The 72089-nt window shown below is 37.3% G+C and overlaps 2 protein-coding genes across 4 annotated transcripts; one reads left to right on the plus strand and one right to left on the minus strand.

Moving 5' to 3' along the window:
* The first annotated feature begins 4458 nt into the window (after nt 1-4458).
* Nucleotides 4459-32033, plus strand: POU1F1 (POU class 1 homeobox 1). Of its 3 annotated transcripts, XM_060172111.1 has the most exons (7): nt 4459-4507; nt 15706-15795; nt 18551-18622; nt 25093-25317; nt 28627-28791; nt 29795-29855; nt 30780-32033. In XM_060172111.1, the coding sequence occupies exons 2-7, from the start codon at nt 15732-15734 to the stop codon at nt 30988-30990; spliced, it is 798 nt and encodes a 265-aa protein (XP_060028094.1). In that variant the 5' UTR covers nt 4459-4507; nt 15706-15731; the 3' UTR covers nt 30991-32033. The 3 variants fall into 3 exon arrangements, with proteins under 3 accessions (XP_060028094.1, XP_007530851.1, XP_007530778.1); XM_007530789.2 differs by lacking the exon at nt 4459-4507 and having other exon boundaries at nt 15535-15795; XM_007530716.2 differs by lacking the exon at nt 4459-4507 and having other exon boundaries at nt 15654-15795; nt 18473-18622.
* A 3373-nt stretch (nt 32034-35406) lies between these two features.
* Nucleotides 35407-59513, minus strand: CHMP2B (charged multivesicular body protein 2B). Its single transcript, XM_007530895.3, has 6 exons — nt 59208-59513; nt 47932-48023; nt 42366-42560; nt 39793-39895; nt 36691-36797; nt 35407-36503 (listed from the first exon to the last, which is right to left on the minus strand). Exons 1-6 carry the CDS (start codon nt 59239-59241, stop codon nt 36393-36395), a joined length of 642 nt encoding a protein of 213 aa, XP_007530957.1. The 5' UTR covers nt 59242-59513; the 3' UTR covers nt 35407-36392.
* Between the last annotated feature and the right edge of the window lie 12576 nt (nt 59514-72089).

A 72089-nucleotide genomic window follows, 5' to 3' on the forward strand; every position in this document is an offset into this window, starting at 1 on the left:
ACATGCATATCTATGGCATCAGAACAGTTGTCCTAAACAGACTGTTATAAATCTTAGTCTTTATCAGCTAGTAATGATCACAAAATGTAATTTTTATCAGTCAATATTGACTATGTAACACAAACAGTAGGTTAAATGATCAAACACACTTAGTAATAAGAAGGGAGACTCCTTCCAAACAATGAAATGCATCTGACTTGAGCAAAGTCAAGCTCATGAGCATTACAATTAAAATTACTTTTCCTGCTGGTTAAACATTTAAATAGTATTTTTTGTTAATGCTGCAGTTTGCCTACATCTACTCATGGTATATTTTTGAAGCTATTTTAAGGACAAGTGTCTCGAAAGTTTCCCAGTCTAAAGCAGTAGAAAATTTACATATCTAATCTTGATATCCCCTTTGACCTTCTGGTTTCAATGTTCAATTATTTACTGAATTTTATAAAAGCCTCAAATTCAAAATATATTCAAAAAAGAACTTTCATGGTTTTACATACTCCTTTGCCCATTTCTCTTTCTCACTGAGCACCTCCAATACCCTACCAATTATCTGATTCAGAAACCCAGAAGGCTGTAAATGTTTAACAAAACACAAGGCTAGAAATATCTGAAATGTAGAAGACAAAGCTCAGAAACTCAGTAATGGGGCCAGGTGGTGGTGCACCTGGTTAAGTGCTCACATTACCTTGTGCAAGGATCCAGGTTCAACTCCCTGGTCCCCATCTTCAAGGGAAAAGCTTCCCAACTAGTAAAGCAGAGTTGCTGGTGTCTGTCTCTCTTCCTTTCTATCTCCTCTTCTCCCCTCAATTTCTCTCTGTCTCTATTCAGTAATAAATAAATTATTTTAAAAAAGAAACTCGGGGAGTTGGGCTGTAGCGCAGCGGGCTAAGCGCAGGTGGCGCAAAGCACAAGGACCGGCATAAGGATCCCGGTTCGAACCCCGGCTCCCTACCTGCAGGGGAGTCGCTTCACAGGCGGTGAAGCAGGTCTGCAGGTGTCTGTCTTTCTCTCCTCCTCTCTGTCTTCCCCTCCTCTCTCCATTTCTCTCTGTCCTATCCAACAACGACAACAACAATAGTAACTACAACAATAAAACAACAAGGGCAACAAAAGGGAATAAATAAATAAAATAAATATTAAAAAAAAAAAAGAAAAAGAAACTCAGTCATGTTATAGACCACATTAGTTTATGGAAATTTCCACAAAATACTAAACCAACTCTGAAGAAAGTGAATTTTAATTTTAAATATTCCAGAATCGGAATTTTGGCATTTCCCCCTATCTTCATTGTAATCTTTCAAACTGATATTCTCAGAAATTCTCTGGCCCCACTGAGAAGCAAAAATAAATGAAGCAGATAGAGGTAGAGAAGAGGAGGCGGTAAAGGTAGAGTCAAAGAAAGAGGGAGAAAGTGTCTTGTAGCTGTCTGTTCCATCTTCTCTGTCATCATTTCTCACTAAGAGTTCATACGTGCAGAATTACAAAGGGAGGGGCTATTGTAACAACAAATCCAGTAGGAATACCTCTTAAGTCAAAATTTGGAGAGCAAGGAGAGGAGCCACCTCTTGGTCCATACTTTTAACAGGTCAGGGGGATTGAAGTCTATTTCCTCTCTAGGTGTGAGGTAACAGACAAATGTATTCATACACAAACACACACACACACACACACACACACACACACACACACACACACAGGCACGCACGCACGCACGCACCTAGGTAAAACCAGTAATAATTAGAGATTACATTGTTGAAAAACTCCAAATTCATGCAGATCAAGATAAATATTTGTCCAATAGTTTTATAATTTGAAGACCTGTGCTTATTAAGTAGACTGTATACTGTTTATTTTCTTTATCCTTCCCTCTCTTATCAAACTTCACTTCTCTAAACTACCAGGGTAAAAACACATTCATTTTTTCATTTAAAACTCTTGATGGGGAAGGTAACTGAGCATGCCTCTACTTACAAAGTTTTTTTCCCCCTGTTTACAAACAATAACTCTCAAGAACTTTTTGGTCACAGGCCTAATTACGAAAGAAGTTTCTGGAATTTTTTTTCCTTCGTTTTATTTTGCGATTAGGGCTTTGCACCTGTACTATTTCACCACTCTCAGCCTACCTTACCCTCACCCCCATTTTCCAAACAGTGTAAAGTCAGAGAGAGAGGCATATACAGAATGAAGGAGAGACACCACAGTAATGTTCCATTACTTTGTGGTTTACAGTTAATTGTATTTCAGACTACTAGCTTCTCGCTTCCCTTACACTTTTCTTTTTGCAACCTCTTAATGTTCTAGAAAAAGGATAGAATCAGCAAGAAAGCTCACTTGTATAGTGTACCGCTCTGCCGTGTACATGACCCAGGTTCAAGAATGGCCCTCACCACATTGAAGGAAACCTCTGTAGTCCTGTGGTCTCTTTCATTCTCTTTCTGCCACTTAACCCTTCTACCTCAATAGAAACACATACACAGAAATCTAAACAGTTAACAAAATTTTGAAAGTGTTTTGAAAAATATTTTTAAATAATCATAATGAAAGTATTTTCAGGATGCAAAAAGACTTATTTGAAGTTAGGCTATTTAAATGAGGAGAAAAATATAAGGCTATCTCTGTCCCAGAAGGCTGCTGCTTCCCTACTCTTTCTTCTTCTTCCCCTTCCCCTTCTCCTTCTCCTTCTTCCTTCTCCTTCTCCTTCTCCTTCTCTTCCTTTTCCTTTTTTTTTTTTAAAATAAATAAAGTGTAGTATCATGCATTAACTCCAGAGGATTCTAGCTTTCAATTACCTGATTATGTCGATATCTTTTGTATGATAGTTAATTGCTCTTTTCTTTGGGCAAAAACATAAGTAGAGAAGAAATGTCAAAGTAGATACATCCTGAAAGTGAACGTGTGTATTAGTCAAAGTTCAGGTAAATGTACTCTCCCACTGCAGAGAGTCTAAGCATGTCTAGAAACTCCCCTGGCAAGTAGTTCCCCTTTGGCATATACGTCTCCATGCTGCTAAATTGTCACATTAGTCATGGGCCCCTTGGAATATACCTAAAATATACTACTTAGCTTCTTCTCACACTTAGACTCTTGGTTTCATCTGCTCTATTCTTACGTTTAGGTTCTTGATTATTAAACAATTTGTCCTACCTTATATCTTACTGCATTTCAGATACCAAGTTGCCGATGCTACCATGATGCCAACTTGACTTCCCTGGGTAGACAAACTCACCAATGTGTCCTAGAACCTCACCTTACCAGACCCCTACCCTGCTAGGGAAAGAAAGAAACAGGTTAGGGGTATGGATCATCGACCTGCCAATGACCATGCTCCGAGAAGAAGCAATTACATAGCCCAGACCTTCCACCTTCTGCTCCCCATAATGAACGAAATTCTTTATCTTAAGCAGAGAGGGATAAAGAATAGGGAAGCTTCCAATGGAGGGAATGGGATACAGAACTCTGGTGATGGGAACTGGGTGGAATTGTAACCCTCTTCTCCTACAAACTTGTTAATCATTATTAAAGCATTAATAAAGTCAATTCAAGTAAACCCACATGTGTTACCGAATCTGAAGCTCTAAGTTTAATCCCGAGAATCCTATTGGAGCATCACAACCAGGAAAGTTCCACAGATGGTGCAATAGTGTTACAATCCCTTTCATTCATTCTCAGTTGTTGGCCTCTTTTTAGCTGAATATCCATACTTATTTGAGCAGCTCTCCCTCTCGATTTTTGGCTGTCTCTACCCAATAAATAAATAAAGATAATATATATTTTTTAAAAGATAGGTTTTTTAAAAATAAATAAATAGATACAGAAACATAGGATTAAAAAGTTTCTTGGCTATATAAATGTCATTTTCCCATAACTGAAATTGATGAGTGTATTTATGGTGACTTTTTACACATATACACATACATGCATCTAAGTTGTTTCCTAAAGGAAACATTGTCTTTTAAGAATCAATTTCCATCATGACTTTAATATCTACACATTTTACTTGTAATACTACATTAAAAATTAAGACATTTTAATCTCTGTGTACTTACTTTGATATAGATTCAAAATAAAGTTTGTTTCAAATACATTTTTTAAAGTAAGCCAGAATATCACAGAACCATTCACTAAATATTTTTTTCCTTTTAGTTTTCAAAGAAACCATCAAAATTAATTTTTTTCATAAACATTTGTACAAATTCTTTTGACAGTGTTAGCAGAGTTAGACAAATTCTTGCCAATACAAAATATTATAAACTATTTAATGAGAAAACAACTCCATTGTAATGCTTTAGGCTGAAATATTGCCTTCTCTGTGTGGTGTTTCCAAGGGCTACAAATGACCTTTTACAGGTGCTGGACTTTGATTTAAATATGTTGATGAAATCAGTTGGCTTGCAAGATGTTTGATAGGAAAATGAAACCTTACACTACCAACTGTGTTTGGACAGATGATGTTTTTCTCTTTAATGAAGTAATATTCATCAAACAGAAGTATGTGTCCAAAGTTCAGGTATGAATAAAAATGACATGGATTTTCTGGGTGCTTACATGTTAATCTTCGTGAGGTCATCATTTCTCAATAACATGATGATTTGTACCTTGTTCTTCAGAATAAAAGGAGCAATTGAAATATTAAAAAAACACTCTGGACTCTGGAGAACTTGTGTTCTCATTAATAATCATTTTAAAATTGGGGTTCTGTCGTTAGCTTTATAAAATTGCATAACCGACTAATTCTAGGAACTTGTACTTCTCCTGTTTTCATCTTTCTAGATTTTCTCTCCATCCGGTGACTATCAAGTTAAAACACAGAAAATATGAAGAACTGTGGTATATGAAAACAAAATCATTTTTGTAATATTTGACATTATGCTTACTATTCAATATATCCATTACAGTGAACTTAATACAGGATGTTGCGTCTGTTTCTGTTACCTGTGAAACATACTAGACACTTCTGCTATACGTGTTACTTATGTCTTTTCCACCTGCCAGTACAAACAACTTTCATAACTTCTTAAAGTCTAAATAATGAAAATCTTCTCTTGTTGATTTTTATTGAGGAGATACTTGGCAAAGGCTATTATTGTCTGGAGGGTACAATTTCACCTTCTCCCCAAATATTTGCTAGCCCACCTTGTCCATCAATAAACCACACGGTGTGTGATTAATCCTGTTAGTCCCTGCATCTCTTTATTCCTAACTCTGTCTTCCCTTCATTATCTGTTACATTTCTCTTTACTGTTTCCATTCTATTTGACCTCAGGGGAAATATACTGAGTTGAAAGAAGTTATATAAGAGATACTTATTTTGCTGTGGATCAGCTAGTCAATGTATGTGTCTATTAAAGAGAATGTATTTTGCACAAAACAAAATGGTTTTCATGTTTTGCAATTATCAGTATTTTGATCCATTAATATTCATAGATTCTTAATAATTTGTTCAACATTTCATTTTAGATATAATTCTCACATTCAGTTTATTAAGTCTGGTACTTCTAAGTGATCTTACTTCATGGCATGATAGTGCTGGTTCATTCTGGTCAGACTGAACTTTATAGCTCATTAGATAACTTCATTACAACTTAAAATTTTCACTTATTCATAAAATTCTCAGATTCTCAGTGCCATTTATATACTTTTTATGTTTAATTGCTGACAAACTTTTTTTTCACATCTAACTTGCTATTTTACTCAAATTAACAGTTATCCGTTAAGATTCAGAATTTAGCTAGTCTCATTTTTCCTTAATTCTGCCCCAATCACTTCATTTACACCTTCCATGTTCTTTGAGAACCGTGGGAATGGCAGCTTTATCCTTAGAGATAGTTCTTTTATTCAGTGTACACAGAGTGGATTTCACTTGCAGATTCAATCTGTTCAAGGCAGGTGTCTCAGTGAAGAAAAAAAATTCTAATTTATTTACCCTTTACTGAATCCTCCATTTTTTTCTTAATTAAACTTCCAGGTTTCTGTCAAAAGAAATATAATTACACTTTTTATAGAGAACTAAGGTCCAGACAAGTAATTAATTATGACTATAAGATTATGTACATAACACATATATGGGTAATTTCTATTGTTCAGAGAATGAGAAAATATTCTGTAAATTTCCTTTGATGTGTTTTCTCCGTATTCTTCATGCAGAGGCAAAGAAATTCTACTTGTTTAGTGCACTCAATGAAGAATAATACAGTTCATTCATTATACTGAAAGAAGTATAGAATTTGATAAAAAGATGTGTGTATTAATTAAAATTTCCAAGGCAAGTAAAACTAATAATATATAAATATTTTTGTGATAACAGAACTCTGCAAAATATAAAACAAATTAAACTGAAGAAATAAAAGTAAATTTAATAATCCATATGTGAAATTTGGGAAGATATAGGACAAAGACTAGCGCAAAATTTCACTTGAAATCATTAAAATTATATTCACTTAAATAGCATATGATAGAACAACAATATATTTCAATGTATTTAAGCACAAATGACTCATAGAATAGTCCATAAGTAATTGTTGAGTTGGAATTCAGAATATAAGTAAATATATCCTATTTTTTTTTCTTTTAGGAGAGTGTTCTTTTTTTTTTTTTTTTTTAATGGTGAAGCACTAACAGTATTATGTGCCTACGTGCCACCAACCATCAGCACTGTTCTTATAATGTCCCCCGGTCAGGTCACTGGGATTATTTCATTAAATTTTCACTTAATTCTATCATATCCATCTAGCCATTCTTTCTTTTTTTTTTCTATTCATTCATTACTCAAGAAAAATTTAACCATATCTGTCCCAGAATAGTACAGATAAAAGAAATTAACTTATCTGCTGTTCCTAAAATAATAACAAAGAGATTTAAAAACACGTATGCCCATGGTATTTTTGCATTATAAATAAAGACCGTGGAAGCATTTTAAATTTTACTTCAAGACATAGGAGCAAAATAAAGATAAGCCGAAGCTAAATGGTGAAGATAATATTTTAAGATAGGCAGTCTCAATGCTGAATAAAATCTATCTTCTGGAAGTGGTCTGTTTCTTCATTTTGATTTGCAGCAAGCCTTGCTTACCTTCATTTTTATGATTACCTTTTGCCAAACATTGAGAAGTACACAAGCTGAAGTTTTTGTTTCTTTTTTAGTTGATATATTCTGTCCTCTTCAAAAGCAACAGAAAAACTTAAGCAATGCTAAGTAATCAGACTCGGCTTTTGATCTCTATCAGGGGGAAATGAAACACCTTTCTTTCTCCCACTTTACATCCCTGTTTACCTTGCCTCCCTTCTACAACCTCTATACTAGATTATCTTGTGTCTTGCGCTAAGCCACAGCCAGATGATTATAATTAAATAATCTAATTGCAGTAACTAGGGAAAGCATACCACTTCTTTCAGCTTCAGAGATGCCTAAATGAAAAAAAGGAGTCAGATCACTCAGCATAGTGTCAATTAATTTGCTGTGTTCTGTATTCATTTCTTGTTACATTATCGAATACCCTTGTGTCATCCAGTAAGACTACTAAGAGCTGATATTTTAAGAAAAAAAAATCATGAATAAAGGAAATAAAAATGTAACTTCTAATTTAGGTGCAAATAAAAACTGTCTCTTGTGAAAGATTTAGATACTCAAAACATACCTCTACGCATTATGCATTTATGATATTAAATCAAACTTGGAGTGAAGAGGTTTTCCTACTAAATAAATTCAGATGTAGCAGTCTATTGTTTAGATGAGACTTAACTCTATTCTAGTAAGACAAATGATAAATCTACCCAGGAACTGTAGTGCAACAGGGATACGGGCCTTATGGGTAAGCGTCATTGCTAAGTCAATGTCTCCCTTTGACATTTATTTTTTCAAAAGTAACAAGTTTACCCTTTAGACAACATTAAGAGAACATTCATCTTCAACTGGGTTTCAAGTCATTGACATTATCTCTTCCTGGGGCAGTAAAGAAACTTGGATTCTGGATATGAAAGGGCTTAAGCAAGAATGAACTGAAGAATGTGCACATTAATTGTGCTTTCACGACCAGTAAAGAGATAAACACAGCGTGCATAGCTGATGTGTGCTTTAAATAATGTCTATTCCCAATATGACTGAATTCCTTTTCAAGCCATATGGTTGTATAATATTTTATTTAAAAAGCTGCTTTGAGTAAAATTTATCATCTTTTCAAAAGTTATGAGTTACGGGAATACTACATTTTATTGGCACTTAGACTAACTGAATGAATTAATTTAGAGTCATATTCTTATCCTATGGGGATACCTCATCTTAATTATATATATATATATATATATATATATATATATATAGAGAGAGAGAGAGAGAGAGAGAGAGAGAGAGAGAGACGGAGAATAGAATTTAATTATAAATAAGGCATATATATAATTCTGTATGTAGAATTATATAGAGTGTATACATAGAGAATATATATATAGTTTTATATATATCATTCCCTATATAGAATCAAATCTATTCAGTAAAAAATTACTTGAATTGTATGTTGGTAATAAATGATTTTTTTAACTTATTAATGAAAATGATAGAAGAAGAGAGAGAAAGAACCAGACATCACTCTGGTACATGTGCTGCTGGGGATTGAACTAGGGACCTTAGACTTGAGAGTCTAGTGCTTTATCTACTGTGCCACCCTCAGGATGACAGTAATAATGAAGATTGTTAACACAATTAATACATTGTTCACCATGTTAGTTAACATTGCTAGTTCTATGCCCCACAAGAAATAACATCTATAATATAACATTATATTATTCATGAATTATACCAAGAGACTAATCTAGATCTATAGAGATGCAGTTGCTGAAAAGATGAGAATTCTATATCGCCTACAGCTTTAGATTTTTTCATGTTTTCTCCCTGGAGCTAAATGATGCAACTTTATATGTAAAGACAGACAGAGCTCTGGTAAAATAAATATAATGCAAGTCAATATTTATTGAAAATGTGTTTTGAGTCAAACTGACATTATCTTGTCTCCAAATATCATGATAAGATTTCTAGGTAAAAAATTAAGCAATCTGATTCAACTCCTTGTGGGGTATTATGAAAAAAAAAACTCACTCCCTGGTTTACCCTTAACAAAGTTCTTTCTGGAACATCCCCTCGCTGATTTATCCTTATCAAAGTCTACAAAAGAAGAATACACTCTGTTCCTACCTGCAGATGATTAGAAAGAAATACAAATCCGTCTCTGCTGATTACTGTGAAAAGATCTCACCCACATTGAAACTTTATGTTTGAAGATTCTAATTAACTAATGCAATATTTTCAAAAAAGATGGCACAAGTCTAGTTAGGTAACTTCTCTACTTAGTCTTTGAAAACTCTTCTAAAATGCACCCTTGTGACAATAACAATTCTGTAATGCACTCCTTCAATAAAGTAATACTGAAGTTGGAAAATGTAAAAAAAAAAAAAAAACAACTCCCACAGCTATTATTTCTTTTGTTGTTGCTGCTGTTTGTTTTGTTTTAGCCACCAGGATTTCACCATCACTTTTGGATTTTTTTTGGGGGGGTGAAGGATCTCCCAAGCCCAACTAGACCCCATTTCATACAGAGCCCACCGCCCACCTCAGGACTGCCCTTTGGTTAGGAACCCAGATCATGGTTCTTGAATAAGCATCTTTTAAAAATTGTATTCTAGCTTGACATTTTCTTTTTTTAATTTATTTTTATTTTTTATTTATAAAAAGGAAACACTGACAAAACCCATGAGATAAGAGAGGTACAACTCCACACAGTTCCCACCAACAGAACTCCATATCCATCCCCTCCCCTGATAGCTTTCCTATTCTTTATCCCTCTGGACCCAAGTGTCACCATGGGGTACAGAAGGTGGAAGGTCTGGCTTCTGTAATTTCTTCCCGCTGAACATGGGCATTGACAGGTTGATCCATACTCCCAGTGTGTTTCTCTCTTTCCCTAGTGGGGCGGGGCTCTGGGGTAGTGGAGCTCCAGGACATATTGGTGGGGTCGTCTGCCCAGGGAAGTAGCTTGGCATTTTCTTTTTTTTTAAAATACTTTTTTTCAATTTTTTAAATTTTTATTTATTTTTTCCCTTTTGTTGCCCTTGTTTTATTGTTGTAGTTATTATTGTTGTTGTTGTTGTTGGATAGGACAGAGAGAAATGGAGAGAGGAGGGGAAGACAGAGAGGAGGAGAGAAAGATAGACACCTGCAGACCTGCTTCACCGCCTGTGAAGCGACTCCCCTGCAGGTGGGGAGCCGGGGTTCGAACCAGGATCCTTATGCCGGTCTTTGTGCTTTGCGCCAACTGCGCTTAGCCTGCTGTACTACAGCCCGACTCCCAGCTTGGCATTTTCTAAGCTAACAATGTGCCACTGTTGGTTCTTCCAAGTATAATAACTACTTCTCTGATGTAGAATGTTCCTAATGGAGAGGACTGTGTTTATGTGTGGCCAGATGTGTATGGGAGCTATGTATTTTCTGAACAATCTTGCCATACACCTAAAATTTCTCTAAAACAATTTGGTGGAGAGTGAGATATACTGACATCTATATGGGGAAATACATAAATGTATAAGACCAACAGCAATCCTATGCATAATCAGTATTTCCTAAATAAAGTGAATCTGAGTTTGGTTTTTAAAAGTCTTTTACTGGGAGTCGGGCTGTAGCACAGCGGGTTAAGCTCAGGTGGCGCAAAGCACAAAGACCGGCATAAGGATCCCAGTTCGAACCCCGGCTCCCCAACTACAGGGGAGTCGCTTCACAGGCGGTGAAGGAGGTCTACAGGTGTCTATCTTTCTCTCCCCTCTCTGTCTTCCCCTCCTCTTTCCATTTCTCTCTGTCCTATCCAACAACAACAACAACAACAACAACAATAATAACTACAACAATAAAACAACAAGGGCAACAAAAGGGAATAAATAAATAAAATAAATACTTAAAAAAAAGTCTTTTACTAAAGCAAATTAGGAATATTTTCAAGATGTTAAAAAAAGTAAAATAAAATCAATAATCTCACTTCTAGTATTTATCCTAAGAAGGTGGATATTCAAAAGAATCCTGCAGATTACACGATAAACCTACATTGTGTTAAAAATTCTGGACACAAATTAATTGTATTAATATATATAAAGTTGAAAATGACAGAGCAATGCAACCCATCAATTTATAAAAATGTTAGAATGTAATTTATACAATTCAGCTGTAGGTGAAATTAAAATGATTTATTAAGAGCTGATTAGTAAGGCAATAGTAGGGTATTTTTGTTGTTGTTGTTGCCTCCAGTGTTATCTCTGGGGCTTGTGAAGCTGCCCCCCCCCCCAACAAGATCCTTGCATGGGTCCTTGAGCCTCCTATTATGTGTGCTTAACTGGGTGAGCCACCACTTGGCCCCTCATGATAGTAGTATTAAGATTATAACATAGCTATATATTTTCAGAGTTCACAGTATTTCAGCTGAACATTCGGAATGTTTCCTACAGTACAAATCTTTAAAAAATCCAGAACTATGATTACTACTAAAGAAATCATGTGTAAGATTGAAATTAAAGACTTTTAGATGCTTGGCAGCTGGGGAAGTTTTTGTGTTGTCATGGTAAACTTTACAGTGATACATCATTTAAAAAAAAATAGTATCTTTATTTATTTATTACATAGAGACAACCAGAAATCAAGAGGAAAGGGGGGTTGAAATAGAGAGAGACAATTGCAACCCTGCTTCACTACTCGCAAAGCTTCCCCCCTGCGGGTGGGGGCCGGGGGCTCGAACCTGGGTCCTTGAGCTTTGTAACATGTGCACTCAGCCAGGTACGCCACCACCCGGCCCCTCATTTTCTATTACTTGGCTAATATACTCTATGAACATATTTCATTCAGTCTAAATAGAAATATCAATGCAATTACAGGCATCTTTATTTTATTAGTAATTTAATAATGGTTAACAAGATTATAGGATAAGGGGGGTACAATTAATATATTTCCATATAATTCCTACCACCAGAGTTTTGTATCCCTCCATTGGAAGGGTCCCTACTCTTTATCCCTTTGGGAGTATGAACCAAAATTCTTTATGGACTACAGAAATTTGAAGGTCTGGCTTCTGTAATTGTTTCTTTGCTGAGTATGGACATTGGCAAGTCAATGATCCACATCCCCAGCCTATTTCTATCTTTCCCTATTGGGGTAGGGCTCTGGGAAGGTGGTCTTTCAGTGGTGAGCTCATCTGCCCAGGGAAGTCAGGATGGTACTTGGTAGCCGAAAGACAGTAAGATATAAAGCAGGACAAATTATTTAATAAACAAGAGCTTAAATGTAAGAATAGAATAGACAAAACTAAGGGTCTTCATGAGGGAAGAAGCTAGAAAGTCTATTTTAGATCTATTCCAAAGGGCCCATTACATTAGTAGTTTTTGCCTGAGCCCAATAGTTAACATGCAGGTAGGCTAAAAGTGCTACTCTCACCATCACTTAAATTAGAAAACTATTTAATGCCAATATTTATTTTTTAATTTTCTTAGAAATTTTTCTTCTTGAACACATTGAGAAGTAACTTTTTTGTTCACATGGATTTTAGAAATTGAAAGAATTAACTTTTTTTTTTCAGAGAAGCCTAGTAGAGCTTCAAAGAAATAGATCACAGAAAGAAAAAAATATGTAATTTTTGCAATAATTTTAGGTAAAATGTAACTATCTAGACTATATGTATTTGATATTGTTTTTTTATTGGATGATGATGGTTTCCAGGATGGTTGTTACCATACAAGCACACTGATAACCCATGAGCCTTTTCACTCTCTCCTAATTTCACCCTCCCAGGAGTCTTTTGCTTTGGTTCAGTATGTCCTGTACAGTTGAGTGTTTGCTTTGTGTTTTCCTTTTTAGGTCTATTTCTTATGTTCCACTTATAAGTGAGATCATCTGCTATCTGTCCTTCACTTTCTGACTCATCTCAATTAACATAAAGTCTTTCGGTCCCATCCAGGAAAGCAAAGGAGATGGTTCATCTTTTTTGCTAGTTGGCTATGAATAGTAACCCACAACTTTCATAGGCACTCATCTGTTGTTGGCCATATGGGCTGTCTCCAAGATCATGCTATTATAAAGTGTGCTGTTATGAACCTAGGTATACATAGATCTCTTTGTATTGGTGTTTGCATATATCCCCAGGAGAGGATTTGCTGAGTTACAGGGTAGGTTCATTTCAAGTGTTCTAAGAAGACTCCAGACTGTTTTCCAATGTATTGAGCCTATCTGCATTCCCACCAGCAGTGTAGAAGGGCTTCTTATTCTCCACAGCTTCACTAATATTTGCTACAAGTGTCTCTTCTAATGTATGATGTCCTCACAGGTGTAAAGTGGAATCTCATTGTTGTCTTCATTTGCATTTATTTGAAAATCAGTGACTTGAATCATTTTTCGTATGTCTGTTGGCCTTTTAGATCTCTCCTTTGGTGAAGATTCTGTCCATATCCTTTCTTTGTTTTGGGGTAGGTTTGTTTGAGTTTCTTGTTGCTGAATTTGGTAAATTCTCTATAGATTTTGGTTATTAGCCTTTTGTCTGATATGTGGTATGTAAAGATTATCTTCCACTCTGTGGGGAGTCTCTCTGTTTTAGTTCATCATGGTTCCTTTTGCTGTGCAGAAGGTTTTCAGCTTCTCATTGGTTTATTTATGCTTTTATTTACTTTTTTCTATCCAGGGTTATGGCTAGGACTCGGTGACTGCACTCTAATCCACTGCTCCTGGAGGCTTGTTGTTATTATTGTTGTTGTATCGGACTGAGAGAAATTGACAGAGGAGAGGAAGACAGAGAGGGGGAGAGAAAGATGCCTGCAGGCCTACTTCACCAACTGTGAAGCGAACCCCCTGCAGGTGGGGAACTGGGGGCTCGAACTGGGAATCTTACTCCTGTCCTTGTGCTTCACGCTATGTGTGCTTAACCCACTGTACCACTGTACCCAGCCCCTATTTATGTTTTTGTTTTCCTTGTGATTGGATCTGAATCATCAAAAGTGTTTTGAAAGTTTACATCGAAAAAAAGTTCTGCCAGTGTCTTCCTCTAATACCTGATGGCTTATTGCCTAATACCCACACTTTTGAGCATGGTCAGATGTAATGGCCTCCTTTCATTCTTTTGCATTTTTCAACTCAAGTTTTTTTCCCAACACCATTTGCTGAAAAGTCTCCTTACTCCATTTAATATTTGGCCTCCCTTGTCACAAGTCAGATGTTTATAGGTATAGGAGCTTATTTCTGAGTTCTCAGTTCTATTCCACTGGTTCCTGACCCCATTTTTCTAGATAATATCACTAAAAGTACTATTACTAACATCTACAAAGTGCCAACTGATTACTATGAGCCCTTCAGATATAATATTTTAAAAATTATCATTGTCAGTGTTAATAGTAAAGTTGGCATAACAAAAAGAATCCTATATTATCTGAGGCATTCTTTACTAGAAAATCTCAAATCTAATGAAATATATCCTTTGCTTATGTCAGTAACACCTGCGCTTACTAGGTTAACTTGTTATGTTCCTTTTATTATATATTCTAAAAATAATGCTTCATTTATCTTATATAGAAATAATGATCATTGTAAAATATAGATGCTAATAAATTCATCTTTAAATCAGTTTTTTTTTTTGGTAGTGCCTTTTGGGTATTTCACTTAATATCAATATATTATGGGTAGAAAATTGCATTCATGCTTACTACAGTGCTGTCTACCATGGTTACTACAGGCTCAAATAATAACTAAGAGCAGAGGCCCTAGTATGATCAGTCTCAGTGAAGTTGACATGTACAGAGTTCACATAAATAATAGGAAATTTGCATGATATAACTGTGTAGGAAGTACTTAAAATATTTTGGCATCTAGTAAAAGCTTATTGAAAGCTTGTTTTTAATGGGTAGCTTAAAATCAAGGGGAAAGTACTATCACTAATATTTTTCTACTCTTCAGACTACTATAATTTTATTCAATCATTTTCATTTTAATGTCATAGTTTTCACATTGTTTTTTTTTTCTTCCAAAACTGCTGTTGAGTGTGAATGAATAGTTGAAAATACAGCTGTTCTCATATTTCTTATAACTTTCTGCCTTAAATCTGAACTTAAATATTAATAGTTTTTTAAATTATCCAGTATGCAAATTCTTGTTTTGCTATTGGGCAGCAGTAATGAGAAATTATTAAAAAAGGAAAAATTTCACACCCAGATAGTTGTCATTGTGTTAGCAGCAAAATGATATCTAGTATTTTTTAAAATTCACAATAGCATTCATCATATCTTAGAGAGACCATGTGTTGAACTTCTTGACTTCTTTCTAAAGTATCATCTGAATTAGTGATGTCACAGTTTCAAATTTCTCCCTTCCCCTCAACCTGTGCCCCAGTCAATTTCCCATTTGAACATGGATTAAATTTGGCTGAGAAGGAAGACAGTCAGATCGATAAAGCAATACCCCTGGGAAAAGATGATTAACATGTATAAAGGGATTTCCCTGAAGGATAAATACCAGCACGCGCCCTCCTGGTGCTTCAGAGTTTTCCTGATGTATATATGCAGGTAGAGAGATTTGAAACGGCCCTCTCAGCCAGTAATACAATAAAACTCTGATTTGCAGAGCGGTAGTTCTCATTTTTCTACTTTCTTGTGGGAATGACTTGCCGACCTTTTACTTCTGCTGATACCTTTATACCTCTGAATTCAGAGTCTTCTGCAACTCTGCCTCTGATCATGCATCACAGCGCCTCTGAGTGCCTACCAGTCTCCAACCATGCCACCAATGTGATGTCTGCAGGTACCGACTCCATTAACATTCTAACAGGCTGAAAGGCATAAAGACTCCAGGATGGATCTCTGAGTCTTGTTAGACTAGAATCTCTTTGCTGCTTTTATTTCCCACCTCATTTTAATATGTTTTGTGTTAAATATTAAGGACATTAAAGAGGTCAAAATGTCTAATGAATTTTAGTAAGTGCAGTAAGTTAAATTATTGTTGGTTTTAGGAAGATCTGCTTTCTACAGAAGTAGAAATAGTGGGTTTGCCTATTTAGAATCCAGAGACCATTTTAATAGAAAATTCATGCCTAAAGAAATAATATAAAGTAACTTGGTGCTTAAAGGTACAACTACTACTTCAACTTAAATTTTGGTTTTAGGGTTATATTTGCTACCATGTCAGGGAAGTTCTGTATACTCCATACTAAACACAGCTAAATTACTTATGGTAACAACAGACTGATTTCAAAGAATACCATGACTGTACTTTAATAAACTTTTTTTACATGCCACTAAGAAATCAGAATGAGAAACAATACATTTAGAAACCATGCACTACATTAAATATTCTCAAGGTTAATATCTGAAAGCACTGTAGTTCTAATCTGATTTTTACATTTTTATTACAGCATTTTCCTCAACTAAAATTAAAATTTTAGAATTTTAACATATTATCTTAGATCTAATCAATCAAATAATGTTTTGCTAATGTGTTGAATTTTTAGACAACATTAAATTATTTTAAAAGTTGACTTAGGAGACTTCTTGAACTGAGTAAATTTCTTTCACTAAAGGTCAATATATTAGTAATTTACTACTACTTTGAATCACAGAAATATAAGTAGAATTTTATGTGGTTAAAATCATTATTTTAGTTTATGTGCTTATATTCTGATCTTAAGAATTTAAGTTTTATATTCTACTGTAATAAAACTATGCCCAAATTTATATGTGAATATGTATATGTCTATATGTAATATATATGTATAATACATATGAGTTTTGCATTCAATTCAGGTAAATTTTTAATCAGCTAAAGATTAAGTATCTGGATTTTGGTGATATTATTAATCTACATATTTCGTATTTTACAAAAGTTGTCGTATTTAATTGAAAAGGCTATAATGAAAATATCCTCAAACACACTTTGGGTAAATATAATAAATTATTCTTTTACCAAAAGACTTACTATATAAACTAAAACAATTATCATATAGCTAATCTCAAAAAATGATCTTTCTTGAGACTGGGAATGAGAAGCTAGTAATCATTTTTAATCTGCAATATATGAATAGTAGTTAAAATAAAGCTAAAATTTTGAGTTAATGCGCTGATTTAGAAAGTTTAGGCTCAAAGTCTTTTTTTTTCATTAAAAATACATTGAAATACTTAATAATTAACCCATCCAACTTCCACAGAGAAATAAAAATTACTTAAACTTTGGAAGTAAAAGCATATAACCAGCAAAAAACAAAACAAAACAAAAAAACCCTGAGTATTAATAAATGCAAATAATATTGGTTTTATAAGTATTCTTCAAATTGTAATCACCTACATCAAATTTTCTACAAAGAAATAGAAATATTATGTATAGTGAGAAGAGCACTTGGATTTCAAATATTAATTTTTATTTGCTTAATTTTTATGCATAAAAATATTTTATGTGCAGCCATTATAGTGTAAAATTATTTCAGTTCTTTCTATGCACAAAATGTAAAGTGAAAATTGATGCATAGTTTTTGAAAGATTCACTTGCCACTTGGTGTGTTTTACTTTCTGAAGAGACCTCATATCATTAAATATTAAGCTATATCTCAAATTTTCAAAGGACCCCAATTCTGAGTTTTATGTGTCTTATACTTATATGAGACAATATTATTATACCATGTTTATAAGAATCTACGATTGTATTAAGCTTCTAAAAGAAAAATAAGATAATAAAATGTATGTATATTGTCAATAGGTAATTACATTGTTATAGATTTTTCAGATAGCTCTTTTATTTTATTTTTAATGACAAAGAGATATATACAGAGAAAAGAGAAATTAGATCACTATTCAACTCTCACTTATACTAGTTCTTGGGACTTAATGATTTTTTTCAGATATCTCTAGGTTTAGTTTAGACTTTTATGACTGATTCAAAAAGAAACTTGTTACTTCACTATTCACTCTTTGATCAAAGAAATTTGTTAGAATAAGCAAAAGTCTGTTTATAAGTCTGTTTTGTTTTATTCTTTTAGGAGAAACACCATTTTATGACTTAAACAAATCATGCATGGTGTGAAACCATCCTCCAAAATCGTATAATTTTATAAGCCACTGTGAAATCATTAACAGTAAATTTCCTTCTAAAAGACCACTTCATAATGCCATACTATCCAAGAATTTCGGAGACTCTCATTCAAGCCAGTTGGCTGTGACGCCACTTTCAGATAGAAGCTACTCCCAATTGACCAAAGTTCATACTGACCATTCTTCACAGAGCACAAAATTATCTATGATGGTCACTTTCCACTTTGATGGTTTATGAACTCATGACGATGATTAGCTTTGGCTCCTAGTTTTAACCTACTCATCAGAGAATTTACCCAAATGAGAATCATGTATTGTCATATAACTTTAAGAATACCTTAAGTGTATATTTTTTAAAATGAGATGAATGTGTCTTGAATCCTCGTACATTTTCTTACCAGTCCCGTCTATTTTGTCTTTGATCCAAACTCCTAAATGTTTGCACACGTATTTCTCGGTGGCGATACCGGGAAACACAGCAACAGGACTTCATTATTCTGTTCCTTCCTGTCATTATGGAAATCAGTCGACAACCTATGGAGTGATGGCAGGTAAGAAAAATTGTCTATATAAATTCAGAGGAGATTGAGTTTGGGGACACTTAACATTTTTCAGGACTGAGGGGAACTTGACCAGAGTATATCATGAAACCCTGACCCCTTAACCATGGAAATTGCTTGTAAACTTATACTTAGTAATTTTTCAATTATCTGTAATAAGAAGCCATAATGGCTATATCTGATTGTCCCTATTCTATAAAACTGAATTGCTATATAACTTAACACTTACTTTTTATGATTTTATCTTATTCTGTACTGTTAAACTGCCCACTGTCACTTGTCAATACTATTGGTAGTCTTGCCTCCAGTAATAATATGGTGACCACTGGTTTTACATGCCATTTAAATATAAATGTTTTAAATAAATTCAAATTAATGATTCAGTTCTTTAGTTGCAGTAGTCACATTTCAAGTGCTAAATATGTTTGTGGGCTACCAAGTAAGACAAGAGAGATTTATGTAAGATTCTTCTCACTTCAGTGTTTCCTGTGGAAACTATTTTTTAAACTGGGGGAATAAAAAGAACAAGAGAAAAACAAACTAAGAAATTTACTCCTTGAAACTTATGACTTAATTTTAAGATTAAAAGATTTTACTCAAGTGCACAATTTTGTTAGGACAGATGTTTAGATGTTCTTCTATGTGTATTATGACAGCAGGATATAAGAACTTGAGAAAGGGGAAGATGGGGAATGATCTTGAAATAGAAACTTTAGATAAATCATTTTTACATACTAGGGTAATAGTTTCTAGTTTTTGTTCTTATTTAGAGTAACAAAACATTGTTCTAGAAACGTAAAGTAAAACTGAACAGAACATTTTAGTTTATCAACCTTCAGTTCCACAAAACTTATGTTGAAGACAAAACAAATCATTAAAATTTCAAAATATTTCAGAACTAGTTTCTTTTACTTTCTAACTTAACACTAATCTGAATAAACTACTACCATGGTATTTATAATAAAATGGTCACATGTGAATTCAAATGTCTTTTTTTAATAATTAAGAAATAAGGAAAATCATTTTTTTCTATTGTAACTTGTTTACTTGTGATTTATATACTTAGGACATGATACGTATTTGTGAGTAATGAAAAAAGTTGTAGCTTTTGATGAATTACTTTCACTATGAAATTGTCCATTGTTTTACATATGGTCACTAGAGGCACAGGCAAAATGCTTCCTGTGGCCTCCACCACATTTTGATTGTGGAGACAGAGAATGGCAAGAGCATATTTGCCAGAGGTTACTCTCTGTAGGAGAGACTTTGTTCCCATAAAACCAGGTACAGACTTAGGTGTCTGCTAAATCCCAAAAGAAGCAGCAATGGTTAGGGTTAATGGAAAGATAAAATCAGTCACTAGACAAATACTTAAAAGTGTACTACCACTTTGCGACCATCAGATTAACTCACTGCTCACCTGAGAATTCTAACATTGTTTCGGATTCTAGGACTAGAGTGTGCACAACTGAGAGTCCACAGGCTACTCATGTTGGGCTGGTACGAGTTCTTTATTTTTTAAAATTTATTTATGTATTTATTTGTTTATTTATTTATTTATTTAATTTGCCTCCAGGGTTATTGCTGGGCTCAGTGCCTGCACCATGAATCCCCTGCTCCTGGAGGCCATTTTCCCCCCTTTCGTTGCCCTTGTTGTTGTAGCCTTGTTGTGGTTATTCTTGTTGTTGTTGATGTCGTTCGATGTTGGATAGGACAGAGAGATATCTAGAGAAGAGGGTAAGACAGAGGGGGAGAGAAAGACAGACACCTACAGACCTGCATTACTGCCTGTGAAGCGACTCCTGGGATTCTTACTCTGGTCCCTGCGCTTTGCGCCACGTGCGCTTAACCCATTGCGCTACTGTCCGACCCCCCTGGTACTAGTTCTTAAGCAGAGATTCAGCAGACCGTCATCATCATAGTAAGTAAGAGAGAAGTGTCTGGTAAAGTCCTTGACATTTTATTAAATACCAGGTTAATGATATCAAGAGCAAAATAGTTGACCTAAGACTTGGAAGTGGTAAAATAGTCATAAAACCAACCACACACACACACACACACACACACACACACACACACACACACACACGCACACACACTTCAAAATTCATTTACTTATTATTGATATTATTGAAGCAGGTCTGCAGGTCGCTCTCTCTCTTTCTCCCTCTCTCTCAAACTTCCCTCTCAGTCCTATCCAACAACAGCAATAGCAGGAACAATAACAGCAACAACAATGGAAAGACTAGTGGCTAGCAGGAGCAGGAGATTTGTAGTGCAGGCATGGAGCCTCAGTCGTAACCTTAGAGGCAAAAAAAAAAAAAGAACAAATTAACAAAACCCCTCCAAAGGCAGATTTTTGAGCACCTGAGATCATCTCTCTGTTCTTGGGTTTCTAAAACTGGGTAGCAAGGGCTGGGGGAGATAGGGCAATGGTTCTGCAAAAGACTTGCATGTCTGAGGTTCTGAGGTCCCAGGTTCAACCCCCAGCACCATCATAAATCAGAGTTGAGCTATGCTCTCTTTCCTTGTTCACTTTACCTCTCTTTCACTTTGTAGCTTTTTCTAATTAAAAATGAGTAAATAAATACTTTTTTTAAATTTAAAAACAGTGGTCTGGGTGGTGATGCAGTGAATAAAGCACTGGACTCTCAAGTATGAGGTCCTGAGTTCAATCCCCAGCAGCACATGTACCAGAGTGATGTCTGGTTTTTCCTCCTCTACTTTTGTCTTTCTCATAAATAAATAAATAAAATGTTAAAAAATAACAAATGAAATAAAATTGGGTGTTAGGTTGGGAACCAGTTCAGCAGGCAGCCCACCGTGTATATACAGTATTAGGAGTATTAAAGCCAGTAAGTTTGGAACAAAATGGCCAAACCAAGACATAGTATGAAGCGCCTTGTTGCAAAAATTAATTGTAAGAGGAAAAAAAGAACAGTTGACGTTTGGCAACTAGCTATGAAAATGAATGTTTATTCTTTTGTTAAATTATAAGTGGATAATAAAATAGTATTGTGGCTAAAAGAGCCCTTCCCACCTGGAATAATGTAAAGGACATGTAAGTTTAGCATTAGACAAAGTGACATGATCTGCTGTGAAATTTTCATTTCCTTATTTTATTTTCCTTGTCTTTTTTAAATTATTCTTGCTTTGTTTTACTTTTCCCTAATTTGTTCAATTGTGTCAACTTTGAAGGAAGAAGGTTGTTCTGAAGATCAGATTTTTTTTCCACTGAAAGCAGCCACAGTCAAGATATAAATAACTATGCATGATTGTCTTTCAAAGAAAGTACATAGAGCAAATCAGGGGACCTCTCTGTCACAGAGACAGGATTTCCCAATGTGCACGTGCACGTGCGCGCGCGCGCGCGCGCACACACACACACACACACACACACACACACAAAGTAAAATATCACAATTTAAATGTATGGTTAGCTTCACATTAGCATGAATAGGGAAAACAAAAAATAAAGGGAAATATACAATCCCACGTATGTATGTTTATTGCAAAACAGTATCTTGTACTCTGCTGTGTCTCCTTGCTTACCTCTCTAATCTTCGAGGACACCAAGCCCCTGGGCTCAGAAGTGTCACTCAGCATCTGGCAGACCCACACACTGCCAAAGAGCGATTTGCTCCATATCTTGGTACACAGAGAGCTCAGCCTCCCCACGGTCTGATTTAAAAGATTTATCACTGCACTTCCATCTCTGCCACAGGCTGATACATACAGAGCCACTCGGATGCGTGGTGGCAGATTAATCTTCACTGTGAAATGTACATTCGCCTGTCAAGCACATACAAACACTTCCAAGCTATTTAGATGTGCACTTGTACAGATAGCTAGAGACAAATTTGCTTTAACCATGTTTTAGAAATTGTTGGTCTGAGCCTAGTCCCCACCTCATTGAAAGAAGCTTCAGTACCGTGATCTCTTCCACTTTCTTTCTACCCTTCTCCTGTCTCTATATATGTCATTTACATAAAGATTTTTAAAATAATACTGGATGCTTTTTATTGTAAAGGCAGCATAAAATTTTTTAGACAGTAACAGTTTCTTTCAAATATTTTTTTCACATCTGTGAAGCCGTTGAATGTCTTTTGTGCTACCCTGTTAAATCTCTCTGGTAAGAGTTTACATTGCTTCAAAAAATTAATATAACTTTTTGGGTAGGGGTGCACTTGATAATTATATATTTTCACATAAATAATACATTGCTAACAATCTGCTGACTTACATTATTCTTAGCTCATTACATATTGATACATACATGTAAGATTTATGTATTCTGGAAAAATACATTATCACTCATATTTCTGATTTGCGAATGTACTTATGGAGAAATTATAGGCCACATAAATACTTGATGTATTTTTGGTGTACCTAAGAATGATTATTGCACGTGTTCTAAAGTAATTTATTTTTACTTTAAATATTTATTTCTACTCATACGAAAATGATGAATTGATGAATATTTTTGTTTATACAGATGTCTTGGTTATACATGTGTCATTTAATGTAAGTTGAAGTTCAAAATCATATTGTGTGATAAGGAAAAGAGAAGCAATGTGTGTGGAAATTTGGTTAGTAGGTTACAATCATGTACATATTCTCCAAGTGAGCCTGGACAAACTCTTCTTTCCTAATGATAAATGAGTTCTGAAAACAAGTATTAAATAAATCAATTATTTCTTTGTAATTTATCTTTTAACTCAATGCTCCACTCATTATGAGTGAGGGCCTACTGAATCTAGTCAATAAAATTACAACCTAACTTGCCATTGATATCTGCTACTTAATTAAAGAATGATTTTTTTATGTTGTATACTTCCTTCACATTAAACCTTTTAAATAAATATTTAATATTACTTTTCTAACTAGTTACTACTAAATTTATTTAACCCTGTGGTTCCAGAGATGACATAGTGGATAAGTGAACCATATTAATACATTTTATGTTCCTATACTTCTCTACTTATCTGCCTTTGATGACAAATAATCAAAGTAGATATGGTGTTTTCCATTAGATTCAACACATACAGGTAAAGCAGTGAATCTTCTTCATATTATAAAATCAGTTGGATGCAGGTAGTGGTATACGTCATTGAGCACACAGGTTACAATTCTCAAGGAGCAAAGTCCAAGGCTCCTAGTCCCCACCTGTAGGGGAGAACTTCACAAGTGGTGACACAATGCTACAGGTGCCTTTCTTACTCTTTTTTTCCCCTTTCTTACTAAATTAAAAAAATAAAATAAAAAAGAATTTCTTTAAAAATAAATAAATGAATAAAATCAATATTGTCAACATAAGAAAACTTGCCAGCATAGCATTTAGGTCTGTGCCTTGATTATAACAAATGTCACGGATTACTCAATGAAATAACATGTTTTAGCTATGTTAAGCCTCATATATGCTGAGAAAAGATAAGCTCATTTTTAGGAGGGAGAATTAGAATTCTATAAAAGGATTATCTGGGATTCGGCCGGTAGCGCATCCAGTTAAGCGCACGTGGCGTGAAGTGCAAGGACCGGCATAAGGAACCGGTTCGAGCCCCGGCTCCCCACCTGCAGGGGAGTCGCTTCACAAGCGGTGAAGCAGGTCTGCAGGTGTCTTGTCTTTCTCTCCCCCTCTCTGTCTTCCCCTCTTCTCTCCATTTCTCTCTGTCCTATCTAACAATGACGACATCAGTAACAACAACAATAATAACTACAACAACAATGAAAAACGAGGGCAACAAAAGGGAAAATAAGTAAATATAAAACATTTAAAAAGAGAATTATCTTATTTGTATTTGAATCACATGTAGTATCCAACTACTTTCCTTTCACTATCATTGTCTTTCCTGCTCCTGGAAGGTGAAAAAAAACATATAAGCACATTTATGATAAGCTGTTCTGTTTTCTATTTCAGAAGAATGAAAGTCAGGTAAACTTTAGGAGCTGAGACTGGGTATTGCACAATAGTGGACCAACTGGGCACTATATTTACTTGTATAGAACTGAAGGAGTAAGGGGCTTGGCAGTGGTGCACTTAGTTAAGTGCACACATCATCATGCACGAGGACCTGGGTTTGAGCCCCGACTCTGCACCTGCAGTGGGGGGGGAGGCTTCACAAGTGGTGAAGCAGGTACTGCAGGTGTCTTTCTTTCTCCATGTCTATCTCACTCTCCCCTTTCAATTTCCTATCAAAAATAGTAGTAGTAGTAGTAGTAGTAGTAGTAGTAGTAGTAGTAATAATAATAATAATAGAAATGAGGAAGTTGAGAAGGCATTGGGGACCTAGTGCACAAGGGTGGAGAAGGAGCTAGACTGGTGAAAGGAGTGGTATGCAGACAGGTAAGAAATTGTACTCATGTGACAATAGTTGTCCAGTAAATCATCATTTCCTTAGTAAAGCAATAAAAAAAGAAATGATGGATAATCACAAATGACTCTTCTTTCTGTTTATTCACAGGAAGCTTAACCCCATGCCTCTATAAGTTTCCTGACCACACTTTGAGTCATGGCTTTCCTCCCATGCACCAGCCTCTCCTGGCAGAGGACCCCACAGCCCCTGATTTTAAGCAGGAACTCAGGCGGAAAAGCAAATTGGCTGAAGAACCAATAGACATGGATTCTCCAGAAATACGAGAACTTGAAAAGTTTGCCAATGAATTCAAAGTGAGAAGAATTAAGTTAGGTATGTACTTGTTCAGAGAGCGGGGGCAAACAGCTCTGCAAATCTTTCCTGTCCTACTGTTCAGTCTCATATTCTGCTCAAAAGTCCAGGGCAGTTTCTCATTCTGTGTTGCTACCGTGGATTTTAGTTAGTCTCATTGTGACAAATGACAACAAAACTTGATTTCTTTGTAAATTTTTAATGTGCTGAATACATTTGTCTTTTTAAAATTAATAGTTCTCTTGTTCAAAACTTAGATTTGAAGTGTTGACTTCTAATATATTTCATTTGAATAGATGGTATTTTTATATGATTCAAAAGTACAAAAGTGTGTAAATGGAATATATTCTTCTGCTTCTCCTTTCTATCAGAGTCGTTCTAAAGTCCTTTTTGTGTGTATAAACTAAAACACACACTCTTTCTACATATGTGGCTTACTTTTTCATTTAACTATTTATTTTGGACACTAGATAGTCTTGCTTTGAGAGTGGCTTTTTATTTTTTATTAATGATTTAATATTGATTTACAAAATGGGTATAATTATTTTTTAATGAATGTCAAATTTCATTTGATGACTATAACACGATCTATTTATTCAATCCCTGTAATACAGTTTAGATAGTTTTCGATCTTAAATTCATGGAAAGTATCAGAAAGACTAATTTAATAAATGCCATTTCGTATCTACTTAAACATATGTTTTGGAAAGCAAAGAATAAGTGCTGGATCCAGCATATATTTATCTGTAATTTTGATGTTTTCAGTGTGGTTTAAGCTATATGAAATTTCACCAACACCATGAGCATATTTCTTTCAGAATTCGGGCTCTACCAATCCAAGAACTTTTTAGACAGAAATATTTCTTTAATTATTGCTATTATCTTTTTACTTTTTTCTTTAATGGCATAATCCTTAACACTTAGAACAGTGACTGATACAGAGTAAGTAAATAGTCTGGAAGGAAAGGAAAACCTGCCTTTAACTTTCTACGCATTTATACATCAGAGAGGTCATAGTAGGGAGGACCTCATGGTAGTTTGCTCCCAAATTTCTATCGTAAGTGAAAAATGAAGGGTGCTCCTTCATGTATCTGACAGTCACTGGTAACTCCTCTTCTGTGCATTGTCTGCTCATTCCTTTTGATCACTTTCTATTGAAGTGACTGTAACATCAAATAGCTCCCACAATTAACCCTGATGGAAATTCATGAAATAGTATGTGTATTTTGGGAATGGAATGGTTATTCATTACAATTCAAATCTCCGCACTTGTGGAATGAACTACAGGTAATTTTATAATAATATTTATTTCTGGCTGTTGTCTGTTAACATTTCATACATATAGGTAAGTAGCCTCAGGCCCTGAGTTAATACATAGCTACTGTATGCAATAAACAGAGTGTTAGGCATTTTATAACATTCATTTTCAGTTTGCTATTGATATGACTGTGAATGTTTCAAATTCCTCATGAATGCTATATCAAATTGTAACCTGAAATGTTTGCAACAATCAATGAGGAGCTTTTGCTTGGAGACAGAAGCATCACCAAATGATACGATATATGCCTGCAGGTGGATATACAATGTGCTGCCATCAGAGTCTTCTAATGACATGTTCTTGGAAGGGAAAGTGAGCATGATTCTTAACGTTATCCAGTGCCATTTAACTGCATAGCTAAACTTACACTCTTGGGACAAATATCTATGATGTTGTAGGGAGCAAATATCTGCCATTCCAAAGTATGTGTGTGGCAGGAAGTTAATTTCATGGAGCTTTGAAGACACAGTATGAATTAGCTTCCTAGGTAGCATTTGGTCTGTGGGGAGGATATGACTTGAATCTTCGTGCTTTTGTCTTTCCAGAGGAACTTCCTCACTCAGCCCTCGTTAACTCTTTCTGATATCTCTTACATTAACTAAGCTTTTTAAAAGGTGGTATGATGGTGGAAAAGAGCCTAAGTTGGGGGATAAAAATGTTCTGCCGACGCCTATCACGGATAAAAGAGAAATTGTACTCATGCTGTAATAACTGAACATTAAACCATCAGCCCCCAAATAAAATTAGTTTAACAAAGAATTTTGGGAGCTAGGCGGTGGTGCACCTGGTTGAGTGCACATGTTACAATGTACAAGGACCTGAGTTCAAATCGTTGGTCCCCAAATGGAGGGGGAAAGCTTTGTGGGCGTTAAAGCAGTGCTTTAGGCGTCTCCCCCTCTTTTATTTTAATGTTTTATTATATTTATTTATTTATTGGATAGAGACAACCAGATATTGAGAGGGGAGGGGAGATAGAGAGGGAGAGAGACAGAGAGACACCTGCAGCCCTGCTTCATCACTCGTAAAGCTTTCCCCCTGCGGATGGAGACCTGGGGTCTCAAACTTGGTCCTTGGCTTTGTAACATGTGAGCTCAACCAGGTGCGCCACCACTAGGCCCACATTTTTCCTCTTGTCTCCCGCTTTCCTCTTGATTTTTCTTGGTCTCTAGCCAATAAATGAATGAATGAATGAATGAATGAATGAATGAATGAATGTTGTTAGAACAGGGTTCAGGCGGTGGCGCACAGGGTTAAGCACACAAAGAACTAAAGTCAGGATCCCGCTCAAAGTCCTGGTTGGATTCCTCAGTTCCCCGCCTATCGGGCTGGGGGTCACTTCACAGGCGGCGAAGCAAGTCTGCAGGTGTCTTTCTCTCTCTGTTCTCTGTCTCCCCATTCCCTCTCAGTTTCTCTCTGTTCTATCCAATAAAAAAAGGAAAAATAAATGGCACCAGGAGCAGTGGATTTCTAGTGCAGGCACAGAGCCCCAGAGATAATCCAGGGGGCAATAAAAGAGTATCAAGTACAGACTACAGTAAATAAATAAAGGTCTGTAGGGACATGATTACTCAGCATTTCTGAAGAACCCAGAACTCACAGAATCTCTTCTCTCAGAATGATTTCTTTCCACCAGGTCAATTATACGTATATTTTAAATCATATTTGATGTATTATACATTACTAGGTTATGCCATTATATATTTAATAATCAGAATAACGGCACAGTGATTTGCAAGTGTTTTATACAATGCTTGTAACACACCTATACATTTTGGGTAAATATTATGAATAACAGATGCTCTGATTTGGACTTTTTTTTTTTTACTTCTAGACAAAAAAAATGTATTAAGCTGAAGAGATTTTTTGGGAAGTTACTAAACATCTAAATATGACTATACTTGAAAGCAATATTGATTAGTTATCAAAGAAAGATGCAGAGATTTGCACACTAATGACTCCAAATTATGCTTTTTGAAAGGTTGAAGCTTATAGTTGTTATTATCTTTTCACAGGTTACACCCAAACCAATGTTGGTGAAGCCCTGGCAGCTGTGCATGGCTCTGAATTCAGTCAAACAACTATCTGCAGATTTGAGAACCTACAGCTCAGCTTTAAAAATGCATGCAAACTAAAAGCAATATTATCCAAGTGGCTGGAGGAAGCTGAGCAAGTGGGAGGTATTCAAACTGTTCTAAAAAATCCTGTTAGGTTTGATCTAAAACTAGGAGCTTTGATTGGCAGGATTCGTGCTAAAGTAAAATGTTAGAGGTTTTGTGGATAAAAAAATAAATAAATGCCTTGTTTCATTACATGAAAAACTAAAGGCTGAGAGCAATCTTAAAATAATTGTATTGGGAAGGTAAATTAATACCAACTTCACCATGCCCGGGGGACAAGGTTTTAGACCTGAGTCACCTGTGACAGCACCATGCAAAGTAGATCTTTGATGATCTGAGTAATCCTGTGATGGCTTTCCTGTTATGTCTCTTTCCCTTTTTATCTCCTACCCTTCACCTACAAAAAACAAACAAAACGAACATTTTAGAGAGTTTGCCAGAAGTGGTGGAATGACACAGGCAGCAGAAATAAATTAAAAATATTATTCAGATATTTTTTCCCTGTAGTTGCATATGAATCGTTTTTTATAACTTAGCATGAATATAATCAGAGCTTTTGCACACATCAATTTGCTAAGTAAACAAAAGCACTTTCTAGATGGACATATTCATGTGATAAAAATTCTCTATTCATAACAATGACACAGGTGGGTACAGAACCAAATTTGAGAGTATATGGAACAAATGTTTCACCAAAAGTAGATAGGAATATTATTTAGGGGGAAATGTTTTTGCAAAGTTACTATTTACTTTCACATTAACATTTTTTTTTTTTCCACCAGAGCACTGATCAGCCCTGGCTTTTGGTGGTGCAGGGGATTGAAGCTGGGACCTTAGTCTCAAGCATGACAATCTGTTTGTATAACCATTATGCTATCTACCCCTGCCCTAATGTTAGCATTTCTTTCTAGAGTTTATAATATAAAATTTTTCTAGACAGCAGACATTTAAAACAAATGTGTTATTTCATTTTTTTTGTACAGAAAACTTGACATCCTCAAATTGAATAACTTATTTTTCCAATACTTAGTTTTGGTCATTATCCTTCTTGGCCCCATTACAGCTTTATACAGTGAAAAAGTGGGAGCAAATGAAAGGAAGAGGAAGCGGAGAACAACTATAAGGTATTCTTTTATGCTGTTAAAAAATGCTAGAAGAAAAAGATGTTTTACAGATGGAACCGGCAGTTCAATCTAATATAGGTGCAACCAGACATGTAAATACAAGACGAAAAGCCAACTAAGAAAAAACCAGATAAATGAAAATATACAATTTAATAATGTAAAAGTTAGGACAGGGAGCCCAGGCAGTGGCACACTTGGTTAAGTGCCCACAGTACTATCCATGCACAAGGACCCGTGCAAGGATCCAACTTCAAGTCACTCCCCCATTCCTGTCTGAGCACATGTTAGAGTGGACCAGGACCCAGATTACAGCCCTCGGTCCCCACCTGCAAGGGGAAAGCTTTGCAAGTGGTAAAGCAGTGTTGCAGGTGCCTCTCTGTCTTTCTCCCTCTCTATCACCACCTACCCTCTCAATTTCTAGCTGGCTCTATTCATTAAAGATAATATTTAAAAAAAATAGGAAAATTCATTTGTCTTTTTGTGATTTCTGTGAGGCCTACCTACAGAGGAAATGTTAATATATATATATATATCTTTGATTAATTCATTGTATACTAAACATTTCATTTATTTTGAACAATTAAATATATATATTTTAATAATTAAAAATTTTGGGGGGCATTTAGACCTGTCTTATGGAAGCGCTCATTTTGTTTGAGAGGCTGGTGCCCTCTTGTGGTACAAACTGTGTTATACACAGAAATCCTGACTTGCCTTAACTCCCTCTTCCTGTCTCTGCTCACCCTACACTGTATAAGCTGAGCATCTAATATACAAATTCCTCAATATTATTTATTGAAGACTTTTGAAAGTGTTTATGGTACCACTAAATTATCTTCTCATGTTCATGCTGACAAAATTCAAAGTAGCTCATTTTTTATCTTCCAAAAGCAACGTACTCTGTTTTCCCCAATTCTTTCCCAGTATTGCCGCTAAAGATGCACTGGAGAGACACTTTGGAGAACAGAATAAACCTTCCTCTCAGGAGATCATTCGGATGGCAGAAGAACTGAATCTTGAGAAAGAAGTAGTCAGAGTCTGGTTTTGCAACCGAAGGCAGAGAGAGAAACGGGTGAAGACCAGTCTGAATCAGAGTTTATTTACTATTTCTAAGGAGCATCTTGAATGCAGATAAAATATCCTGAAAGCCAGTTTTCCTTTTTCTTCAACAAAAGTAGACATTTGCTACTTGACTTTTAGTAAATTTTGCAGAATCTTTTCTATCTTTTTTTTTTTTTTTTAAGGCACACCATTTAAACTCTATTTAAGAATCACTGTCTTTTAATGTCCGAATTCAGACTATACATTTAAACTAAGGGGTAAAATGATAATCACTCAACTTCCCTCCCCTCTTCTTGGTCGCTGGAACCATAACATACAGTGCACAGGAGTACACACAAGTATATTTTACTTTAAGAGTTCCTTTTCTGAAGGGTTTTTGTCAGCTTTTTTTTTTTTTTTTTAGTATCTCTATCAGTAAAATTTAGTAATTAGTGTCCTGCACACCATTAGCTGAAGTTTACTTAAACTGAAAGTTTAGAATTTAAGAACCAGAAGTGCCTGAGAATTTTATTATTTCATTTAGGAGTAGATCTAATTCAGAAGTGACATCTTTGAAATTAATATTTAGGGCTCAGCACCCCTTCCCCCCAAAAAAGTATTTTAAAAGAGTTGTAGAAACTTTGACCTTTTTATTATTCCTAGAGAATTTTTTTTTTTGATGTTTAGCTATAGAAAGCATGCTTTAGGAATTCTTGAGCCCTGACCTGCTCAAGGATAATAAAGAATATAAATTGCAATAATGCAGGGGATGCATCTAATGTTTGTGATTGTTTCTTTAGTGTCTGGGAAAAGTCACAAGTAAAAGAGATTTATTTTCGGCTCAGTTGACTAAAATGACTTGCCATTAATAATAAAAATTTTAGTATGTTGAAGTATCTAATCTGAATTGTATCTCAAGGATCATGTTTATTTAATTTATAGTAATTATTTATCTGGAATATATAAAATAAATTATAATGTTGTATCAATCTAAAATAGTGAATTTTTATACTGAGTTTAAACTTGCTAACAATATATGTCTCACTTATTTCCTATAACATAAATGAATATAATTAGAGTACATCTTATTGTTGACTTGAAATGTTTACTAAATAAATCATACTGTCTCACCTCTTAGTTTGGATGTTAACAAAGTAAGTTGTATACAGGTCACATCTATGTAGATCATTCATAAGTCTGTGCACGAATCATGACCATCACTTGAATGGTTAGAGAAAAATTTATACATGAACAAGTACTCAAAATTTTCAGTGACATGATCACCCCAGCTTTATCACTCAAACTTTAAATTGTTAAATGCATGAACATGAATACATTATTTTTTCAACTGTAAATTCCATACGACTGGCATTGGAATGTAGAAATTCCTCCTCCAGAATAATATACTTGTATACTAAGTTGGGAAGAGAATTTTTCATTTCAAAATGCAGTAAGTTGTTAGACATACAGCTACATATAAATACATTAGAAATTTCAAAATAAAAAACCTTATGAACTTAGAATAGTGAGCTTTGTTCCTTTTAAATGTGAATCTGCTGGAATGTCTGATTAACTTGTGAAACTGAAATAAGCATAGGTATCTTTAGATCGCCACACAGATATGTTTAGATCACATTAGCATCATCTAGGACAGGGAGATGGGACAGCATAGCAGTAGTGCACAGGAATTACAAGGAAGAGGTTTGGCACCACAAATAGCCAAAGATGAGGAGTGTTATGGGTCACAGAACCAAACCAAAAATATGCAGCATTGGAAGCTACCCCCCACCCCACATACACGCACACCATAAAGGAGTTATTACCAATCAGTCAGTACTTACCACTGACATATTGACATAGTAGTTATTTAGACATCCGCAAGTTAGTTGTAAATGTACTGATATGAACAATGAACTTATGACCTATTGATTGATTATGTTGTATACATTCATGCTTTTCAGAAGAAACATTTAAGAAATGACGTTAACTATAATCTTCCCACCTTGTGTCCTTATGCTATCTTCAGTGGTAAATCTCCAGAAGTTCAGCAGAAAGATATTTGTTAAAAGCACACTTAACTTTACTGGTAGTAGCTGATGAATGTATTCATATAGCTTCCCTTTCCATGTCTTAATTACAGGTTTTTCCCTAAAGCAGTATTTTGTGTTTAGGGATGAGAGAGTATCCCATCTTCCAAAGAATTAGGAAATACATATACTTGTATGTGTGTATATGTATTTCCTAATTCTTTGGAAGATGGGAGACAGAGGTAATATTCTACTAGTAAAATGCCTGAACTCAACCTTCACTATCCTCACTACTCCCCTAAGGCACATTCGGTGCAGCTGATACTTAAAGGACGTGAAATTGTTAACAACTTTTTAATTGTGAGATTTTTCTGTAGCTGAAAAAAAAATACGGTTTCAAAGAAAAAGAAAAAAGTCAACATGGACTATTCTACACCAGGACATACACCCTTCTTCAACAGACTAAAGCAGTATAAACTTGTCAGACACGCAGGGACTAGGCTAGCACGTGGCTACTAGATTAGTAGTGAATAGTCGTGTACCCAATTTTTTTGTATCAGTTTTTTTTCTCTTTGATATGATACTCAAAAATCTTTCACCCATAACTTTCCTATCTTGAAATAGAATGTGACACTGGGTTGTATCCTTTTCAGAGTGCTATATGCTTCTGTTTTTGTTTTTTCTATTGTGAGATTAATACAGTTGTTGAATTGTTTGGCCATAGAACAAAATTAGGAAAAGTTAGTTATTCAAAAAAAAAAAAAATCAGTATTTTCATTGAACTCAATGTACAAACATTTTTTGTTGAGAGAGGGTATCATCCATGTACAGTTCCATTGTTTCTGAGCAAATGTTTTCATTTCTTACTCAGATATTTGGATATAAAAGAGGGAGAGAGAAAGGAATACCACAACACTGCCCCAGTGTTCTTGGAAATTCCCCAGGTATCATCCATGGTATAGGGCTCAAACCTGGCTCTTTGCACATGCCCAAGTTCTAATCCGAGTCCCATCTCATTGAGGGAAACTGGGGTGTGTTGATGTCTTCCCCGCACTCCCTTCAATGTTGTATTTCTGTCTGCAAAGGTCAGCCCAGAGCGGTGAAGCTCTGGTGAAAACAAAAGCTATTTCCCAAACCTAATGTCTAAGAATTTTAAAAGTTCAAAATTTTAATTTTAGCAAAGTGGCCTAATGTTACAAATTTATAGCCACTGAAAACTGCCACATTATACTGTAAAGTCAGCCAAATCAAAAGGACTCTTGGGTGAAGGGGCAGTGGTGCAGACGGTTAAGAGAACACACTACCATGCGCAAAGACGGGGTTCAAGCCCCCACTTCCCTACATGCAGGGGGTACGCTTCATCAGTGGTGAAGCAGGTCTGCAAGTGTCTATCTTTCTTACTTCCTCTCTATCTTCTACTACCTCCCCCCCAAATTTTCTCTGTCCTATCAAGAAACAAACTAGAATGAAAAAAAAAAAAGAAAAGAAATAGAGGGCTATATAGCTGCCTGGAACAGTGATTCCTAGTCTTGGCACCAAGCTCTAGGGGTGGCAAACACAACAACAACAAAACAAACTTTTCCCACTTTCCCCTTTGGGTTGAAAAGACTTCTGTGGCATCGATGTCTCACTGAAACTAAAATCAAAGAAACCACTAAAGGCTTGTGTATTAGAGCATATGATTCAAAACATTATCATATCTGTATAATGTAAAACCAGTTTTAGATATATACATTTACAAATACCAGTTCTGTATCAACTGCTAATTCTTAAAGAGACAATCTTTATTAAAATTTAATAAATAGATTTATCTGCATTTTTCCTTCCAGAAAATAAGGTATCCTTTGGAAAAGTATGCATGTTTATTTTAGCAGAACTCAAAACTAGAAAAAAAAAAGGGGGGGAAGTATAACAGCAATAATCTTTATTGAGATATTTTTAATAAAATAATTTTAAAAATCAAAAGCCCCCACAGGTAAACAAAAATGTAAATACAGCTAGTTGATATGATTATGTACATCCAAGAATCAAAACATGTTATTTCATAACCCAGGAAAATGTTTTGACCCACTAGTGTTCTGAGAAACTGTTTTAACAGTACTGATAATGAAACTTCATCTTTTAACACTGAGAAATGTTTTATGGATTAAAAACTATATATAGTTTAACCTTCCACTCTGCCTCCAATTGAAATGGCACATGTATGCTAGTCCTAAAATGTATTTACACGGTCATTATTAGTCCCAGATGTCCATCCTTCCAAATTGACCAGCTCATGCCTATCAGATCTCCTCCAGAGTGTTTACGGTGGGATGGCACCAGAACCCATATATTACAATATTATTTTTCAAAAACTGATCTAATTCTAAATTCTACTAATCTGCTATTTTCTTTCACTTTCTATATGTACATTAAATAACACAGTAAACCTTACATTAAAAAGTACTGCTAATACATTAATATATGGATACACATTTAGAAAGTAATTTCTGACAGTTACAGTTTATTACCAAGGAAAAGAATTCTAGTTTTTATTTGAAAATTTAGGTGGAGTCTTAGCAAAGAATAATTACTTGAGAATTATGTTTTCAATTTACAGCATTCATATACACTTAACACAGTTCAAAATTAAACAGAAGTTAAATAAAAGAATATTTCCTCAGTTCTTGGAAGACCAAACATACATTGGTTTAGTACAATAACGTCTTGCTTGTTCAGTGTCAGATTTTTACTAATCATATTCAACTCAATATTATAAGCTTCACGGAAGAGTCTGGATGACTTCTGTAAGAAGCCTCAATTTTAGCTTAAGATGTAATTCTTTTCTGTCAGTTAAAAGATGTGCACAATATGTCTGTATTATTTAAGGCAGGTGTTAAGCACATTTTGAAAGGTAATAAACTTACTATCTAGAATTTTCTCCCATAGGGGGGAAGGAAAAAAAAAAAACTCATGACAGTTTTTAAGACAGATGTTTAAATAGCACTCTGCTTTTGGATCATTTAAAAATAATTTGGCAGCTGGACCGCCTCTGGTCATAACATATAATCACTTATACAGGACAGGCAACAGTTACAGAAACAGTTATAAACTTTTAATATTTTTACAAGTCTTTCTAAGTTAGTGCCTAGTGGCACTGAACACATTTTTTGTATTCATGGTACAAAGATTTAGAACATGAACTAGATAAAGTAATGGATGTAATTTCTCTATGCCATGTGGAGACATATCAACGTTTTATACATAATCACTCCCAAATAGTTCTAATTAAAGTCCAAATGGTTCCCATTTCTGCATTATTACCATTCTTTGGCAAAAGAGGCAAAGTAGCCATGGTTTAGGAAACAAATGTTCACTCATGGTCTTCATTTTTGCAAAATAAATGCGCTGTGTGAAAGAAGTCTGCACTGTGCCTGGAGTATGCTAAATAATTATAAGTAAGCAAAATATTATGGCTTTTTAGAAATATCTAATCGACTCCTAAAGCTTTGAGTTGTCGTTCAATCTCCTCGTCAGAGATTGTAGCCTTTGAAGTAGAGGCAGATGGTAAGCTTCGGGCAGCGGATGGAGCTTTGGCCATCTACGTTAAAGAGAGGAAAGAGAGAGTGCACTATTAGACATCTGAAATTAGACCTAGAGATATGCAGCAAAGGGGCTTAATTTTCAGATGAGTTTTCAAATAGGTACTTAACAGGAAAATGCAATTTTAAACAATTAGGTAACAAAACTTGTAGAAACAATTTCTAATTAACCAAAGAAGTTCAAACCTTTCCGGAGATTTCGATTCCAATTTCATCAAGAACTTGATTCACAATATCCTGGCTCTCTTCTTCATCATCAGAACCATCAAAGATGTCATCAAGTGTGTCATTGACTGGGGGGAGGGGGGCAGGGAAACAAAGCCATGACTTTTCTAACAGATTTCAGTTTAGGTTCAGATTTTAAAAGAAGGTACAATTCATATAGGAGAAGGGCAAACTCAGAGGTGAATCAACAGACAGGGTACAGTTTACTCTAGTCAAATAGCTCTCTCTCACACGGGAAGCAAAGATCTGAAAAGTCATTTAGGATAGTAGCAACTCTTTTTTTCTTTTTTCTTTTGCATCTTACTTGTCTGTTTTTCTGGCATATGAATAAGATTTCATGCTATTGAGGTCTTGATGCACATGCTTTGGCAACATATTTTTGCTAGTTCAATAGTTAAAAAGTAAATTTGGGGGATTCAGGCAGTAGGTACCACAGTGGGTTAAGCGCACATGGCGCAAAGCACAAGGACTGGACTGAGGATCCCGGTTCGAGCCCCTGGTTCCCCACCTGCAGGGTCTGCAGGTGTCTATCTTTCTCTCTCCCTCTCTGTCTTCCCCTCCTCTCTCCATTTCTCTCTGCCCTATACAATAATGATGACATCAATAACAACAACAATAATAACTACAACAATAAAACAACAAGGGCAACCAAAAAGGAATAAATAAATAAATAAATAAATAAATAAATAAATATTTTTTAAAAAGTAATTTTGGAAAAGGCTAAATAGGTCATATACAAAATAAATGGAATGTCATCTCTAAATCAATAAGGTCAATGTAAAGCCTTGAATTAGAAGCTCGGTTCTTCCATTCAGTCTCTGTGCAGTATTGGGGGAAAGTCACTTTGTCTCTGGGAGGCTCCATATTCCTTCTCATCACCCAAGTAATGAGGCTTAACATGAATATGTCTTATTTGTGACTGGAGCTTTTACTTTCTAGTCAGAAAGAAACTACCAAAAAAAAAAAAAAAAAAGTCTGATGGCATGTTAACAGTAAAGTTCCTGAAAAACAACAACAACAAAATAGCTATGCTGAAATAATTAAATAATTAGGAAGTAGGGAGCCTCAGTCAAAGTTGTAAAGGTCTGAATAAAGAAGCGGTTATAAGGAAAAAAATGAAAGGGATAGGTAAAAAGATACCAGTGTTATCAGGGATTAACAGAGATTAAAGTATGACTGTTTTAAGAAAAAAAATTTTATTGACATTAGGGTGGAACAAAGGCTCTTCAGACATCTTATTTCAAATATTCAAAAACTTGTATTTAGAAATATTTTGGAACAGCACTGTACAAACAGAAACTGGAAAAAGATAATGTTCATGAATTTATCTTTGGGTGAAAATACTACAGTTAGTTTTCACTACTAGATGACTGAAAAAGACGGTAAATACAAACAAATGCTATTCTTTCAGAATCAAAAGATTTAAATGTAAGTGAGAACTGTTTAAGTATGAGTTTATTGCTTTTGATTCTCTTCATTATAGCCTAATGGAAAAGTTAATTTCTCAGGTAAATCGGCTCACACCTGTGTCATCATTGGAAGCTACACAAAGACATTAGTTACTATGATCAGTATATAAATGGCAACTCTCTCAGTCATTAAAAATTCACTGATGACATTCCTTTTTTAAAAAAAAAGAAGTCTTACTTTACAACAGGTCCAAAGAGAAAAGCATCTTTTAATATCAAAAATATGCATATAGCATCAAAGAGTTCAGAAAGAAAAATAGATATTCTGAAACATAATACTTTAACAATGGTGATTTTTTTTTTTTTTAGCAATTCTGGTAATTTAATGTGATATTACTTTAAGCACCAAATGCTATTCAAGTTGTATGCTAGCAGTGGAGCAGAACTGAGTTGGCATATAACTACACAGCTGTAAAAACAACTGGAAAACAGTGGATTGTGGGAAAAATCGTGATGTATTTTCCTACGCAGAAATATGTCCTGACTTTCCTAACAACCAGTGTCTTTGTAATACAGTGCAGCAGTGGTGGGGGCAGTGAGCAGGTACTGATGATCTCAGAACGGAAGGAAACTGTACACGTTTATGTACAAAATGTAACAGCCATCTTGGAAATCAGTATTTACTTAATAAAACAATTAAAAACAAAACCCCTAGGAACTCTTTCTTGGCAAGGTGACTTTCTTAATTTTATGGTAGAGAAACAGATAGACAAGAGCATGGATAGGTTCTCTTGTATGTCATGTCAGGGATCCAACCCAAGACCCCAAGCATGCATGTCCTTTCCTGCCCTCTACCCACGAGCAACTTTCCTGACCAAGACAGCAGATTTAATTATAATAGCTTTTTTTTTATATTGTCCATATTCTTCCACAAATATAATTGGCTTGTATTGAAGAAAAGCAGAAGAAGTACTGAAGTAACTTTGAGAAGGAAAGGAAAGGGAGTAATAGAATTTCACTATCACCAAGGCTGTTGAAAACCAACAGCAAAACTATGGATAATCCACACAACTCTCAAGCTACCTAGTTACTGCCAAGAAGAATTACGTCATCTTTCATTCAGTGTTATAGTGTCTATAGAACATAATATATATGTGTGTGTGTGTGTGTGTGTGTGTCACAGTAAGTTGGTCCAATATTCAATAATGTAAAGCTGCTGAAGTTAATAGGACATAATATATTCCTCTAGCTAGATGTTAATAATGGGGTTTTAGCTCATTTAAAATACAGTAGAGTCATTATGATAAACATCTACCGATCATTTTTTTATTATATATATTTTCTTTGCATGTGTTGGTGCCAGTGTCTCACCATGGATGATTCTATCTCTCATGAACTTTGACTCGCCTGTTTCTGCGTCATTTTATTTCATGTGCATGAGCAGCACCGGCTCACCTACCATGTGGCGCTGTGGCCTGAAGCAGGGCTTCCAGACACAGTGAAGTGCATGTCTTTCTGGACAAGATATCTCCCCGCCACTCTTAAAACATTTTTTTTAATCATTTATTCTTCATAGAGGAAAATATAACACTGCCACTAAGCTGACCTGACGAATTTAAGGACTACCCATTTCATTTTGAATTTCTGAACTTACTCATTTCTTCCGTCATCTCCATTTTCATGTTTTCCTTCTGGAAATTCTGCATTGTCTGTAATGTCTTCTGTGGATCCATCTTCTTGTTGACTGCCTGCATTGTCTTTAGCAGATGACAAGATTTGTGTTAGCCACATAATTATGAAAAGTTTACCAGAAAATAAATCCAAGAGAACACATCAAACAGGAACAGGCTTTTAAAAGATATACATACTGCTATAATCACACATAAGAGGATGACTATTCTAGGAAAAAATGAATTAGTAATTTGGAAACCATCTGTTTAACATGTACATAATAAAGACCAGTGTGAAAAACTTCATCTCAGCAGTAGGCAGAAAATTATGTGATAAAAAATAATTATCAGTGGTGGGGGAGATAGTATAATGGCTACACAGACAGACTCCTGTGCCTGAGGCTCCAGAGTTCCAGGTTTAATCCCCCATGCTGCTAGAAGCCAGAGCTGAATAGTGCTCTGGTAAAACACACACACACACTAAATTCCATTGACACACGCATGCACGCACGCACGCACACACACACACACACACACTAAATTCCATTGATATTTAAATGACAAAACTGCATTTGCCTATTACAAAGACATTAAAAAGACTTTTATGTTCAATTTTTACAAACATGTTACAAGGAAAGAATCTAGGTTAAAAGAGAATATGCTGGCATAAGGATCCCAGTTCGAGCCCCTGGCTCCCCATCTGCAGGGGGGAGTCACTTCACAGGCGGTGAAGCAGGTCTGCAGGTGTCTATCCTTCTCTCCCTCTCTGTCTTCCCCTCCTCTCTCCATTTCTTTTTGTCTTATCCAATAACGACAACAACAATAACTACAACAATAAAACAACAAGGGCAACAAAAGGGGATAAATATTAAAAGAAGAGAGAATATGCTGATATAGAAGCTTAGTCTATTATTACATATCAAACCATGATTAAAAATACAAAACGTTGAGTTTTATAAAAAATGTGAAAATAATTCTTATCCATTATATTTTTTCACTTACCTCATTAAAAGAGACAATGCAATATAGCCCAAAACATGTCTGTGTACATGCATTACATAGTTACTTTAATATTAAAAGATACCAGGCAATATAAACCACATTGATGTCAAAGACATGAAGCAAACACAGCATTCTTTCACTTTTTAAAAAATATTACAAACCATCCAAGATTATGTTCGATTTTTTCTTTTAAATATTTATTTTAGTTTAACAAGAAAGATACAGAGAGAAAGACACAAGGAGAGAGAGAGAGAGAGAGAGAGAGAGAGAGAGAGACCAGAGCACTGCTTAGTTTTGGTTCATGGTAGGTTGTAGGCACTGAACCTCTGACCTGGGAGCCTGAGCCACAAACAAACACAGCATTCTTAATCAGGGCGCAATACTAAACAGCCAAAGCATTTTCTTTTCTTTTTATTGTTTTACTATGAAAATAATGAGTTACAGGACAGTTGGTGTCACATGAGTACAATTGCCCATCTTTCTGTGATTAATAGATGTCTGCACAGCACTCTCACCAACTGAAATGCTCCTCTACCACTGTGCTCTGGGTCTCCTCTCCATACCCTCTCAGTCACCTTTCTCCTACCCTGGCTTTGCTGTCACAGACTACATCTACTCAAAGTTCCAGCTTCTGATTCTCCCTCTCTCTCTCTCTCTCTCTCTCTCTCTGTGTCTCTTTTATATCATGTTCTTGAGGGCTTAGTGCTTTGCAATACAGTTGCTGACACATGGGTGCAATTTCTCTTCTAACTGTGATAGATGTCTGCATAACACGTTCACCTTCAACTCAGGTTCATTTTCACCATCATGAACTAGGATTTCAGTACCCTCTCCACCTCTTCTTTCCCCCATCCCACCCCACAGCCCTCTGCTTTGGTGCAATATACCACACCCAGGCCACATTTCACTTTGTGTTTTCCCTTCCTGACCTTCCTTCTTAAGTTCCACCTGTAAGATCATCCAGTGTTCATTCCTCTGGCTTATCTCATTTGGCTGGATTTGTCCAAGCTCCACCCAGGAAGTGGCAAATACTAGCCAAAGTATTTTTATTTATTTATTTATTTTTAGAGATTTATTTATTTACTAATGAGAAAAATAGAAGGGGAGAGAGAAAGAACCAGACATCACTTTGGTACATATGCTGCCGGGGACTGAACTCAGGACCTCATGCTTGAGAGTGCGATGCTTTATCCACTGCGCCACCTCCTGGACCACACCAGAGTATTTTTAAATATGACACTCCAATATACTCTCCCTTTCCTGTACTAGCCTAGAATACCCAGATACATGTAGTCTTAGACAAAGAAAGTTTCTCCAAAAAGAAATTTTTCATTTAAATAAACAAATAATCTAGAAGCACTTATCTAAATTACACAGTATTGCAACTCTTTTTCCTAACAACTATAGAAATCTTGTAATACACACACACACACACACACACACACACACACACACACACACACAGCCAGGAAGTCTTTTATATCTGCTTGAATACTGATATTTACATGGCTAAGATAAAGCTACAACCGGACCAGCTAGAAAGACCCGCACTTACTTTTGCTGTAGTAGACATGGCTCCAGCCATCTTCATCTGGGAATTCATCACTTTGGTTTGTGTAGACATGGAAGTGACTTTTGAACTTACAGCAAAAGTTCTCGTTTTCTGTTTTCGTAGGTGTACAAGTTGCTTGGCTAAAACTCTGCAAGCTTCTTTATTACCAATCTTGGCCATCTTCTTAATTTCTAATTCCTAAAAGAGAAAACACAATGGGATAAAATTTGAATACTAGTTCTCACTGACTTATTTCAGAAGGACAGATTGAAAATACGTTAATATACACATCCTTCCTAGCCATAAAGAGAAGACAATGTCATAAAGTCATAGGGGAAAAGATTAATCTCAGGGGGCAATTTCCACATGCTTACAAAGGAAAAAGAGGGGGAAAGAGAGAGGCAGGCTGGGAGTATGGATCAACCTGTCAACGCCCATTTTCAGCAGGGAAGCAACTACAGAAGCCAGACCTTCCACCTTCTGCAACCCACAATGACCTTGGGTCCATACTCCCAGAGGGTTAAAGAATAGGAAAGCTGGGAGTCGGGCGGTAGCACAATGGGTTAAGCGCATGTGTCGCAAAGCCAAGGACCAGTGGAAGGATCCCGGTTGAAAAACAAGATCAGAAGAGAAAACACAAGTAGGACCTGAACTGGAATTGGTGTATTGCACCAAAGTAAAAGACTCTGGGGTGGGTGGGTGGGGGTCGGCAGAGTACAGGTCCAAAAAGGTTGACAGAGGATCTAGTATGGAAAACTGGGAAATGTTATGCATGTACAGACTATTGTATTTACTGTCAAATACAAAGCATTAATTTCCCAATAAAGAAATTAAAAAAAAAAGGAAAAGAAAATATGTCATGACTTTCCCAACAATTCAGCAACAATTTAAAAAAAGCTATAGCAGTTTTTCTGGGGGTGTGGTCATGGAATAGTAGTGACTGAAAATCATACTCTGAAATAACCAGAGAAAGCACTAAGAAGCCAACTGAAACATCACAACATTACAACTGCGAGGTTTGAAGACAATCAAAGAGCCACAGGTGGGTGTGGGGAGAGCAGGGAGGGAGATGCTACAAAGAGACTCTGGGAAGGGAGCCTGCAGGGGGTAGCCAGCGCCATACCGAGTCACAGGCTCAGCCTGAGAAGGTAGAGAAGTGTAAGCACACGTCTGACTCAAAAGCTGTGTCCCCCACTCAAATGGTGGGAGAGGACTGCCAGAGACAGGAATAAAGTCTGAAACAAGGCAACAAAAACTGCCTACATCCACACAAGTGGATACAAAAGATTACATTGCCCAACCACCACAGCCACATATTAAATAATAGTAAATTCAGGCACAGTGCCACCTGCTGGCTGAACAGTAGAACAACAGATGCCACTCAAGCAAAACATGAAAGGACCAAAAAAAGAAAAAAAAAAAAAGTCTGAGTTAGAATTCAGAAAACTTACTATGAAACTAATTCAAGACTCCAGCCATAGCATACAAACACAGATTCTGAATCTCAGATATCATTTCACCAAAGAGCTACACAATTCACAAAGAAAACTTTGAATGGAGCTAGATGAAGTAAAGGACACAATGGAGGAAGTCAGGGCTTACCCAAGAGGTCTTGTAAATAGCATAATTCAGTTAGCGGAGAGAATATCTGGGCCAGAAGATAAGGCCACCGCACTCTCTGAGTGCAGAGCTGCTGGCGAGGAAAGATTCATGAAAAACGAAGCAACTACTGGTGAGATAGCAGACGGCCAGCAACAAACAAATGTAAGAGTTATTAGACCTCCTGAAGATGCACAGGAGCAAAGAGCAGCAGAGATCACACTCAAAGAGGTCACAGCAGATTTTCCACACCTGGGAAATGCTGAAATGTCAGCATAGAGGAAATCGAAAGATCACCCAGGAATTTCAACCCAAAACAGCTCAAACCATGAACCAGAATTGTATAACTATCCAGAAACAAAGACAAGGGAGAGCTAATGCAGGCCACTAGGGGGGAGAATTTGGCACACCAAAGAAAGAACCCTCAGGCTCCCTTAAGATTTCTCAATACAAACACTGTAGTCCAGAAAAGAATGGAATTGCATCTTCATTGTACTAAAAGACATATTCACTGTACCAGTCACACATTTCCTACCCTGCCAAATTATCTTTCACGTATGGAAGAGAAATGAAAACCTTCTCAGACATATAGAAACCGAAGGAATTCACCACCACCAATCTGGCCTTGCAATGATTACTAAAGAGTCCTACACACACACACACACACACACACACACACGGCAAAAAAAAATTCCAACTCTACCTGAGTTCATCAGTGATAGAACAGAATTAGAAACACAAACAACAGTAAGAAAAGAAGCAAAGGCACTGGGAAAGGAAGGACAAGATGGACAGAGCGATATGAACAATGTTGCTGAACCCTGGCCAAATATGAAAAGGCAAATGCCAGACCTGAAAATCTAAAACTCTGATCTCTGTCTCACCTAGGTGGAACCAGAAGCTGAAGTGTTGAGAACAGAGAGGGAGGAGAGGGAGGGAGGAATGCTGGTCGACTGCACATGTACTTGAAACTTGGGAGACGGAGTCAGAAAAGGACACAGGGTGAAACTTGTCTGGGGGTGTGATACTGCACCAAAACCGAGAACTCTAGAGCAGGATGGAAGCATATTTTATAGATACTCATGATACAGAACTAGGGAATAAGGCCCATGTGCAGACCATTGTGCTGTGAACCATTAACCTCCTAATAAACTGGGAATAATAAAAAAAAAAAAACTACAGTAATGAAAACAATGTAATCAGAGGCCAGTAAGACAGCACAGAGCCTGGAAGCAAGCAGATGTATTTTGATGATTTATTTTTCCACAAAATAATGACTAAATCTCTACTGGAACAACACCATTTAAAAAAATTATTTATTTTCTCTTTTGTTTTATTGTTGTAGTTATTATTGTTGTTGTTGGATAGGACAGAGAGAAATGGAGAGAGGAGGGGAAGACAGAGAGGGGAGAGAAAGATAGACACCTGCAGACCTGCTTCACCGCCTGTAAAGCGACTTCCCTGCAGGTGGGGAGCCAGGGCCTCAAACCAGGATCGTTATGCAGGTCCTTGCCCTTCGTGCTACGTGCACTTAACCCACTGTGCCCGACTCCCACACCATTTTATACGCAGTGAACCTCTACCGCTCACTGATACCATATTGAACCATATTGAAATTTAATGTGGTCATAGTAATAGACATAAGAACTGAAACCATTATATTTCTTTTCTTATATAATTTTTTTAAAAAGTTCTTACATTTTTTTGTTATCTTTATTTATTTATTTGGATAGAGACGGCCGGAAATCCAGAGGGAAGGAGGTGACAGAGAGGAAAAGAGACCGAGAGACACCTGCAGCTCTGCTTCATCACTCTTAAAGCTTCCTCCCTGCAGGTGAGGACTGGGGACTCGAACCCAGGTCCTTGCGCACTGTAATATGTGCACTTAATCACGTGCGCCACCACCCATCCCCTGAAACCATTGTATTTCTAGAAGGAAAAATACTAGTGACCTGTTCTGAGCAAAGCTTTCTCAGACTGAACATTAAAATGTATAACAGGAGAAAAATAGTAATTGGAATAAGTCAAAATGAAAATTTCCTGTTTTGTCAAAAGACACTAGAAAAATAAGGGACCAGGCCGTGGCACACACAGCAGAGCGGACATGTTGGAGTGAGCGAGGCCCCAAGTTCAAGCCCTTGGTCCCCGCATGCAGGGAAGCTTCACAAGTGCCGAAGTAGTGTTGCAGGTGTCTCTCTTTCCTCTCTGTATCTCTATCTCCCCCTTCCTTCTTGATTTCACTTTGTCTCTAACAAACATATGTTTTATAAAGAGGTAACTTAAAAAGGAAACTAGAAAAATGAAAGACAAGGCCCAAAATTAGAAAAAGAATTTACAAAATATATATTCAATAAAATATTTGTATCCAGAATACATAAGAATTCTTGTGAAAAAAAGTATCCAATTTGATGGAAAATGTATAAAGTACTGCAACATATTTTATAAAGAAAATATGTTAGTAGCAAATAGGCATGTGGATAAAAACAAGCTAAACAGCATGAGTAATTACAGAAATACAACTTAAAACGACTAGCGACTACCGCACATCTAGTGGGGGCGGCTAAAAGTAGAAGGGCTCCTCCAGTATTGGTCATGATACAGAACGTCACTCTTCTATCACGCTGTACAGACAGAAAACATCCCAGCTATCGTACAAAACTGTTCAGCAGTTTCTTTTTTTTTCAAAGTACTTTACATTTTTTATATTTATTTATTTTCCCTTTTGTTGCCCTTGTTTTTCATTGTTGTTGTAGTTATTATTGTTGTTATTGATGCTGTCGTTGCTGGATAGGACAGAGAGCAATGGAGAGAGGAGGGGAAGACAAAGAGGGGGAGAGAAAGACAGACACCTGCAGACCTGCTTCACTGCCTGTGAAGCGACGCTCCTGCAGGTGGGGAGCCGGGGGCTCAAACCGCGATCCTTCCGCCTTTGTGCTGCGCTACTGCTGGACTCCCTCAGCAGTTTCTTAAAACAGTTATACATACATTTACCTTATGACTAAGAAATCCCAGTCCTAGGAAATTACCCAAGGAAAAATGAAAACATATGTTAATGCAAAGACTTCAACAGAATGTTTAAGGCAACTTTATTTAAAATAGCTCAAACCAGGATATAATCCAAATATTCATGGCTAGAATAACAAATTGGGAACTCCACATAATAGATTGACACTCATCAATAAAAAGAGCTTACTACTGATAAATTTAGCATTACTGATTAATCTCAAAATAATTACGATGAACTAAATGAACCCCACACATTTTGACAAATGTAGATTAATCTAACATCAGAGGGCGTCTAACGGGGAAGGAGCGAGACCTGGAAGAGTGTAAAGGAGAGACTGAAAAGGGAATAAGGAAAGCTATGGGAGGATGGGTATGTTCACTGTGTTAGCTGTAGTAATGGTCTAGTGACTGTATCCATGAGCCCAAATGTATCGAATCAGATACTTTAAACAAGTACATCTTTGCATGTCAATTATACCTCTAACTTTTAGAAAGACTACAGGTAATGTGCATTTTAAAACAGAAAAAATTTTGAAAGATGAGCAAGACAGTGTATTAAGAAAGTTTATGTAATGCCACAGATACAATGGTTGTATCAAGCAAGGCATCTATGAGTTGACACTATATATGTCTTCTAGTAATTGTCTTTGTTTCCAAGACTACTTCATTTTTGTTAAATATTGCTCTGTTTTGAGCAGTATTTCTCCCTAGCCATTCATCACTTTCACAAACTGAAAAGTAATTTGGTTTTATAACAAGCAGAATACAGAATCCTGATAAAAGGCAGCGGAATGAGACAATAAACAACGGAGGTAGAAAAGTGCATGAAATCAGACGTGCCATTTCTCTGTAAAGTAAATCACCTTCCACCTGTCTTGTGTCTTTTCTCTAACTAGCTAATTATTCCAACACTGTTTTCCAAATTTATTTCAAAAGTTACACTGAAATTACACGTTCTACTTACCAGCTGCTTTTCTTGTTTCTCTAAAGCTGCTCGGTCTCTGATTATAGCCCTCTGTGTACCTCGTAACTCTCGATTCTGTTCTTTTATTACATCTAAGAGAACCACAAAAGAAACCCAAATGTAAGGGTCACAAAATTTTCCTTCAATATATTAAAACCTGGATTGTAAGTACTGATTATGCAAGAGTGACAAGGGTGTAGTTTTGCAACAGTCTGAGGTTTAACCAAGTCTACAGCATGATCAACTAAAGAAAAGGGACACATAGACTGGACGTGAATGTTCAAAACTTTCGTGTATCAAAGAACATTATCAAATAAACAGGCAGCTTACAGATGGGGAAAATGGTATGCTTATTAGACAGACACATGATAACAGTCTAGTAACCAGAACATATAGCAAAAAATTTTTTTTTTCAATTCATGAACAAAAAAATTCTCACTCAAAAATTAGATAAAGGACTTGGAATAGACATTTCTCCAAGAAAATGGAATGGTTAAAATATTTATAGATGAAAATGGTATTCACTATCAGTCATTAGGGATATAATGTCAAATTCCCCAGAGAGTCTATAAACAGAATCAAAAAGGGAAAATAACAAGTATTGATGATGGTGGAGATGCTGGAAGCCTTGTATACTGTTGGCGAGAATATAAATTGTTTCAGCCACTGTGGAAAACGGTTTGGCTGTTCCTCAAAATGTTAAACATCAAATTATTATATGATCCTGTAATTCACTCCTAAGCGTACATAACGGAAAGAAATAAAAAAGAAAATAATAGGGGTTGGGCGGTGGCACAGTGGGTTAAGCGCACGTGGCGCAAAGTGCAGGGACCGGCTTAAGAATCCCAGTTTGAGACCCCGGCTCCGGCTCCCCACCTGCAAGGGAGTCGCTTCACAGGCAGTGAAGCAGGTCTGCAGGTGTCTATCTTTCTCTCCCCCTCTCTGTCTTCCCCTCCTCTCTCCATTTCTCTCTGTCCTATCTAACAATGATGACATCAATAACAACAGTAATAATAGCTACAACAACAATAACAAAAAAAAACAAGGGCAACAAAAGGGAAAATAAATAATGAAAGAAAAAAAAAAGAATACCACAAATGTTCATAAGAACATTATATATATATAATAGCCAAGAGCGGACAACAACCCACATGTCCAAAAACTGACAAACGTATAAATGATGTTATACAGTAAAACAGAATTTATTCAGCTATAAAAAAGAAAAGTACTGATGCATACTACAGCCAGTGTAGATAAACCTTAACCTACTATGCTAAGGGACCAAGTGGTGGTGCACCTGGCTGAATACACACATTACAATGTGCAAGGACCCGGGTTCAAGGACCCAGTCCCACCTGCCGAGGGAAAGCCCAATGAGCAGTGAAGCAGTGCTACAGGTTTCTCATTCTTCCTCCCTCTACCTCTTCCTTCCCTCAATTTATATCTCTATCTAATAAATAAATATAATTTATAAAAACAAATACTTTAAAAAATATGCTAAATGAAAGAAGTACTCCCCCCACACACACATACTCACCCCCCAGACTGGTGACTGCTGGAGGAGGGTATGGATACAGGGTTTTATTCTGAGGTGGTGACTGTTTTCTGAGTGCGTTGGTAATAACAAGAAATGCATTTTCATATGTTTTAACAGTTGTGTCAACAAATTAGCAGACCTTAAAGAGCAGTAGAAGTCCGTGAATTTATAATTGTTTAATCATAAACACCGGTGACGACAGAGAATTTACGCCTGCATCTGCAATGAGTAGTCATATGGGACGGTGTGTCCTTAAGCTCAGGGGTCTGTGCTAACTCCAGATAGTGTAATCGTGGGAGACATCAAATCAGATAACAATGGGATAGAGAACAGGGCTCTCTTTAAAGAAGAGACGGGAAATGCTAACAAAGTATGTGATTTAATCAACACAGTTTCACTCACTTGTAAAAAAATTATTTTAACTGTATATTATACTTGCCACTGTGCATTCGAGAAAGAAAATAAAGAAAATTAAGTATTACATATTCCAGTCTCACAGTTGTTAATAGTCCTATTAATATTTAAACAGTACTAAGCTATAAACTGAGATCATCTGATGTTACATACTGAAACACAGCCACAACACTTTAAAACATTCAACTGGAAAGAAAAGTAAAACATTTTTTTTCACAAGACGATAATTATATACTATAAAATAAATTCTTTTTTTTTTTTTTTTTTAACAAACCCTCCACATTTAGTGATCTGGCTTTCTCGATAACTTAGAAGGGATAACATACAAATGGCTCCGGGTGACTTTTCCTGTGCTAAAAGCCCTTACATTAATTTCTTGGTGGGTCTGATTTCATCACAAAATTATAAGCTCTTTAAAAGCAGGCATACATGCATACATATCCTTATTTATTTATGTGTATTTCTACCACACCTCACACCAACTACTACCCTAATATACTTTTCTAAGCAATGATCACATCAGAGAAAGTACAAATACATACTGAAATGCAAATGGATTTATCTTATACGCCTATTAGCACATTCTTTTAAAAAGATAAAATAAAAATCTGTCATCAAAAATGATTGTTGATATTCAGTCATTTTTAAAAAAAGATTTATTCACTGACATGAGAAAGAAAGGAGAGGGAAAGAACCAGACCATCATTGTGGCGCATGGTATAGAGAGGGTCGAAATTGGGACCACATCCTTCCAAGTCCAAAATTCGAGCCAGTTTTCCTCGTGGGCCACAATAGTTCAGCTTGAGCTGTGACAGATTATCTCCCTCACAATGGAAAGGAAGAGCATCAGAGTCACAGATATTTTCCTTTCTGCTTTCCTCTTTTTAGATTCTGAATCAAGACAGGACAAGCAGGTACAGAGTATGGCTGACATCTAAGAAAGGTGGAACACATAAATCCTGCACATTTTCTAGTTCCATCTCTAGGTAAAAGAGTATGCCATAAACATTACTTACTATGACAATACAATCCCTACAGTAGGCGGTGGCTGTATAGCTCTTAATAGGTGGCAAAAGAAAATAGTACATGGCTCTACCATGATCCGTTTTTCTATACTATCACTCAAGTGATTAAAAAAAAAATTCAGTCAGGCGGTAGTGCAGTGGGTTAAGGATCCCAGTTCGAGCCCCCAGTCCCCACCTGCAGGGGAGTCGCTTCACAGGCGGTGAAGCAGGACTGTGGGTGTCTGTCTTTCTCTCCCCCTGTCTTCCCCTCCTCTCTCTATTTCTCTGTCCTATCTAACAACGATGATATCAATAACAATAATAACTACAACAACAATAATAAAATAAAATAAACAAGGGCAACAAAAGGGAAAAGAAAAAAAAAAGAAAAAGAAAAAGAAAAAAAAAAAAAAAAACAAGTCGTGGAGACTATTCCATACCTTGTCCATGCCTAACACAACATCTAGAAACGGTTACAAAGCCTTGCAAGCTCTTTTCATTTAATGAAACCTATCTGGTGGCACCAAAGTAGTAACACAGACTTAAAATTCTGAACTTAAGATATAGACAGCAAAGGTGTTTATTCTTTGGTTCTGTCAAGAGATCTAACTTGGCAGGGGCAGAGGCAGGGGCAGGGGAGGGGAGGGGGAAGTGCCATAAAACAGTCAAATGAAACAAGAAGAAAAAAAATGCAGGTGCTTCCCATGGGGTCCATCTAACTCAGCAGAACTGACTTCTGGGATTCTAGGTCCAACCTGAATGAATTATGGCTGTCAAGCCCCAACTCGAGACATTGCTGTCCTTCTAGACCCTGCTCATTTACTTACGATTCACACATTTGAAGATTAAAGTAAAAAGTAATTATCAACTACATCCAGGAGCAATCTCTAATTTGTCAGTAACTGTTTAAAGTGTCTGAATGAAAAAGGAGCCTAGAAAGGGAAAAAGCACACAGGAGTGAGGCCCAGCTCTGCAATAAATAAATAAACAAACCAAGTAAGCAGTGAGCAAGGCGATGGTTCACTCAGCAGAGTGCAAACTTGACCAAGCAGGAGCAAGTGGGTTCAAGTCTCTGGCATATGAGAAAAACATTCACGGCACCAGTGAAAGCTTCATGAAAGCTAGAGGATCGCTGTGGTGTCTCTCCTCCTCTGTCTCTATCTGAAATTAAAAGGAAAAAAATAGTCCTGGGGAGGGGAGACCGTGGAATGGTTATGCAAAAGACTTTCATGCATTGTTACGGAAATATCCGCACAGCAGCTCCAGGGTGCAGCAGATCCAAAGGTCTAGTCTGAGGCCTCCTGGAGGGCAGGGAGATATTTTATTATGCTGGTGGATTCATCCAGCAGGCTCCTGCCATGCTAGACTGTCCATCTAATTTGGAAAGCCGCTTATATACCCTTCCAGCTGCGTGCACTGATTGGTTACAGGGTGGTTTTGAAATAGGCATATGTAAGACAAAGGAGGAGGTGGATTGGTTACATTCCACGCCCATCAGGGCTGCCAAGGTGCAAGTGAATACAAAATGAAACATACAATTTGGTTGGCTACATTCTGCAAAACAAAATGATTCAACCTGATTGGTTGCATTTCTAGTTCCTAGGTTTGCTGAAATGCAGGAACAGCAGACCCGCCTGTCTGTCTATTGTGCAACTGGGGAACATTTTATTTCAGCATGAGACTCTTAGGTCCCAGGTTCAATCTCCAGCACCATCCTAAGTCAAAGCTGATCAGTGCTCTGGTCTCTGTCGCTCTCTCTCTCATAAATAAATAAGTAAATGAATAAAATACTTTTTAAAATCCTATGAAAGCCGTGAGATCAAGCATGTTTGATTCTCCAGCATAAATAAATTACTTAATTAAATAAAATTATGAGGAATTTTTTTGTTTAGAAAAATGCTCAGAAGAGTGTACTAGTTTCCTGAATCCCATATTCAATTATTTTTCTTTTGTGTCAAGAATGTCTGGACCACAGAAAATGTATGTTCGAGCTTTTAAATATTCAGAATAATAAACACTAAGAAAAAACACAATATCCTAGGAAAGATCTGGGTACTTGCAAGTAGCTCCAGGAGGATGCTCCATTTTATTTGGAAATGTATTTCTGGAAGGAATATGATTTATGTATAGGTGAATTTTATGTCCTAATAAACTAGCAGAGATGCGGCATCTCAACTTAGTTTTAACTTAGTTCAACTGTCAGAGATTCTGAACTCCAGACAAGAAACATACACAGATACTCTTCCAACCATGCCAAACTCAAGAATCGGTGCCTGGCTGCATTCTGTCATTAGCAGTCAGTCCATCAGTCACCTCCGAATCTGCATGAAGGTTCAAATGGATGGTGTGATTCTAGGGATACAGACTGCAGACTACGGTAAGCTCTACAAACACTACTTCTGGTTAGTAAAATATTACTTGGGGTTTAGTCTACATGATGACTGGATACAGAGATAGGTTCCTGTATCAGCCTTGCAAATATAGCATGCATGAGTGCTTTTTATTTTTATTTTAACAATTTTATTTTTTTATTATCTTTATTTATTGGATAGAGCTAGCCAGAAATCGAGAATGGAAGGGGGAGATAGAGAAGGAGAAAGACAGAGACACCTGCAGCCCTGCTTCATCACTCGCAAAGCTTTCCCCCTGCAGGTGGGGGCCAGGGGCTTGAACCCAAGTCCTTGTGCATTGTAACATGTGCGCTTAACCAGGTGTGCCACCACCGCCCCCCCCCCCACATGAGAACTTTATAATGAGCGGAATACAACTTTGAAAGCGTATGATTTACTTTGGTTCAGGTAAATGCACGTGGGGAAGCAAATGTTAAAAAATGAAGAAGAGGTGGGGCCTGGGGGAGAGGGTGCACCCAGCACACACATGTTGCCATGGCAACCAGCTTCCAGGTCACTATTCCCACCTGCACGGGAAGCTTCCTAAGTGGTGGTGGGGCACCGCTACACTACAGGTGTCTCCCTTTCTCATTCCCTATCTCCCCTCAACTCTCTGTTTCTATCTCTGTCCTATCGAACTGATAATGATGAAAAACATTAAAATGCAAATGTAAAGAGAGATACTTAGCAGCGTTTCAGGTAGTATCAGTAAAAAAAAGCATCTGTGATTCATGTTATCAGGAGAAAAAAATAATTCTAAACAAGGAACATCACAACAAAAACAGCCAAAAACCATGGTGTATACAAATGAATCTAAGAGAGTGAACAATGCTGCCAGACAGAAAAAGCCATCCGGAGGCACAAATATCCTGCTCTCCATGTAAAAGAAAGAAGAAAAGAAAAGAAAGAGAAGAGAAGGAAAAAGAAAAGAGAAGAGAAGAGAAGAGAAGAGAAAAGCTGTATCAAGGGAGAGGAAGATTGTTTACATTTCTACCACTCTTGGAAGTGAAAACCTCTCCCACTAGTTCTTAAAGAATCTCGTTTCCTTGGAATATACCTAAAATAGACCTACTAGCCTTTTCCAAATCTCCATCTGCAACATTCTTGCCTTTAGGCTCATGATTAGTCAACAATTTGTTCTGCTTTATATCTTAGCTCTTTTTCAGCCACCAGATTCCAGATGATACCATGATGCCAACCAGACTTCGCTGGGCAGATGACCTGACCCCACTAAGGCTTCCTGGAGCCCTGCTTCCCCAGAACCTCGCCCCACTAGGGAAAGAGAGAGACAGGCTGGGAGTATGGATCAACCTGCCAACTCCCAGTGGGGAAGCAATTATAGAAGCCAGACCTTTCACCTTCTGCACCTCATAATGACCTTGGGTCCATATTCCCAGAAGAATAAAGAATAGGAAAGCTATCAGGGGAGGGTATAGGATACAGAGTTCTGGTGGTGGGAATCGTGTAGAACTGTACCCCTCTTATCCTATGGTCTTGTCAATATTTCCCATTTTATAAATATAAAAAAAAAAGGAAACTTGAAAACACAATAAAGGGAAATATTTGTATCTGGAAAAAAGAGAGAGAAAAGTCAAGTGAAGAATTCCACTTACATCTATGTTCGTAGCAGCACAGTTTATAATAGCCCCAACTTGGAAGTAACCCAGATGCCCAATGACAGATGAGTGGCCGATCGAGCTGTGGTATGTATACACAATGGAATATTACACAACAGTTTAAAATGATGAGGTCATCTCCTTCGCAGTATCTTCTTCAAAACTGGAAGGGGTCATGCTGAGTTAGGTAAGCTAGAAAGAGAAGGGCCATTATGGAATGATCTCACTCAGAAGTGGGACTGAAGAAGGACAGTAATGGAAAGCATCAGGTGAGTCCAGGGAAGAGAAAAAGGGGGTGCTGGGGCTGTGGTGTGAGATGGAGGAGGGCAACTCCGAGGTCGGGAGCCACTTGGACAAGTATCACGGGGAGATGAGTGCTTGTCCCTATGTGTCAGCAACTATACTATAAATCGTTACCTCCCCTTCCCCTTAAAGTATATATATATATATAGTAATTAAACCACAAAATAGCACACCTGTGTACGCTCTACTTTGCCATCTGCACGACCCAGCACTGAGCCTGCGCCCTACTGCATTCAGGTTCTGGTACTGTGGTGGCATACCTTACCTGCTGCCCCCCCCCTTTTTAAAAAAATTATATCTTATTTATTTATTGGATAGAGACAGCCAGAAATAAAAATGAAAGGGGGTGATAGAGAGGGAGAGAGACAGAGAGAGACACCTGCAGCCCTGCTTCACCACTCCCAAAGCTTTCCCCCTGCAGGTGGGGACCAGGGGCCCAAATCTGGGTTCTTGTGCTGTGTAACGTGTTCAAACAGGTGTGCTATGCCACCACCTGGCACATTCTCCCTCTCTATGTGTTTCTCTCTCCCTCTCCCTCTCTCCTTCTCCCTCTTTCTTCTCTTACTCCCTCTCTGTCTATTTGAAAAAGTTCACCCAAAATGATGAAGGCCCAGAGAGGACAAAAAGGGAGAAAGTAATTATAATATTCAAAGGGATGAAGTTCTAAGTTTACTAATTAGTAGTTGTATGATTTCAAGCAAGTTCTGCAACCATTTACTTCAGTTTCCTCATCTATAAAGTGGAAATAACAGTGATCATTTTTACAAGTTTTGGAAAAATTAAGTACATACTACATATAAAAACATGTCAACATGACATTTGCTTAATAAAGGACTCCAAATGTGTCTTTAAACTAAAGATAGATAGACAAAAACTACACAGTCCTTAAAGAACTTCAGTTTTATGCCCCCCACCCCACCCAACCCCACCAGTTTTTTGCTGGGATTTAGTGTCTACATGTGTCCATCATTGCCAGAGACTTGTTTTTTTCTTGCCTCTAGAGGTGGAGACACAAAAGACAGAAAGGGAGAGAGAGGAGAGACCCTGCAACACCATTCCCCCACTCATGAATCTTCCCTCCCCTGCAAGTTCTAGTGCATGCTAATGTGTGTGCTGTCCAGCTGGACCCCAAGAACCTCAGTTTTAAAAATTCACAATCAGTTATACATGTAAGACAAGTTTTCATGGCATCTTGAGTAACTGGTTCATAATGACAAATCACTTTTTACCCACTTAGGGAGAAAAAAAAAATAGCAGGCAAACCACCTAAATCTCAGTGTGGCATAGGGGTGTGTGTGTGTGTGTGTGTGTGTAGACACAAACTAATAAAATCTCTTCTATGGCACTGAGGTACAATTCTCATTAATTTCTGTAACAAAGTATACACTGCAGAGACTTCTTCATACTGTGTCAAAAATGAATTAAACACTATTCTGAACAGTAATAAGTGCTGCAATGTTGTCTCCCTCTTTAATTTATATGGGCAGTAGCCTTTAATGATACAGTATGTAACTCTTCCAGCCAATCCAAAGAGAGAAAAAAAAATTCAATTATTATCCAGGTCTTTGTGCAGTTATATATTTTCTTTTTATATCAGAATTTCATTACTGTAGAAACAGATAAAAAAAAAGACAGCATGCAGTAAATGATCAATAGTCAAGGAGTCTAAGAATCTGGGTGAAAAGTATAAAATTATATTACATTTCAAAATATATAGCCTCATTACTGCTAGGAAGGATGGTGTCACCTTCTGAACAAAATATGCCCCTACTTTTTTCCTTTTAGATAAAACAAAGATCTTAAAACTAAGTAAAATTTTCTATATAAATACTGAAAGTATAGGTCTATAGTTAAGATGTTAGTGATTTCAATTAACGTGATAATTTAAAAATGTCAAGTATGTATCGTAAATAAACTAACTTCCATTTACTTAATGGTCATATTTACTTTAACATATTTCATGCATGCATCTTTAATTTAGTAACATAATTCCTAGCTAAATCCTCTGAGTTTTTGTTGTAAATACAACAATTTAAAAAGCACTATTCCTTGGAATGTATTGATCCAATTACAATAAGTGTAGAGTTAAACAAGCTGACTTTAAATTTTTTAAAATTCTGCTTCATATTTCAAGTACAAAGTCATAAGACTGACAAAGGCACCAGGAAACACAGCAATGAGAATATACAACTGACACTCTTGTCTCTGGACATATATTGAGCAATGAAAGAATGGTTGACTTTTACATTATTATTTTTTTAAATCACCATAAGAATAATACAATCTCTGTTTAGTAAATTGTCACAACATATAAAACTAGAACAAACCTTTGACAGTCTGAGTCATAGAAAAAGAAATCAAGTCATGTTAAAATTAAAATTCGATTTCACATAAGTATATTGTCTTACACTAGTTTGATAATTACTGGAGGTAATACAAGTATTACTCTCATTTTTTTTTAAAGGTAAGTAAGTTAAATATTTTTTTTTCATTCATCCTTTTACTTCCATTCAATGTAAGCAAAAAAGAATCGAGCTGTGTGGTAATATAGAAGTAAAACAAAACTGTGTGTTAAAGTGAGGGGTAGAGTGGTAAAGATGATGCCTTTGTTATTCTCACCAAAATAATTCTGCTGGCACTGGAACAGGCACTACAAAGGAAGGAAGAGTCTCCCCCCCATCTGGACTGTGCCCCCAGTTTGCACCAATCACTGTCTAGCTACTGCTGCTCCTTTTTCTGGCAGTTCGAACCCTTACAAAGAAGTGATTCTCTGGTTACACCAGAAGCAACCTACAACCCAACATGTACTGGGAAAAGTCTTTCTTCTTTCCTTCCTTAAGAATTTTTACTGAATTTGACTCCTAGGAGTTGTCAATGTAAATATCTTGTCTGCTGCACCCCATAATGATCCTGGGTCCATGCTTGCAGAGGGATAAAGAATAGGAAAGCTATCAAGGGAAGGGATGGAATACAGAGTTCTGATGGTGGGAATTGTACCCCTCTTATCCTATGGTCTTGTCGATATTTCCATTTTATAAATAAATTTTTTAAAAAAGAAAGTATCAAGTCTGGCTTATCAATGCCACATAAGCATGCATCACAGACATTGTTCACAATACCCATCTGTGTAGTCCTCTAGCACTGTTTAACACAGTAAGCTAACTATCCACTAGAGTGCAGACGCCTTCAAATGTGAACTTCTCTGCGGATCATACCACATGCCTTATTTTAGACAGAAGACCATCGTGGGGGGACAGAGGAGTCCATTCTGAAAACTACATCTGGAAACTCCCTAGAGCCCCTCTCTCTCTGTGTGTCTCTCCCTTCTCCTTCTCCTTCTCCTCCTTCTTTTAAATTGGCTCAATCTCATCCAAGAAGCACCTGTCTCCATCTCTAATAATCATAGAGGAGGACAGACCCAGAGCCAAGTTCACCTTGTAAGTGGAGTCTATTGCACCACCTCAAACGCACAGGATTCCTGCGTGGAAACAGATTTTTAAAACAGAAAGAAAGAAAGAGAGGAAGGGGACAGCCTGCAATAAATAACCAATAGCCAAGGAGCCTAAGCATCTGGGAGAAAAGTATATGCAACTATCTTACGTGCAGAAGGAGCAGCAGCAGCCCAGCTCCCAACTGATGGAGCCACAAACCTAAATGAACCAACCCAGCCATGGAGCAGATAACCTGGTCCGGGGACTTAACACACAAGGAAGCCTCCTGCCTCCTTGCGATGGCCCGAGATCTTGCCAAATAAAAAATGAGTAAGTCAAATAATGATGAGAATAATAATAATACTAGGAATGAAGCTTGGCTGGGTGCGGCGGGGGCAGGTGTCCGCGAAGGGCCGCACCTGGGCGGTCACCTGTGGGGCCGCGACACCCAGCCCCGCCTCCAGGGGCAGCAACACGAACCGCGGCCAGAAACATTCCCCCCCAAAAGACAATCAAGTCAAATTCCACAAAACACGCGGGAAAGCCAGGGCTGAGCCCCTCAGGCCCCGCCAGGAACTCACCATCCACGGTTTTCTTCTTGAAAAAGGACGCCATGGTCGGGGACCTCGCCCGGGCTGCCCGGCTTGGCCCGGTCCGGCCCACCGGGGAAAGGACGACGAACGAAAAGGGGGGAGGGAAACCCCGTCGAGGGATCCCGAAGGCGCAGCGAACGCTCCCCCGGGAGGAGAGGGCGGGGGTCTCCGGGCAGGACCCGCGGAGGGCGGAGATCCGCCAAGCCGAGCGCCGCAGAGTCGCCCCGGCGCTCAGGTGACCGCGAACTAAGACACTTTTTTTGGAGAAGTCACTTCTCGGCGGCGCTTGCGCATTGGGCGCGCGCCTGCGCACTGCGGCTCCTGAAGCCGTAGTGCTGCCCTCACCTCCGCTGCCGCCCTCACCGCGGCTGCTGCCCTTTTCCCCCCAGCTAATTGGAGTCGTGTTACCGCGCAGCCTAGACCGCGCTCAACCACGGGCAGTGTTGCCGGTGATGTGTGTACGGCTGCTTCGATGAATGTTGATAGAGATATATGCCTTGCTTCACGCTTTCCTTTTTTTTTGCAAGAGGAGAAGGGGATGTTGGAAGTAGCGATCCTTTTGAGGCTCAGGTCAAATGTGGATCCTCCCGGAACCAGCTGATTTAATAGACCCATTCAGTTACAGTCAGTATCAGGACTTCCCCAGTGAGTAAGGGCTGGTGGTGATGCAGACAGAGATCATGCCCTGCTGATGTCTCCGCAGTTGTCACTGTTCTCCAGGATTTAACCAGCCATCTCTCTGCTGCCCCCCAAAAGATCCGCAACACCCCCCTGGCTCGCTGGGCCCAGGGTGCCTATCAAAATGCCTGGGTCTGGGGCCCCATCTCCTGCTTTGGAAATGGCCAGAAAGAGGAGAGGAGAATAACCTTTTAACGGCGACACTTTGTGCTTACTGTTCTTGTCTTGAAATAAAAAATAAAAGAATCACGCTTTCTGGTATTAGGGTTTAAATGCCCCCAAATCTCAATGGTCTAGTAATTGCTCAAGAACAATTTACAGCTATATTGTGAAGCTATTATAAGGCTATGTAACTGCCTATTGCCTCCAGTGTGTGTATGGAGAGGGGCACTATAACATATTAGAGCGGAATTAATTATTTAAAGAATCCTGGTATGTATAAGCATATGCATGGAAATCAAGATCTTGAGTTAATATTATACATTGTTTCGTGAATGCGTGCATGTTTATATGGATGTGCAAAAATCTTATTATCTTGCTGCCTTGAATTTTAATTTTGCTCTTGAGTTGTTTTGCCTACTAATGCTTTAAGCAACACTGCGTTCCACAGGGTGCAAATAGTAGTGCCCTTTCCTTTCTAAATGTGATTTCTAATAGGGAAGAAACTCCAATAATAGTGTCACTGTTATCAGCACCCTCTGACTTTATGAAGGATTTATAATTCTGGGGCAGTCAGACTTCCACACCATTTTTCCCCCTTCATTCTGTTGTTTATCAGAGCTCTCAGGACAAATGATAATCCTAGTTGTTGCTCAATTCTGTGAGTCTGCTAGTGAAAACTTTCTCAGAATATCTGAGTAACATAGGCATTAAATTCTTTTACTCAACTTACTTTAAACATTATGGGAAAGTGAAGCGAGGAATCAGGAAAATATAAAGGAGAGACTGTACTCAAAGCCTTAGTCTTTCTGAAGTAACCTCTATAGCAAGAAAAAAAAAAAAAAAAAAAGCCCTTTTTGCCCTGGCTGCCTGTTGTAATGAATGGCATTGAGCTCTGCTTGAGTGCATAAAAGGCAATAAGCTGTTACATGTGTAGTAATCATACTCCTCATCCCTGCTGCAGTCACCCTTGTTTTATTACTCCTACACAATCCCCCCCACTGACCCAATTGTAACAGTTGGGAAAATGCCAAAATACTTAGCAGCAACCATATGGGAGACCCTCCAAAAGTGCACAGCAGGAGCTAAAGACAGGGCCTGTTCATTACAATAAAGGCAACATAGAAATATGTAGATAAGAGTGCTATATAGAGAGAAATATATAGCACTCTTATAGCTAAATTCTCCTGTAGTTTGAAGCAGGCTGGTGTTCAATTGATATGCATCAGACTGACTGGCATTCATTCTGATTAGTGATTGGTCAACGTGTATTAGGTAAGGGTTCTCTATCCTTTCAAGGACATGTACACTTATATATAGCGAAGTCTAAGTAACCATAAACTAGAATACAATGGACTTTTACATTTGTTTAGAACCACCATCTCACTCTGCTTTCTCTTCAGACTGAATTTATCTTTCTTCTTTCAAAACCACCGTCACAAGGGGCAAGGCAGTGACACACCCCTGGCAGAACACACATGTTATAATGCATAAGGACAATCAAAGTATTTAAAAATAGTGCAGTTGCACCCCTCTTACCCTATGGTTTTGTCAATGTTTCCTTTTTATAAATAGAATTTTAAAAATACCATTGGATATAAACCCATTGGTTCAACAAGGCACACACATAAGCTTAGTGGGTACTTAAAACATTTTTAGAGAGTACATATCCTATGGCTACATTATTGTAAGTCAATACACTTTTTCCAAATTACTGAGTGAAAAATATCACTTACCTAATGGCAAACTCCTTGCTATATGCTAGGAAGAAGCTAGTAAAGAAACAAATATAATTCCTTCTTATTCTCTTTGCCATCTTTATTATCATACACATTTTACAATTATGACACCAATTCCCATGTGTAGTCTCTACCCCCACACAAAACAATTCTCTAATCTGATACCACTGGGGTCTGGGGTGTCCTACTCTTTTTTTTTTTTTTTTTAGTACAGGCGTAACATTTCCCAGTTTTCAACACCCACTAGGTCCTCATCTGCCATCATGTTCAAGGACCTGAACTCAATTCTTATACTACTTACTACTTACTTAGAAATGTCATCACATTCTGCAAGTTATAGGTTCTGTCCCACAAGATGCCAATCATCTTCAGATGTCTATGTCCAGTCCAGGTTGTACTCATCATTCTTCTGACTGACCAGTTACAAACCAAACAAGTCTCCCTTAAGGTTTCATGTGATGAAAGGCTAGCATCACTGAGAGACCTCAAGAAACCAATTTATAACAGATTTCACTAGATTTCCCTTTTTTTTTTTTTTACAACAAATATATTAAAGTGTCTGAATTATCAGCTAGATAATAAATGCCTAGTGTAAGCCCTTGAATATTTGGGTTTCTGTCATCATGAAATTTAGGGCCTAGTCATGGTAGTATTTTCTAATTCACCATCCTGGAAGATCCCAGAACTATATTCTTTCTGCTTTTCTGCCACTATGAGAAAGAGTTGGCATATAGTGTCATATAGTTTAAGGCATCTGCATGATGACTTGATTTATAGATACTCTGAAATGATCAGCTAGGTTCTGCAAACATCTTTCTTTTACAGAAACAAAGCAAAATCTTCCTTGTGATAACCTATAGCATTTATTACATTAACAACTTTCTTATTTATTATAGAGGTGCCTTAGCTCTAGCAAGACTCTTGAATATTTCATTTCAAGGACTTACTTGTTTTTTTATATTTTTTATCTTTATTTATTTATTGGATAGAGACCGCCAGAAATTGAGAGGAGGAGGGGAGATAGAGAGGAGAGAGACAGAGAGACACCTGCAAACCTGCTACTCGTAAAGCCTTCCCCCTGCAGGTGGGGACCGGGGGCTCGAACCCAGGCCCTTGTGCACTGTAATATGTGTGCTTAACCTGGTTTAGGTCAAAGCAATTGTTTTAAGATACCAACAGGCAAGAAATTATTTGAGAAGTCATTGGATCAGGTGGAGCACAGACTCAGTAATCAAGTATGTATAGCCAAGATTAGTTTAAGCTTACTTCCTTAATCATTTACTTTTTTTTTTCTTATCAAACTCCCAAACTTTTGTCCCTCCTACAAGCAATTTTAGGTTTTTACATTACTTTGTATACCCCAAATTGTAATTCTTGGAATGAATATTCTTTGCTTTTTAATAGCTACTAAATTGGTTAATAGTATCTGTTAAAATTTGAACTGGATTATGCTATTTTGTTTTTCAATATATTCTCAATTCTTGTGTCTGGACTAAACACATACATAACAAAAACATACACTGGCACAATTTGTTCTACAGATTAAATTTTTTATATAATTTTATTTTTAATTTTTCCCCTTTTGTTGCCCTTGTTTATATTCATTGGTGTTATTATTGTTGATATCATTACTGTCATCCTCGTTGGATAGGTCAGAGAGATCGAGAGAAGAGGGGAAGAAAAAGAGGGGAGAGAAAGATAAACACCTACAGACCTGCTCCACTGCTTGTGAAGCGAACCCCAGTTCTTGGGTTCCCCACCTCAGCCACCACCCGGCTCCCTAAATTTCGTTTTTTTAAAATTTCTGCCACCAGAGCTTTCATTGTGACTTGGTACCTGCATGATTATACTATTATGTCCAGTAGGATCTTTTCTTTTCTCCTGTTTGATGGCAGAAGACAAAGAGAGGTAGAGGTGGTCAAGACAGATATGAAAAGACACTACATTCTACTAGTTGTCAGGTGCTCAAACTCTAGTCCTTAATGAGCCATCTCCTGGTCCCTATATTAGTGTTCTATAATGCATCCATTAGATGCTCAAAATATTTAAATTTATCAATATTATTATCATTATTTATTTATTGCCTACAGGGTTATCACTGGGGCTCAGTGCCTGCACCCCGAATCCATTGCTCCTGGTGACCATCTTCCCCCCACCCCTAATATTGTTGTTTCTGTAGTTTTTGTTACTGTTATTATTGTTGCTACAGCTGTCGATGGATAGGACAGAGAGAAATTGAGAAAGGAAGGGAAGACAGAAAGGGCGAGAGAAAGCTAGACACCTGCAGACCTGCTTCGCTTGCAAAGCAACCCCATGTAGGTGGGGAGGCCGTGCTTCCACTTCTGGGATCCTCGTGCGGGTGCTCGTAGTTAGTGCTATGTGCACTTAACCTGGTGCGCTAATGCCCAGTCCCATTGTCCAAAGTTTTATTTTCCAGGTTGCTTTTCATTTAAGTACCTTCACTATACATCACAAAGTAGCAACATAATTGTTTAAATTAGATCTTAGAATTATACTAATCACTGCCTTTTTGAGTACTTTCTGGAGGCTGTCTATTTTACTTAGCATTTTTATTTATTTATTTTATTTATAAAAAGGAAACATTGACAAAAACATAGGAAAAGAGGGGTACAACTCCACACAGTTCCCACCAACAGAACTCTGTATCCCATCCCCTCCCCTGATAACTTTTTTATTCTTTTTTAAATTTTTTATTTTTTTTAAATATTTATTTTATTTATTTATTCCCTTTGTTGCCCTTGTTTTATTGTTGTAGTTATTATTGTTGTTGTTGTTGGATAGGACAGAGAGAAATGGAGAGAGGAGGGGAAGACAGAGAGGAGGAAGGAGAGAAAGACACCTGCAGACCTGCTTCACCGCCTGTGAAGCGACTCCCCTGCAGGTGGGGAGCCGGAGTTCGAACCGGGATCCTTATGCCAGTCCTTGTGCTTTCCGCCACCTGCGCTTAACCCTCTGCTCTACAGCCCGACTCCCAACTTTTTTATTCTTTAACCCTCTGGGAGTATGGACCCAGGGTCACCGTGGGATGCAGATGGTGGAAGGTCTGGCTTCTGTAATTGCTTCCCCGCTGAACATAGGCATTGGCAGGTCGATCCATACTCCCAGCCTGCCTCTCTCTTTCCCTGGTGGGATGGGGTTCTGGGGAATCGGAGCTCCAGGACACATTGGTGGGGTTGTCTGTCCAGAGAAGTCTGGTCGGCATCAAGCTAGCATCTGGAACCTGGTGGCTGAAAAGCATTTTTAGAACATTCTATAGATTGCAGCAAAACTTTGACTAAGTAAACTTTGTATCAAGTTTAAAAACTAAATTACTATTGAGTCCTCCTCCCACCTGTGCTTGATTGATAGATAATTTTAACACAAATATTGAACTTTCTGTGTCGTTAAGAGGCATCCCCTTATTTTTGCAGATTAATTCAGAAGCACTTTCTAAATCAATAATAAAATAATCCAGTCATGTTAAATCATTATGTTCTTATCTAACTTTCATTTTAAAACTTTAAATTTTTTTGCAGTATTTAGTAAATTAAATCCCTTTACAATCAACTTGCAATATGCTTTCACATTTTATCAGTTAAGGCATACACAAAGATAAAGGAGATTAGTTGAATTTGGCGTAATTCATTCCTGAGGAAGTGAAAGTCATTCTATGTGGTCAACAGTTTCTTTTTCAGATTTTAAGGAAGCATAATGTATTATTTTAAGATCTTTTGGAGGACTATTTCATAACATAATTTCCTCTCTGGAGACTAGAGTGTATGCATTTTCAATCTTGTAGTATCTATGTTTAGGTTATAATCTGAATAGATGACACCTGCAAATTAAATGAGCTAATACATGCAAACTAAATGAGCTAATATATGCAAAATAATCAGACTAGTATTCTACTATTTGTAAAATAAAGGTGATGTTAGTTCTTCCTTCATGTGACTCTTTCAAGAATTTAATTGGCTAATATATATGAAACAATCAAAATACTATTTCATTACTTGTGAAATAGGGGTACTATCAGTAGTTCCTTCATATAATCCTTGCACCATATAGGGTGTGTGCCTTGCCAAACAAGTTGAATTTAGAGAGGAGAGAGTGAGCTGTGTGCTCCCCTCCACCTGAATGGGAAAGTAGCCCCTGTTAGACACACACACACACACACACACACACACACACACACACAGAGAGAGAGAGAGAGAGAGAGAGAGAGAGAGAGGGAGAGGGAGAGAGGGCTGTGTACTCCCCTCCACCTGAATGGAAAAGTAGCCTCTGTTAGACACACAGAGTGAGAGAGAGAGAGAGAGAGAGAGAGAGAGCTGTGTACTCCCCTCCCCCTGAATGGAAGTAGCCTCTGTTAGACACACACACACACACACACACACACACACACACACACACACACACACAAAGAGACAGAGAATTCAGAGGTTCAGAGACAACAGAACTGAAACCAATGAGTCACAAACATAGTAATCAACAAAAATATGCTGTGCTATTTGTTAGTACAATGTGTAAACTGGTAGCACTTAAACGAAAACATGGAGTGAAATTCAGAGGACTTTGTTATAAAACAGCTTACGACACTGGGTCCATACTCCTTCAGGGTTGAAGAATAGTAAAGCTATTATGTATATTATATGATTATAATATAATATAATATATATGATTATAATATATTTTTTGCCTCCAGGGTTATCGCTGAGGCTTGGTGTCTGCACTACGAATCCATTGCTCCTGAAGGCCATTTATCCTATTTTATTGTCCTTGCTGTTGTTATTGTTATTGTTGCCATTGATGTTGTTGTTGGATAGGATGGAGAAAAATCAAGAGAGGAGGGGAAGACAAGGGGAGAGAAAGATAGACACTTGCCTACGTGCCTCACCGCTTGTGAAGTGACCCCCCCCCATCAGGTGGGGAGCCGGGGCTGGAATAGGGATCGCTCTGCAGGTCTTCAAGTTTTGCACCATGTGCGCTTAACCCGCTTTGCTACCTCATGTCCTACCATATTAATAATTCTATAGTGCAAATATGACTGTTCATAAATATAATTATGAACTGTCAACACATCAATTTTAACAATAAAGTTTTTTTTCAGAAGCTTAAAACCAAAAGACTTTTTAGTGTCATCTAACGACATCTTTTAAAAAAAAATTTAAATATTTATTTATTTATTTTCTCTTTTGTTGTCCTTGTTTTTTACTGTTGTAGTTATTATTGATGTCGTCGTTGTTGTTGGATAGGACAGAGAGAAATGGAGAGACGAGGGGAAGACAGAGAGGGGGAGAGAAAGATAAACACCTACAGACCTGCTTCACCGCCTGTTAAGCGACTCCCCTGCAGGTGGGGAGCTGGGGGCTCCAACCGAGGTCCTTACACGGGTCCTTGCATTTCGTGTCACTTAACCCTCTGCCCTACCGCCCGACTCTGACATCTTATTTCTTATAAGAAGCGAAGAATCAACAGAACTGGTTCAAGGGCTCAGGAGATAGTGTAATAGTTACATAAAAGATTTTATTTTTCAATTATGTTCTAAGAATTTATTTCCTAATTTTTAAACTATCATTATTTATTTATTGCATAGAAACAGCCAGAAATAGAGAAAGAAGAGGGAGCGAGAGAGAGAGGGAGAGAGACAGAGAGACACCTGCAGCCCTGCTTCACCACTTGCAAAGCTTTCCCCCTGCAGGTGGGGGCCGGGGGTATGAACAATAATGTGTAAGCTCAGCCACGTACCGCCTGGCCCCAGCGTAAAAGACTCAAGCCTGAGGACTTGAGGTCCCAGATTCAATCACCAGCACTACAATGAGCAGCACTCTGGTCTCTCTCTCTATGTATTTTTCTCTCAGCATCTCCTTGTCTCATTAAAACATAAAATTAAAAAAAAAAGTATATTTTTAAAAGAACAAAAAGAATCAACAGAATCTCACAACGGCTCTCCGATTCTATAGTTGCTAAGGTACTCAGTCAGAAGAACACATTTCTCTAGTGTCTTCAAACTTCACAACTAACCCCTGTAGGCTGTGTTTGTTAATTACCCTGCCAATTATCTCAGCACTGCCAAGGGACAGGGCCTCAAAGAATTTAAACTGTCTAAGGTTGTTAGTGCTCACATTCAGTCACAGAGCAATAGCAAGCTTGATCTCAAGGAAGTGGAGCTGGACAAGAATTTCTTGTTAATACCTTTCTTTCCTCACTCCCTTCCCATGTCTGTTGCCATCCTGATCCACACTTACATTCTCCTCTTGCCTTTCTCAAATTGAGGGCAGATAGGCAGCTCTTAAACCTCCTAAACAATCAAACAAACAAACCACCTAAGTAAGATGATATCCAATGCATACGAAATATCCAAGATGGTCTCAGATTTAGGGATAATCTTTGCACATTTCAAATCAAATGACGCATGCAACATTTTACTGTGTTTCAGCATGTTCACCATGCATTTGTGTTAAAATTCTAAATTTCTCCTATAATTTCTGCCTTCATGCTTTAGTAGTTCCAGAAATTCACCCCATTTCTCTCTTTGTTGAGTGTTGCTTTCAAAAAAAATGTGTCATAAAGAATGAGCCAGACGAGCCAGACATGTAGTCAATGGAGAAGCTGAACAGTATCCTAAAGATGTGTAGCTGCACATCACTGGTTTTATAGTCTTAAAGTGTTCGTGTGTTATTTGGAATATGTAACAACATGATCCTTTTTGAAAAATAAGATAAACTTTGCCCTGAATTTCTCACTGTATTAATAGGAGTTGCACATGAGTAAATCAAGACAGAATTTGTGCCCCCTGGCACAAGAGAACATATGTATATATTTGTTCTTCAATCCAATCCGATCTCTAAAGTGCAGTACTACAACCATACAAAATAGAAATGAACTTCAATAGAGGGCTAATGGATTTGGTTCCTCAATAAAAACCTTAATAGCTATCTTGCTTTCTGTTTTAAATGGATGGAAATTAAATGTGACTCTGGATACGACATCTTGGTAAATATAAATAATTTGGTAAGACAATAGCATTGCATTTTCTATACAGATAAGATGAATTTTTTAACAATACCCACTTCGATATTTTCATTGTTTTATGCGGTCATAACAAATGTTTACAGAGTATCTATTATATGAAATATGCTATGCTAATGAGTAATTTGAATGAGGGAATTTAAAGATAACTAGACATGACTTTGTTACTAAGAAGTTAATATTATAACCTGTAGAGTCTCTTCATTAAAAATTGTTATTTCTCAGGAGTCCAGCGGTAGCACAGTGCAGGTGGAGCAAAGCACAAGCACCAGCGTAAGGATCCTGGTTCGAGCCCCCGGCTCCCCATCTGCAGGGGAGTCGCTTCATAGGCGGTGAAGCAGGTCTGCAGGTGTCTGTCGCCCCTTCTTTGTCTTCCCTTCCTCTTTCCACTTCTGTCTTATCCAACAATGACGGCATCAATAACAACAATAATAACTACAACAATAAAACAAGGGAATAAATATTAAAAATTGTTATTTCTTTATCTGTGTCTATCTCTAGTGGATTACAAAACTGTAGGATTATAGCGTGTAGTTCTTCACCACACCAGCCACCAGGTTCTGTGTCCCCATCTGCCCACCTCCAAAGATAACCACCACAGTTTTCACAATTCTTATAAATAGCTTGCTCTCTTTTCTCTTTCTTTCCTTTTTTTTTTTTTTGTAACTGTGTGTATCAGTTTTCTAGATTTCACATATGAGTGAAACTATTTCACAGTTGTCTTTCACTAAGCCTAATCACCTCCGATCACATCAAGTTTGCCCCAAAGAACACAATGTCATCTTTTTGATGAGAAAGTAACACTCTAAGAAATCTGTATCCTATAACTTCTTTCACCAGTCAGCTGTCAACTGGCACTTAGTCTGCTTTCACTCTTTGGCACCTGTGATGATGGGGGCACATACGTCCTTTTGGATAAGTGTGTCTCTTGTGGGCAGCAGAGTGTGGAGATTCTTCTAAAGTTTAAAAATGGAACTATGAATCCAACAATTCCTCACTTAGCCATCTACCTAAAGAGCACACTACCGAGTATCTGAAGAAGTCTATACAGACATATGTTCATAAGAGCACTATTTCTAACAGCTCAAACTTGGAAAGAAGCAGTCTTACACAGCAGGTGAACAGTTAAAGAAGTTGAAGCAGAATTGAGGAGATAGCTTATGGAAAGATAGCTTTCATGCCCAAGGCACTGAGAAGTTACAGCAGACGTACCTTGGGGGCTATGATATATGTAAGAAATGATAAGGGGTTAGGTAACAGGCTTTCATGCCTGAGGTTCTGAGGCCTCAGGTTCAATACCCAGCACCACTATAAACCAGTTGAGTAGTGCTCTGGTCTCTCTCTCTCTGTATTTCTCTCATTAAATTAAAAGTATTTTTTAAAGAGATAGTAAAATTTTCTCTTTTGCTGCAACATAGAGACAGAAGGAATCATATTGAATGAAATATACTGGAAGAGCAAACACCAGATAATATTTATTTATTTATTCACTATTGGATAGAACAGAGAGAAATAGAGATGGGAAGGGGATATAGAGAGGGGAAAGGCAGAGAGACATCTGCAGCCCTGCTACACCACTCGTGAAGCTTCCCCCTCTACAGGTGGGGACCAGAGGCTTGAACTCGGGTCCTTTGTGCACTGAAATGTTTGCTCTTAACCACTTCTGCTTGGTCCCAATACCAGATAATCTTACTTGTAGATGGGACCTAAGAAACAAAGCATGGGGGTAGTACAAAGTAAAACTGCAATGGGTTATGGACTATTACAGCATAACTAGGAACTCAGAATAGAGAGATGAGGGGGTGGTAAGAGGGGCTTTAAAAAGAGCATGAGTGTTCTGTGGTAGAGAAGGGTGGTGGTTTGATGGACAGTGAGATGTGCTAACACCCCTGTGACAGCAGCGGTCCTGTAAGTCAATATTTCTCTGGTAAAACGTGTTGAAGTTGAAAAAGACAAAGTCAGCTAATTTTCAATCTCTAAGAAAAAAAGAAAATATTCTCTATCTGTACTGTACTATCCAATGCAGCAATGACTAGTCACATAACTGCTCAGCACAACTATAGAACTGATATTCAAATATTTCTTTCATTTTAATGTGTTAAAACTAGAAATTTGGATCTCTACATGTAGTTGATAACAACTGTCTTATACACAGTAAAACTACAAAATTTAACAGAGTATCTGGGAGGTTTACTTAACCCCTACAATGTTTTATATGTCTACCGTTGGCTTTGCGGATAGAAGGGTGTTGTGTAGTTCTCTATAACTACTATAACAAATTACTAGAAAGTTAGTGTTCTAATATAACTAAACTGACTATATCAAAGTCGTGGAGGACAGAAGTCTAAAATTGGTGTTACTAGAAGAAAAATCATCAGGGATGTGTTCCTGTAGGAACCTCAAGAGGTCAGTCTGCTTTCTGCCTTTTCTAACTTTTAGAGGCTGCTGGAATTCTGTGGCTTCTTCTTCCCTTTTTCATCTTCAAAGCCAGCAGTATAGCATGCTCAGCTCTGACTATGACTCTAGCATTCCTCATTTAGGGGTCTTTGTGACTGCATTGAATTCACCCAGTCTCTGAGCAATCTGAGGGCACTGTTAATGCATTTGGACTCCGCGATATGTGAAACAATAAAGAATGTTTCCAAGCACCTTCTGTGTTCAGGGTGTAATTCATGCACTGCATTGAGGATGGTTGTGAAATATCAGAGAAGACTTCTGAGAAGAAAACAAAACTTTTTATTTTAGGTACACTTGAAATCAGACATTTTATGTTTTTTCAGCAAATAATTTCTCCCATTCAGTGCAGAGAATCAGTGAAACACACATATTAGTTTTTAAAAAAATTTTGTTTATTTATTCCCTTTTGTTGCCCTTATTGTTTTTCTTGTTGTTGTCACTGATTGTTGATTGTTGTTGTCGCTGTTGGATAGGACAGGGAGAAATGGAGAGAGGAGGGGAGGATAGAGAGCAGGAGAGAAAAATAGATACCTGCAGACCTTCTTCACTTCACTGTCTGTGAAGCAACTCCCCTGCAGGTGGGGAGCCTGGGCTCGAACTGGGATCTTTAAGCCGGTCCTTGCGCTTCGTGCCACGTGTGCTTAACCCATTGGTCTACTGTCTAACTCCCCACACATATTAGTTTTAATAAAGACAAATTTATTGGGGGCCAGGCTGTGGCACACCGGGTTAAGTGCTAATAGTACGAAGTGCAAGGACCAGCGCAAGGATTCAGGTTTGAGCCCCCACTTCACAAGTGGTGAACTCT

The sequence above is a fragment of the Erinaceus europaeus genome, chromosome 14 (genome assembly GCF_950295315.1).
Source record: "Erinaceus europaeus chromosome 14, mEriEur2.1, whole genome shotgun sequence".
Lineage (NCBI taxonomy): Eukaryota > Metazoa > Chordata > Mammalia > Eulipotyphla > Erinaceidae > Erinaceus > Erinaceus europaeus.

What these genes read in the sequence shown, in the direction of transcription:
- CHMP2B (XM_007530895.3), bottom strand. Translation starts at nt 59,241, where the DNA reads ATGGCGTCCTTTTTCAAGAAGAAAACCGTGGATG. An exon ending in CCATGTCTACTACAGCAAAA is followed by an intron (nt 39,896 to 42,365) that starts GTAAGTGCGGGT and finishes CATCTGCTAAAG; the next exon opens with ACAATGCAGGCAGTCAACAA. An exon ending in GAATCGAAATCTCCGGAAAG is followed by an intron (nt 36,504 to 36,690) that starts GTTTGAACTTCT and finishes TCTTTAACGTAG; the next exon opens with ATGGCCAAAGCTCCATCCGC.
- POU1F1 (XM_007530716.2), top strand. Translation starts at nt 15,654, where the DNA reads ATGACTTGCCGACCTTTTACTTCTGCTGATACCTTTATACCTCTGAAT. An exon ending in AACCTATGGAGTGATGGCAG is followed by an intron (nt 18,623 to 25,092) that starts GTAAGAAAAATT and finishes GTTTATTCACAG; the next exon opens with GAAGCTTAACCCCATGCCTC. An exon ending in AAGCGGAGAACAACTATAAG is followed by an intron (nt 29,856 to 30,779) that starts GTATTCTTTTAT and finishes ATTCTTTCCCAG; the next exon opens with TATTGCCGCTAAAGATGCAC.